Below are 72,089 nucleotides of genomic sequence, written 5' to 3'. Positions count from 1 at the left end.
TTTGGCTCCTGATGTTTTCCAGTACTGGTTCTGATATGGCGTGTTCATTAATTCATACACATTTTTTTTTTGCTGTGAATGTCAGACAGGTTTTATTTATTTTTAAATTACTTTTTATTGAACCATATAAGAAAGATGGTCTGTTTCTCTGTAGGGATCTCAATGCAACTTTAGACTTGACTATGGATTTCTTGAATCATAAAGTTGAAAAATAACAAAAAGCACAAAAGCGAGAGCCTTATAGGCTCTACTAGTGAAGTCCTACTTGTACAATGCCTCTTTTGTGCCACAGAGAGAGTACACCTTTTTAGCATCTCACAAATCCTACACTCCTGTAACAGGAACTCTAACAGATATTTATTGGAATGCATAAATGGCAATAGGGTGAGCCCAATAACCCAACTGGCCTCATCTCTTAAAAAAGGAAAGCAACTTCAACTCTTAAAAGGCTTAAGTGCTTTAGAGCACTGAAAGGATTCCGACAACAAAAAAAGATAAGTAAAAAGGAAACTCTATGATAGAATTATTAAAACAGAAAGGAGTGGGATGGATGTTCAAATAATATAATACTAACTCTCTAGATAATATAAACTGAGTGTGTGGTACAGCTGCAGCAGGTTGTGTCCGCAATGCCTAGTGCTAGTTCTGTGGAGGCAGCAAATGATTCCCCAAGAAATTGAAAAAAGGACGTTTTCTATCCTTAACTTACCCCACCCCATAACACAGGGTTCAAAGCTTGCCGTGTGTGTGTCATAATGGCTTTGTCAAAGAATAGCTAACAGAGAGTTTGGTGGATTATAGTAATAGTTAATAAACTCCATGCTCACAATCAGATTGGTAAACTCTGAAAAACACCCACGTTACCATTGGTGGGCCGAAAAAATCATCTAATAGTACAGCCATGTATCAACTATTTTAAATAATGAAAGAACCTGGAAAAATACATCAATTGAGACTTTGATATTAATTTCAGACTGCTGGGACTGACTTTGTGATATTAAAGAACATGACAAGAAATCGGGTTGTTTTTGAGATGATTAAGTGCATGTTCTTATATCCTAAACAAAATTGTAGATACATTTTCAACCATATCTCTTACCACACATACACTATATGGACAAAAGTATTGAGACACATTTCCTAATTCAGGTATTTCAATCAGACCCGCTGCCACAGATGTATAAAATCAAGCACCTAGTCATACAGTCTGCATTTGCAAGCACTTGTTAAAAAATTGGTTGTTCTACAGAGCTCAGTGAATTCAAGCATGATACTTTGATAGGATGCCACCTTTGCAATAAGTCAGTAAAATTTCATCCCTGCTAGATATTCCACTGTTCACTGTAACTGGTATTATTGGAAAGTGTAAGCTTTTAAGAACAGCAGCAACCCAGCCACAAATCAGAAGACCACCTAAAGTCACAGAGCAGGGTCACCAGGTGCTGAGGCGCATGGTGCATAAAAGTCACCAATGCTCTGCTGATTTCATAGCTAAAGAGTTCCAAACTTCCACTGACATTAATATCAGCACAAAATCTGTGCAGGGGGAGCTTCATGAAATGGGATTCCATGGCCGAGCAGCTACATGCAAGCCTCACATCACCAAGTATATATTATATTCGCTTGTCTTAAATATCTAAACTTTTCCATGACTAAAGACCAATCAAGACCACAGCATCTAAGTCTTCTTAAATAGGTTTATTTGTTAGAACACAGATGATGGTTGTAGGAGCTGTAGGTGCTGTATTCTTGAAAAGATGGAGGAGAAAGAGAACTCGCCCCTTCTAAGCATGAGTTTTTATACCCCTTTACATTAACAGTTATGGTATAAGCTCTTGCTATATATGGGCAGTATGTGAATTTTAGGAATCCTATTGGAAAAATGAAATGATACACTTTTATGACAGTTAGCTCACGTGATTGAAAACATGTTCCTAGCACTCAGGTTGCATTCAGGCCTAAAGTGTGTATAGCGTATTTGCTCGATTATAAGACGAGGTTTTTTTCAGAGCAAATGCTCTGAAAAATACCCCTCGTCTTCTAATCAGGGTCGTCTTCTAATCAGACCTCAAATAGAGGTCTGATTAGGAGACTAAGATCCAGATCCCCCGCACCGCTGCAGGGGACCTGGATCCTCCTGTCTCACCCGACCCCCCCCCCATCATGCACACACTTACCGGTTGTCAGGACCGGGGTCCGTTACCTACCTCGCGGCGGGACTCGTCGCGGGGAGCGGATCCCGGGCGTCAGATGCCTCGCGGCGCGATCGCCCGTCCGCGGGGCAGGCCGTATCCCCGGCCTCGATTCAGCCGCGTACCGCGCTTAGCAAAAGCGCGCGCTTTCCTCGTGGCGGGGGGGCGTGGTTACACCCCGGAGGCAAGAGATGGACAGAGGGAAGATGCTAATCAGGAAGGGAGGGGGAGGAGCTTGCCTCCCGCTCCCATACCAATTACCATACCCATGAGAGATGACCAGGTGTGCTCAGAAGGGGATCAGGTGTGCAGGGGAGGAGACCAGGTATACTCTGAAGGGGATCAGGTGTGCAGGGGAGGAGACCAGGTATACTCTGAAGGGGATCAGGTGTGCAGGGGAGGAGACCAGGTATGCTCTGAAGGGGATCAGGTGTGCAGGGGAGGAGACCAGGTCTACTCTGAAGGGGATCAGGTGTGCAGGGGAGGAGACCAGGTTTGCTCTGAAGGGGATCAGGTGCGCAAGGGAGGGATCTCCAATCAGAAACACTATAAAGACCCTGCAAATCCTACACTAGTTGCTTGCTAGTTGAGCCGTGTTCCTTGTGGATACCCTATGACCTTCTGCTTGAAGATTTTGATGTTCCCTGCTTGACTTTCTGGTGATTGAACTTTGGCTACCCTTTCTTGGATTCCTCTACCTGCCTTTGCCCCTTTAATTGGAACTGTGCCTTCGTTTTTGAGAACTGTGCTGCCTGCCTGTTGAACCTGGAATTGTTTGCTAGACTACGGTACTGTGCTTTATGTCTGTTGAACTGTGTGTTTGAAACTACCTTATTCATTAAAGCCTTTTGGTTACCTGATCCTGCGCTACGCTCCGTCTCTGGTTCTGACACCGGTGCTTCCTGCTGTGTTGCCGGGGCAGCGGGTTGACGTCTACGCGGATCACGTAGACAACGTCCGCTGCAGCCGGAAGGAGGTGTGGCTAGCAGCGGGGGTTGTCTGCGTCCGTCGCATAGACCTTCCCCGACTGTCAGAGATCAGAGTTCCCCGCACCTGTGCGGGGAACTCTGATCTCTGACAGCCGGGGAAAGTATACGCGACGGACGCATACAAACCCCCGCTGCTAGCCACACCTCCTTCCGGCTGCAGCAGAAGGCGACGTCAACCCGCTGCCCCGGCTGGAAGCACCTGTAAGAGAGGGAGAGAGCGGGGGAAGGGGGGTGAGAGAGGGGGGGGAGAGAGAGAGAGAGTGTGTGTGTGTGTGTTAGTTAAATAGGGGTATAGGGTGTGTGTGTGTTAAATGGGGGCATAGGGCATTTCTGGAGTGGCGTTAAGGGGGCATTTAATAGAGCACTCTGCCTCCTGAAATGCCTTATACCTCCCTATATGCCACTCTGCCCCATAATATGCCTTTTAACCCCCTAAATGGCAGAGTGGCATATAGGGGTATAAGGCATTTCTGCAGGCAGAGTGCTCTATACAATGCCTTTTAACTCCATTAATGCCACTCTGCCTCCTGAAATGCCTTATACCTCCCTATATGCCACTCTGCCCCATAATATGCATTTTAACCCCCTAAATGCCAGAATGGGATATAGGGGCATAAGGCATTTCTGGAGGCAGAGTGGCACATAGGGGGTCAAAAGGCATACCATGGGGCACAGTGGCATATAGAAGGTTAAAAGGCATATCATGGGCCACAGTGCCATATTGGAGTGGCAAGCCTGGGGGCAGATGTGCGTAACTGGGGGACAGGTTGGAAAATACAAGAAATAAAAACAAAAAAAATCTTTTTCTCAATCATAGCTTTTATTTAAAAAAATAGTTTATATGAATTAACATTTACTGGTAAAACTTTTTTCCTTTGGGGTCGTCTTATATTCAGGCTTTTTCTTTTTTTTCCTAAGTTAATATTCAGATTTTGGGGGGTCGTCTTATAATCAGGGTCGTCTTATAATCGAGCAAATACGGTATGTGTAGGAAAGAAAAAAGTATAAAAATAATTTCCTATGATTGGTGTAAAGCATGCCACCACTGGACTCTGGGGCAATGGAAACGTGTTCTATGGAGTGATGAATCACGCTTCTCTGTTTGGCAGTCTGATGGGCTTTCTTGTCCAGCATCAGTGCCTGACCTTACAAAGGCTCTGCTGGATGAACAGGCAAAACATTTTAGTGCTCAGCAGTGAAACAGGGGGAAGAGGGTAGATAATGAGAAGGGGGAGAGGGTAGATAGTGAGAAAGGAGGGTAGTAAGAATATTGAAATAACTGAGTGAGATAATGAATGTACTAATGTGTGGATGCAGTGTGAATGAGTGAAAGCTGTGTTTTTGTGTGTTCTGTTGATCTATATCTGCAAGCTATGTTTCCATACATTATATATGTATACCTACAAATACAGAGTTTTTATGTCTTATTCAGTTGATAAATACATGCACGTGCTGTTTACATGTGTTGTTTATTCGATCCATACCTGAACTAAAGTAAGTGAAAGAGAGGTGTGGCTTAGTGAAGCAGAGGACCTTTCATTGTCATGGTAGGGTCAGAAACAGGGAAGACTGCACTGACTCTCAGTCTTCCCCTAATATGCAGTCAGTTTGGCAAATATTTTTTTTTTTTGGTGTGGGAGCGGAGGGTGTGATTGCATGCTAGGGATCGTGGAGACGGGCCCAAAATGCTTTTTTGGGATCCAGTTTTTTCAATATAAAATATATATATAAATATTCTGTGGTGAGGTCTCCGGTGTCGGGTAGAAATGACAAATAATACATGAGCATGGGCTTTTTGAACTCTTACCTCCACCGCACTACCCATTAGAATTGTGCATTCCAATTCAGAGATTCATAAAAATAGGCAAAATATGCAAATTTAACAAACAAAAACAAAGCAAACATTTGCATTTTTGTTCAAATTTCATAGGTTCATTTATCGTCACTATTAGCGAGCTCACATATTCTCATTCACTCTCACACTCTCCATGTCACGCAATTCCACTTCTTTTAGGGCAAAGATGGCATAGGCATGATGTTTGGGGTCACTGACAAGCTGTTTGGGGGGCATCTTACCCACTTGTACTCTGATGTTTTCGGGGTCTCTTATGTAATTCTGACATATCACATATGTGGTATCTATATGCTCAGGAGAAGTGGGAGATAATTTTGTTTGTAGTTTCCTTCTTGTTACATATAGCCCATTGTGAAGAATCCATACCAAAACATAGCTGACGCATAAAAAGGTAAAGCAAAAATCTCAAATTCCTATTTTCCTGTTAGATTTATGTTTGCATTAAGCCACCTAGAAAGGTAAGTGGTTGTCTCTGAAATCTTCAAGGGGTGCATATCTAGGCAATTCATAGTGCTATGGGCATACCTGGGAACTCTCTCTGGAAGAAGCGCCGCTTCAACACACAAATCCTCCAGGTGGCAGGAGCGGGATCTTGACATGCCCCGTTCCCCGCCCATTTCCCCTTTAAATGGGTGTAATTTCCTGCGATGTCAGCGGGAACACCCACTGACGTGGGCAGGAACGCACACTGATGGCATGGGGAAGGCCTACTAACATCAGCAGGACTGCCCCCGACATCAGCAGGACTGCCCACCGACGTCAGTAGGCAGTCCTGGCCGTGTCCCGAAAGGGTAGGCTGCGGGTAGCTGGAGCCCACAAGTTCCCAGGTATGCTTACGGGGTTAAATTGAAATGTGGCTACTGTGGCTCAAATGAGACATTTGACAAATCTGTCAACATTCCAAATTTGAAAACTGAAATGCACAATTTTGACCCTACAACATCTGAAAAAACATGAGATCCCCATGCATATGGTATACTACTGTACTCTGGCGGTGTTGCTGAACACAAATCATGAACTCTCTCTGTACTTTCACATATGCACTCAGAAAAATCAGGGCAAAACTGCAAAGTAAATGTAAAAAAATTTATAAGCACCAACTTTGAAACAGCTGGTGTAGAGTCAGCTACATGGACCATACCATTTTGCCTTTAATCAGATTCCCTGTGCTGTCTAATATTTAAAAATATATAGTTTGATGGGGTTACATTGAAATATGAGACTTCTACTGTATTTCACATTAGACATGGACCCAGGAAATTGATCTTCAAAACTCCAAGTTGGAAAGCTAAAATGTGCATATTCCAATTTAGCCCTGCAACATCCAAAAACATACCATACCCATGGCATATTGCTGTAACCTGTGGGTGTATCTGAATACAAATCGAATTGTTGCTGTACTTGCACAAACCCTAAAAACAAAATCAATTGAAATAGTGTTTTATTGCCAGTTGAAAAGACTGTTCATCTGGGTGAAGTTCTACGGGAGATTTTAATAACCCAAATCAGTAGCTCACCTACCCGGGGGCGGCCCGCCCCGGGTGCCGCTCATCAGGGGGGGTGCCACCTAGGGTGACCACTATCGGACAGCCTCGTCACCTTTTTTTTTTACGCAGATGAGAGGGGGAGAGGGTAGATGAGTGAGAGAACGAATGTGTGGATGCATTGTGTGAATGACTGAGAGAATAAATGAATGTGTAGACGAATTGTGGGAGATTAGTTTGTAAGAATGCATTAATGAATGCGTAAATTATTTGTGTGAATGAGTGAGAGACTAAATGATTGTGTGAATTATGTGAATGAAAGTGTGAATTAATGAGTGACTGCAAAAGTGTTTGTATGTATCATCAAGCAGGATGTTTATGGGACAAAGATGGCACAGGCCGGGCTGTTTGGGCACAAAGATGGTAAGTCCTATATGTGTGTAATTTGGGTGCTGGTCAGGTTCTATGTGGGCAGTGTGGACACCAGGGCTGGCTCTGGGTTCTGCAACCTGTAATCTATGCCTGTAATTTAGGGGTTTTTATCTATACCTTTATTGCTCAGTTTTTATGTGATTTCCAGTTGATCTATACCTGCAATGCTATGTTTCCATACATTATTATTGTATACCTGCAAATATGGTATTTGTATGTCTGATTATATGCCTCCAGTGCTGATTTCATATGTGAAAAATAATAATAGCAATCCTATCTATATATATATATATTAATATTGTTAACAGCAATCAGACTCCTATCATGTCAAGCCAGCTAGTATCTAGCTGGAATCTGGGTATGCCTGGGCATGTTAGGAGTCTGATTGCTGTTAACAATCATATATATATATTAATATTGTTATTTAATTTTTTTATCCAATTTTGGTGTGTTACTTACTTTTATTAAAAGTGTGAGATTATTTTTTTTTTATGGTGGGGGGGGTCATTTTCGGCCAAGTAAATGCTGAAGTTTCGGTTTCGGTCCCGAATTTTCATTTAGGTGCATCCCTAAGCCAGACACTGAAGTGGTAGGCCTACAACACATGCATTTTTGACTTAGTATATAGTGATAGGGGTTATGCTGCACTATTGTCAATGTCTGGCTCAATGTATAGTGATAGGGATTACCGTCAATGTCTGCCTCAGTATATAGTGATAGGTGTAATGCTGTACCCCAACAATGTCTGCCTCAGTATATAGTGATAGGTGTAATGCTGTACCCCAACAATGTCTGCCTCAGTATATAGTGATAGGTGTTATGCTGTACCACTGTCAATGTCTGCCTCAGTATATAGTAATAGGTGTTATGCTGTACCCCCGTCAATGTCTGCCTCAGTATATAGTGATAGGTGTTATGCTGTACCACCGTTATTGTCTGCCTCAGTATATAGTGATAGGTGTTATGCTGTACTCCTGTCAATGTCTGCCTCAGTATATAGTGATAGGTGTAATGCTGTACCCTGTCAATGTCTGCCTCAGTATATAGTGATATGTGTTATGCTGTACCACTGTCAATGTCTGCCTCAGTATATAGTGATAGGTGTTATGCTGCCTCAGTATATAGTGATAGGTGTTATGCTGTACCCCCATCAATGTCTGCCTCAGTATATAGTGATATGTGTTATGTTGTACCACTGTCAATGTCTGCCTCAGTATATAGTGATAGGTGTTATGCTGTACCCCGTCAATTTCTGCCTTAGTATATAATGATAACAGTTATGCTGTACCACTGTCAATGTCTGCCTCAGTATATAGCGATAGGTGTAATGCTGTACCCCAACAATGTCTGCCTCAGTATATAGTGATAGGTGTTATGCTGTACCACTGTCAATGTCTGCCTCAGTATATAGTAATAGGTGTTATGCTGTACCCCCGTCAATGTCTGCCTCAGTATATAGTGATAGGTGTTATGCTGTACCACCGTTATTGTCTGCCTCAGTATATAGTGATAGGTGTTATGCTGTACTCCTGTCAATGTCTGCCTCAGTATATAGTGATAGGTGTAATGCTGTACCCTGTCAATGTCTGCCTCAGTATATAGTGATATGTGTTATGCTGTACCACTGTCAATGTCTGCCTCAGTATATAGTGATAGGTGTTATGCTGCCTCAGTATATAGTGATAGGTGTTATGCTGTACCCCCATCAATGTCTGCCTCAGTATATAGTGATAGGTGTTATGCTGTACCCCCATCAATGTCTGCCTCAGTATATAGTGATAGGTGTTATGCTGTACCACTGTCAATATCTGCCTCAGTATATAGCGATAGGTGTTATGCTGTACCACCTTCATTGTCTGCGCCGGTATATAACGATAGAAGCTATGGAGTTTTAAAGTGTGTGTGTGGTGGGGGTGCCACATACAGGCTCTGCCCCAGGTGCCAAATACTCTAGGTACGCCCCTGACCCAAATGTAGATTTCAATTGTGGAACAACTAGTTCCACAAAGTTGCACGTTTCTTAACCTGATAAATGTCAAATGTATGTCACAATTAGTAGAGAGTCCAACCAAAATGGATACCTTTCTGGATCTTGTGAACAATGATGACCTTATCTCAAATATCCAAGTAAGAGAAGACTTGAGAAATAGTGACCATAACATGGTTTTATTTGAGATTCATTCTAGGGCTGCAACAACTAATCAATAAAATTGATAATAATCGATAATGAAAATCGTTGCTAACGAATTTCATTATCGATTAGTTGAATCGATTTTCTCGATTATAAGAGGAGAGGGATGCACCGGTATATCGGTGACCGAACTATATTGGCCTAAAAGGGCATTATCGGCAAGCAGGGGTTAATACGGGGTTAAGAAACACATTGCAGCAGCAGCTTTGGCGCCATGATTTAAAGGTCCCTGTGTGCCTCTGTATTGGTCGCCGGCAATGCGTTAGACATCCATTTTTAACTACATATTATGTGCTTATCTCTTTGAAGTAAAGACCGTGATTGAAATGTGATTTCAAAATAACAGCTGAACTGGCAGTTGTTTTTCATTCTTTAATATTAGACCCTGCTGCCAATATATACTAATATTAGCCCCTGCTGCCAATATATACATTAATATTAGCAGCTGCTGCCGATATATACTTATATTATACCCTGCTCCCGATATATATAAAAATTATACCCTGCTGCTGATATATATTAATATTAGACCCTGCTGCCGATATATACTAATATTACACCCTGCTGCCGATATATATAAATAGTAGCCCCTACAGCCAATAAATATTACCGTATTTGCTCGATTATAAGACGACCCTGATTATAAGACGACCCCCCAAAATCTAAATATTAATTTAGGAAAAAAACAAAAAGCCTGAATATAAGACTACCCTATAGGAAAAAAAGTTTTACTAGTAAATATTAATTCATGTAAACAATTTTTTCATATTTAAGAAAAGCTATGATTGAGAAAAATATATATTTTTTTTTATTTCCTTTTATTTGCCAACCTGCTCCCCCCCAAATTTGCACATCTGCCCCCAAGGTTGCCACTCTGCCCCCAGAAATGCCTTAATCCCCCTTTATTTGCCACTCTGCCCCATGATGTGCCTTTTAACCCTCTATATGCCACTCTGCCTCCAGAAATGTCTTATGCCCTCCTCTATGCCACTCTGCCCCATGATATGCCTTTTAACTCCCTATATGTCGTAGTGGCATATAGTGGGTTAAAAGGCATTTCTGGAGGTCTATATATATATATATATATATATATATATATATATATATATATATATATATATATATATATATATATATAATATAACTGCTAACAGCAATCAAACTCCTATCAAGCTAAGGCAGCCAGTACATGCTGGAACCTGGGGATGATAGGAGTTTGAGTACAGCCTCCCTATGCCATGCTACCACCCCCCCTTACACATCCATGCTATCACACACACACTCATTCACAAACATTTAAATACTCATTCATTCCATTAATCACACACACACACACTCAAACCCCCCACCCTCTTACCTGAACTGCAGATCTCCCACTCGCAGACTTCTGCAGGGGCCCGGCTGTGCGATCAACTTCTCTGGCCCCGCCCCCAGAGGAAGGAGGGGGAGGCAGAATTAAGTGACACTCTGCTAGCTTCCTGCTGCTAATAGAAGAGACGCTGCTCGGGACCAAAGCACCGGTAAGCAGCCTGGCCCCAGCAGACATTTTTTGAGGTCTAATTAGAAGACGACCTCGATTATAAGACGAGGGGTATTTTTCAGAGCATTTGCTCTGAAAAAAACCTCGTCTTATAATCGAGCAAATATGGTATTATTAGCCCCTGCTGCCAATAGATATAAATATTAGACCCTGCTGCCAATATATGTTAATATTAGCTCCTGCTGTCAATATATATATTAGCCCCTGGTGCCAATATATATTACTATTAGACCATGCTGCCGATATATATTAATATTCGTTCCTGCTGCCAATATATATTAACATTAGTCCCTGCTGTCGATATATATTAATATTAGCCCCTGCAGCCAATATATATATATAAATATTAGCCCCTGCAGCCTGTTGCCAATATATTTTATAGTGAAAAAATTTGACCCGACCCAAGCATTTCCTTGGGCCCCGCTCCACATTCCCTAGCATTGCAATCACTCCCTCCACTACCACACAAAAAAAAAAATATTTGCCACTGACTGCAGATCAGGGGAAGACTGTGAGAGTCGGTCCTTCTGACTGCACTGTGACATTGGAATTCACATAAAAACTCAGCATTAACGTTACAGATAAAACTCCCTAAATTACAGGCATAGATCACAGATTGCACACCCCAAAGCCAGTGTCCAATTTGCCCACATAGAACCTGACCAGCACCCAAATTACACACACACACACACATAGGACGTGCCATCTTTGCCCCCAAACAGCCCAGCATGAGTCAACATTGTCCCCAAGCAGCCGAGTGTACGCCATCTTTGTCCCATAAACATGCTACCTGTGCCATCTTTGTCCATAAACACCCTGCCTATGCCATTTTTGTCCCATAAACACCCTGCTTATACCATCTTTGCCTTTTTGACAAATCAATTATACACATGATTTACACAAACACTTTTACAGTCACTCACTAATTCACTTTCACTCACACAATTCATTCACACAATCATTTATTCTTTCACACAAATTATTTACACATATTCATTGAAGCATTCTCACAAATTAATTAATTCTCTCACTCATTCACACAATGCATCCACACATTAATCCATTCATTTCTCTCATTCTGACTCTTTATTTCAATATTCTTGCTACCCCCTCTCCATATCTACCCCCTTCTCCCCTATCTACCCCCTTCTTACTCCCATCTGCCCTATCTACCCCCTTCTGCCCTAGCTACCCTTCTCACTCCCTTCTGCCCTATCTACCCCTTCTCACTCCCTTCTGCCCTATCTACCCCTTCTCACTCCCTTCTGCCCTATCTACCCCTCCTCACTCCCTTCTCCCCTATCTACCCCTTATCCCCCGTCTCACTCCCTTCTCCCTATCTACCCTCTCTCCCCCATCTCACTATCTACCCTCTCTCCCCTTTGAAGTTCACTTACCTTCCAGGACTCTGTCTCCCTGTTCTGCCACGGTGTGCGCTGCTTCACTGCTGAGTGCCAGAATATGATGTCATATTCTGGAGTTTGCATGAAATGCAGGCACCGCGACAAAACAGAAGCCTCGCAGAGGAGAGTGAGAGGCGCCGAACGGTTGCTGAAAACTTGTTCCGGCACACATGCACAGGGAAAAAACCTGTGCATGTTTGAATTGGGATGGGAATATGCCAGTAGAGAGTGAGGAGTTGAAGATGTGAGTGAGGGCAGGAGTAAGGCTAGAGGAGAGTGATGGAGTTAGGTATGAAGGAATGGGATCGAGAGGGCATGTAGTGAGGTGTGAGGAAGACAATAGAGCGTGAACTTCGTTCACTGTGGTTGGGGGGAAGAAGCTGAGAGAGGCAAAGGGGTTGATCGCGGAAGGAGGAGGAATGTGGAGTGGAATGTTGTTGCAGATGGATTGTGTTTTTTTGGAAATAGTCTGCAAGATCGTGCTTTTGTCCTTTTGGCAAAATGTAAGTGTAGGCTTGCAGTAGTTTGGTAGTACAAAAATATAGCATTTCCCAAAAAGACAAAAATCAGAATGACGGTATTTTAAAGATATTTCAACAAAGCTGTCTATTAAAACTATATAAAATAAGAAAAAGCCCATCAAATTATACAACCTTTCCAGATGTTGAATAGAATGTAGTAGTTTAACAATAATATCTGCTTTACATTAAAATTAGTCAAAGCAAATCAGTTAGTAATTACAGTTACAATTTCTAATTATTACATCTTATGCCGCTGCTTGCTATCATTCAAAAGAAATAAAAAAATCTGTAAATTGTTTAAGGTGAGCTGGTGTGGAGTGTACGTGACACAAGAAAGGGTTGAGAATTAATTAAATCCCTTTTATCAACAGTGTAAAAAAAATAATTTCAGTTCCTGGGAAAGTGTACAAGTCTTATCTGATATAGCACTATGAATTAATACATGCAGGACTATTAATCATCTACCCCATTACAGAGCAGCTGATTCCTGTATTCAATCAGGCTTAATAGTGAACAAAAGAGACCAAGGGCACAAAGTTGGAAGCAAAGTATTGTCCAAAATGTTTTGGTATGCTGAAGGGGAAATACCTAGGCATTTTGGACAATGCTATGCTTCCAATTTTGTGGGAACAGTTTGGGGAAGGCCTTTTTTTATTCCAGTATGGCCGTGTCCCAGCGCAAAAAGCATAAAGACTTGGTTGGATGCGTTTGGTGTGGAAGAACTTGACTAGCTTGCACTGAGCCCTGACCTCAACCCCATCGAACTTCTTTGGGATTAACTGGAATGAAGCTTGTAAACCAGGCCTTCTTGTGCAACATCAGTGCCTGGCATCACAAATGGTCTACTGGATGAATGTCCAACATTTCCCAAAGAAACACTTAGAAACCTTGTGGAAAGCCTTCCCGGAAGAGTGGAAGCTATTATTGCTGCTAAGGGGGGACCAACTTCATATTAATGGGCAAAAGAGTTGGAAGAATGTAATGTACCGTATATTCTGGCGTATAAGACGACTGGGCGTATAAGACGACCCCCAACTTTTACAGTCCAAATATAGAGTTTGGACTATACTCACCGTATAAGACTACCCCTCTACCCAGCGTACAACAACCAGCCAATCACAGCAAGCGATGTACCTTACCGGTGATTTGCTGGTTGATTTGCTGACATATACATACATGCACTGCCCTTACACACACACACACACACACACACACATATATAATATATATATCTATATATATATCTACACATATGCCTGTCCATACATACACATTTATACACTGCCCTCACCACACACCCCTGCCTTTACACACACATGTATATGTATATGTATATGTGTATATATATATATATATATATATATATATATATATATATACATATACACACACGTATGTATATATATATATATATATATATATACACACACACCAGTGTGTGTATATATATATATATATATATATATATATATACACACCAGTGTGTGTGTGTGTGTATATATATGTGTATATATATATATATATATATATATATATATATATATATATATATATATATATATATATATATATTTCTCCTCCCTTTCTCCCCATCTCTTACCTCATCTTCTGTCTTCTTTCTTCCATCCAGTTGTGGGAGCCCGAGGTCTGGCACTTCAGACCTCGGCTTCCCTGCTCTCTAATCACTAGGCGCCGGGACATGACATCATCCCTGCGCTTGGCATCAATAGCCGGCGCCTAGTGATTAGAGAGCAGGGAAGCCGAGGTCTGAAGTGCCAGACCTCGGGCTTCCCTGCTCCCTCATCACTACGCGCCGGCATTTGATGCCGGACGCCGGGACATGACGGCATCCCTGCGCTCGGCATCAATAGCCGGCGCGTAATGATTAGAGAGATTGGTGGCTTCGTGGGAACCTCCGGTTTGGTAAGTACCCGGCGTATAAGACGACCCCCCACTTTTAAGAAGATTTTTTGGGGTTAAAAAGTCGTCTTATACGCCGGAATATACGGTATTCAGGGGAGCAAAAAGATATGTATTCATAATAAGCAAAGTCTACCAAAAACATGCTTTGTCCAAGATATGAAGAGTATCACAACCCAGTGGAGATTTATATGATTCCATTGATATTTAATGCAAAATAAAAGTTTAAAATAGTATTCATCTTACTTTGACTTTAAAAGTAAGGGGGCAATTTAACAGTCAGGGGACAATTAAAGGGACAAATGCGAACAGGTGATTTGTTTTATTGAAGGAGCTGTCCTTTGTACTGGGCACAACTGATGACCTTAGTGTTAGAAAAACAGTGCAACATTAAATAATTAAGAGAATAGGCATACTTACCATAATTTTTTTAAAAATGCAAAGTACTTGCCGTTAGAGACATGTTACATTAAAATGCTATTACATCTGACATGTTATGATTAATATTAATATCACTGCAACAGAACGGCATAGCATCGGATCCTAGACAGCTTCGCATTTGTTTTTACAAACGAGACACGCACAGCTGAGTAGTGATGTCCGGATCATGAACGAATCGTTCATTTGATCCGGTTCTTTTTAGTGAGCCGGATGAGTCGGTTCACTAGACTGAACGATTCGTTTGTAGCGGTTCAGTCTGTGAATCATCATGCAGCTGTAACCTGATCCTAGAGCTGTGAGTCATCTGCAGAGCACTCTGGGGTCAGGTTACAGCTCATTAATTCTCATAGGAACGATGACTCATAGAGTCAGAGAGTCGTTCAAAGAGTCGAATGATCCGAAGAGTCGAATGAACCGAAGAGTCGAATGAACCGAAGAGTCGAATGAACCGAAGAGTCGAATGAACCGAAGAGTCGAATGATTCGAATCTTACAGGGATCCGGATCTTACAAGGATCCGAATCTTACAGAGATTCGAATCATTCAGAGAATATTACTGATACCATACTTTTATAAATAAATACATTAATAATGTTCACACTGCCCCCAGGATTTAGATTCCCCTGAGTTTGCCCCCCTTTACCTATAACTGCACCTACAGTTAACTTTATTAAATTAATTAAATTAACCCTCAGTCATCAGCATAAAATTAACCCTTATACCCCATCAACCATAACTGCCCCTGAAATTAACCGTAAAGATCCCATTAACCATAACGGCCCCTGAAATTAACCCTAAAGACCCCATTAACCATAACGGCCCCTGAAATTAACCCTAAATACTCCATTAACCATAACTACCCCTAAATTAATTGCATGTACTCCAGATAAATTACCTAATAAATTGGTATGGTTGATGGGGTCTTTAGTGTTAATTTGGGGGCAGTTATGCTTAATGGGGTGTTTAAGGATAATTTAGGGGCAGTTATGCTTAATGGGGTCTTTAGTGTTAATTTGGGGGCAGTTATGCTTAATGGGGTGTTTAGGGTTAATTTGGGGGCAGTTATGCTTAATGGGGTGTTTAGGGTTAATTTGGGGGCAGTTATGCTTAACGGGGTGTTTAGGGTTAATTTAGGGGCAGTTATGCTTAATGGGGTGTTTAGGGTTAATTTGGGGCAGTTATGCTTAATGGGGTGTTAAGGGTTAATTTTAGGGGCAGTCATGGTTGATGGTGTGTTAAGGGTTAATTTTAGGGCAGTCATGGTTGATGGGGTGTTTAGGGTTAATTTAATGGTGAGGGTTAATTTAATTAATTTAATAAAGTTAGCTTAAGGTGCAGTTGCAGGTAAAGGGGGATGTAAATCCTGGGGGCAGTGATTATTAATATATTTATTTATAACAGTATGGTGACATTCTCTGAATGATTAGAATGCCAATGAAGGCAGAGAGTCGTTCAAAGATCCGGATCTTACAATGATCCGGATCTTACAATGATCCGGATCTTACAGTGATCCGGATCACTGTAAGATTCGGATCCCTGTAAGATCCGAATCTTTGAACGACTCTCTGCCTTCATTGACATCACTGGAGGCAGGGGGGAGGATTCATAATAAAAGGGGCGGGGCCAATCGTTAGTGTGCCTGCACGGAGTTACTGGAAAACAGTAACTCCGTGCAGACACACTGAGTGATCCGAAGATCCGGATCATGAATCGGATCATTTCAGTGAACGAATCGAAATGATCCGATTCACTTTAATGATCCGAACTTCCCATCACTACAGCTGAGGCCATATCGAATTCTTGTGAATGAATGCCTGGAGGCGTGGCCTGTCTGCTACTGTTCCTGCTAGTATTTTAATTGGTTGCAGATATCAGAGCTTTCCACATGCCTGCTGGTAGTGGGAAGAATATACTTATAGCTGCCAGAAGTTGCTAAGGCAGAGATGGCAGCTCAGAATGCAAAACCGACATGATATTCTGGCTTTATCTTCAGTTACAACCCACTCATCTCTTGTAAGGTAAGTGCACTCTTGTACTCTATACCATTCCATCAAATGCCTTCATGAATATAACAAATATTATCATTTCTATATTTATATACTTAGCTTTGTTATAACAAAATATTCCACGTTGCAATACATCATATTTGCACTTCCCAGGTTAAAGTGATTACTTACTGGTAATATTAGCAAACGGTAACTGAATAACGTTTAATTTTGACCAGATATAAATCTTTACAAAAAAAAGACAAAAGGCCACATATTTAAGAAAAATAATTCTACTGTTTCTAGACAGATGTATGCCTGACTGACACAGACCTGTCTATAATTTGTGGTATTAGAAATGCTTGATATACATTCAGAGTGGTATCCTCTTTATATAAAGACTATTTTAATGCCTAATTTGACTCCTCTAATGCAAATTCATAGCATCTTATGTTTTTTTTTTAAGGATCCTCACTGGTCTGGTTATATATCATGACAAATTAGATAGATAGAAAACATTGTGGTAAGCAATTAAGCATTAATAGTACATATACATACTTTCACAGCCAGTTCAACCCTTTTACAGTAATTTGGGTGAAATATAGGTAATTACTAAACAATACACCTACACGTCCGGATGCTAATGGGGACTATACTATGATGTATGTAGACATATATTTCACCTGTGTCTATTTTTATGTTTGAGTATTCACTGCTAAATATGCTGGTATGTGTATATATATATATATATATATATATATATATATATATATATAATCTTTATAATATGTTTTATATTGTGCTGAAAACATTCACATTGTGTGTGTAACAGAATGAGACTGAAGAAAGCAGCGTGAAGCTGGCAGGATATCCTCCAGTACATCTTTATATCCTTAGTTGTTAGTCTTATTTTTACGATGGACTGTTTAATAGCTGTGAGTAAAGTTTAAAATACCAAGGAATGTTACCATTATATGGATTTTTAACTTACTCTAAATGCTATTGCAATCACTGTAATAATGTAATTTTTTTAATTTTGAACAAAAGTGTTCCTGGAGGGGGAGATGCTAAAGATATGATCAGAAAGGTAGGATGTGAACCTGGAGAGAGCAGTGTCACAGACACCAAGATCGGGTCCAATAGAATTAGCAGTGAGTAGATCAATAGTCATTTTAGTAAGGGCAGTAGAATGTTTAGAGTGGACTCCAGATTGAAGAGGGTTAAATTAGAGTAATAGTTAAGAAACTTAGTTTGGTGTATACAATTCATTTAAGAAGCTTGGATGCAAGAGGAAGAATAGAGATGGGACAGTTGGACAGATCATTGGGGACCATGGAGAGCATTTTCAAGATTGAGTTATGGTAGCATGCTTGAAAGAGTATGCAGATCCAATAGAAAGGGAGAGATTAAAGATATGAGCTAGTATAGAGACAAGCGTAGAGGAGTGAGACTGGGTAGGATGAGACGAAATAGGATCGAGTGGACTTGTCAGAGGCAGAAAGATGGAAGGGGTAGTTGTGATGGGACAGAGAAGGGAGTTTAAACTAGTTAAGAGGCATTTAAGGTTAAGAAACTGGGAAGAGATAAGGAAGGTAAAGTCGTTTTCCTTTCATGCTCCAGTCTTGTAGACTCTTACAAGAACAGTACAGACCTTACTGTTAGTGTAGGGTCAGTAGCCATGTACCCATAGGCTATTTATTTTACTACATACAGAAGTATGCATGCTTTCTTTTTTATAGTGATTAGACAAATTAGGATATTGAGTTCTTGTGAAGTCAATGAGAATTGGACATACTGCCTTTGTTGTGTGGCAACAACTTAAATAGGTGGATATTGAACCGTTGATTTCAATGGGAGCTCAATCCAATTGTGTGCAATTTGAGCTGAGCTGTGCAACATATATGTATATTTATTTGTAATAAATATATACATGTATGCAGAAAAAGAGGAAAATGGGACAGAAGTCAATAATAAATGAATACATGCATGTGTGTGTCCCTGAAGAAAATGTGCAATGTAAATGAGAAATACACAACAGATGCAAATCCCCAAACCTATGCAATATATCTCTGAAATAAAATCAGCAGCACCAATGCACATTAATGAAATGATTTACAAGTTACAAACTATCTAAATTATAAAATATATTTCCTGTGTTAACTTTCACAAAGTCAGCTCCCACCAATGTGCATCTATAGACTGACATTTAAATGTGTCTTGGTTCTTGGATGGGCATCTTATTTTTCTTATATATGTATATGCGTGTACTCTACACAGAGACTAAATCTTCCAACTATGTACATGAGTTCCAGCACAGGCAATGTACACACTCAAAGAAAGGCACAAACTAGGATTTCATTAGAATATCAAGTATTTCAGGTGTATTTTTGGTATTTCTGCAAATGACCTTTAGAACTGCAGAATTATGCACACTTTAGAAGCTATTTGTTCATGTTTTTCACAGATGATGGAGGCGGCATCGGGGATCCCTCTACCAAAGTGGAATCATGAATCAAAGGATACTTACACACAACGTTCTTTCAGTTGAGAATATTCCATTTGTTTCCTGGGATGGTTGAGAACATCTTGCAAAAAAAGTTTCAAAAACGGAGCAGACATAATTTTAGTCTTGGAATATATTTTTAAATTAATGGCACCTTTCAAGATTAATAAGCCAACTTGGAATGCTGTGGCAATGAAGCTGACATATGCAGCTCCAGAGGGAAAGAAAACGGCTTCACATAGACCATTTGGTTGTTTGTCCAGCTTCTTTGATATTTTGTTAAGTTATACAGTATAATTGAATATGAGATGATATACTTAACAGTGGACTTGAGTGACGGGAATAGCTACTAAATATAACAAAGTGACTATTCTTCCGTAGGGTTGATGTAAACCTGGAACTGTCTCCACCAGAATGATACTAAATCAACTGAGACATGCCAAGCAAGTGAAGTATCACATTCATGTAGACTGATCCAAATACAGGCTGTTGCCATACTTAATATTTGACAAAGTGATCTTGCAAAAGTCATCTGGAGAAGCAATGGCATACCCTTTACTACATTCACTACAACGTATATCAGGGACCCCAAAAGCTTGGGAGGAACTTAAAATAAACTCTTCATTAGGTATATTGATTGGCAAACTCCAGATCATGAACAGGACATCATTCAACTGGACTGACAGCAGAATCAGGGAATGGGAGCTATTTGCAGAGTTGGCTAAATATGAGTCTGGCTCACAGAAACCTACAGTCAAAGCACTGTTGATTATAGCCTATTCTGTTATAATTGTCATGTCCCTTTTTGGCAATATGTTAGTTTGCCATGTGGTTATGAAGAATAAGAGAATGCACTCAGCCACAAGTTTATTCATTGTCAATTTAGCTATTTCAGACATTATGATCACCCTGCTGAATACGCCTTTCACACTGGTGAGACTTTTCTCAATAGAATTTGAAAGAAAATAAACCAAACCTTTTTTATTTAGATATTAATCTAAATCTTCCAGCAAAATACGATTTTGTTATCACAACACCAAGTGCCAATTCCTTTCCTACTCTATTGTGACACAACAGGAGGGAAATGTATCTGAACTGAAATACCTATAAGTAATGTGTAATGCACTTATTTAAACGGAATTCTACCAAATCCATGAGTCTTCACATTCTGTCTTATTTTGATGTATGTATGTATGCAAAGCCTGAAAGTTATTTAGTGATTGACTAAGGTGAATTGCACCTTTTGAAAGCTCTCAACTACCACAGTTTAGGTCTTTAAAGTGGGGGTGCGGCCTATATTCGGGGTTTAGCACAGGGATGCGCAGTTCGTGTTGCCCGACGCCCTGGACATGCAGTTCCGGGCTCGTGTTTTTGTTCCGTTTTCGTTTATCCCTGCTGCGGATCCCAGCAGCGCTGCAAGGGACCTGGATCCTTCTCTCTGGCAGCCGTGGACGTCTGCACGATGACCCCCGCTGCCGGAACTTCCGCCTATGGTGGAGCACCGGAAGGTTATATCACGCCGGTGCTCCACCATAGGTGGAAGTTCCGGCAGTGGAGATAGCAGACGTCCACGGCTGCTGGAGAGAAGGAGGTTGCCAAGGCGTACCATGCAGATGTTCACCGGCTGCGGCAATGCATGTAGACAACCTCCGCTGCCGGCACTTCAGCCGGTGCGTCTCTGTTGCTGAAGTGTCGGCAGCGGAGGCTGTAAACATTGGCCTGGTTTTTGTTAACATCGAACACAAGATAGATACAATGTAATTTAATGTTCAGGTTTGTGTTACCGTACAAAGATTACTGTATTTTGCAGGAATATATAACTCCCTTTTTTGGAAAATAACAAATACATAAAATTGATTGCTTTATGTTAGCCATGATCATATTCTTAGTAAGTTGTTTCTTTGTTTTTCTTTCAAATGCCTGGTGAGCCATATAACTTGTTACATCATATATTACAAAAAAAAATGGCACCAGTTACAGAACACAGACACTGCCCCAGGTCATATTGTAGAAAATCAATACACAAAAGTATGTTTAGTACTTTCAAATTCAAAGACAAATTCAAATTGGATTTTGTTCATACTATTAATAGCTATAATTAAAAAAAATCAGCCAACAGTTAATATAAGTTTTCCTATGAACACCTTGAAGCCTTATTAAAAAAAATATTTTAACTGGGAATGTTACTGTTAAATCTTAGTTTCACATCCTGCACAATTGGAAAACTGGAAAATTGGAAAAAATTATTTTTAAGCAAACATTTTTGCTTCTACAAATTATTTTAAGGGTACATTATAATACATGTAACAAAATATGATTTACACATTAATGATTTACACACATGCTACCATGCTTCAGATTTTAAAAAACATTAACAATAGTATGTTGTCTAGATAAGATAACAAGGTGTCAACACACACACACACACACATATATATATATATATATATATATATATATATATATATATATATATACACTGCATAACCTCTATATATAGCTTGTTTAGGTAGGCATAATATAACAGCCTGAGGATAATAAATATTACAAGGATTTTTAATACTCTACTTGAGTTATTTACCTTATATTTTTAATACTTTATTATGCCAGAATATTTCTATATATTTTCAGGTTCGATTTGTGAATAGTACCTGGATCTTTGGCAAGGATATGTGCCATATTAGTCGTTTTGTGCAGTACTGTTCCCTACATGTGTCTACTCTCACACTCACAGCGATTTCTCTGGACCGACACCAGGTAAGGCAGACATCTCAAAACTTTTATCGGTATACAACATGGAATATCAACATAATTTTGCTGCAGTAATATCCTTGCATCTACAGTATTTCCTTGAGTAAGTATTTAAGGGACTTTTTCCATCATTAAAGTAAGGGTTGTTTCAATAACTTCATCTTTCCTAAGTGCAGTCATTTCTTAACGTGGAAGCATGTCCAGCAAATCACTTCACCAAGAAATGGGTAATTTGACCTTTAATGGCAAGGGGCTCCCACTTGCTGCTGTGTTTTTTATGTATTTATCTGTGCTGCACAGTGCTTGTTGTGCTGGCCCACATGAAGACCCACTTGGTTCATGGGGTCTCACTCCTGCAGCAGGAGTATTTGTAGAGACACACACAGACTCCAGTTTTGAAGTATAATCACTTATGGTGATTGTATTGTTATTAGTGTCTTACCAAGGAATAACTCAGAGAGCACCGACCTACATGGTACAAAGACCAACCGCAAATTAACATTCTCTATGTAAATGACTAAATATAACACATGACATGTTGATAACATTGCAGTGATGTTATGGGGTCCTGACATGTGATAGATTCAGCTAGCAAGAAGCTGATTTTTTTTTGTCGTATTTTGCAAAAATTTAAGCTGCATGGATCTCTGCTTATAAGAGCAAGGCAGGTTTTTAGTTAAGGTGACATGATCCCCTAAGTCTGGAGTGTGGATCCATATGTGTGGAAGTCTGTGTGTTTACGTGGTGATGCCTCTCAATGAATGCATGTGGTTGTCCCTCAAGTGTCCGCATATGTGTTTATGTGTCAAGTGCATCACTAGAGGTGGGCTAAGGGGGATACCTCCTTTAGTCCCCTTCCAGGCAGCTCCAGAGACTTGAGGATGGAGCACAGTTTGACCTCAGAGTCTCTATTACTAACACTAAGTAGCACTGTGACTCGTACAACAACTGTGAGCTGCATTAAAAGCAGGACTCAACATGCATTAAGCAAAGGGGGTTTTGTGAAATGGGGAGGGGGGGAGTGAGATTATGTTTATATTTATGTGTGTAAATGTAGTAGAGTGAGTGTGTATAAGTGTATGGTGATTTAGTGTGTGTGCATGTGGGTTTGTATATGGTGTTGTGTATGTTATAGTATGGTATTGGTGTGAGCTTTTGGTGTGTATGTAAGCTGATATTATGTATTTGCACATTTTACTGTGTATTTTGGACTTTAGCCTCAGATCTTTTTGGAACCTAGCATATGTTTGTATGTTTGTGTATAGTGTGACATGAGATTTGTAAGTGGCACAGTTGTTTTGTATCCAATTCACAGAGACTAATTTGTTTTCCTAATAAAATACTTGCTCGTATGCTTCAGATAGTCAAGATCAAATATATGAAATTAAAGCTGCATTAACACAGACAACCCATAGGTCATTAGGGACCCCTCTAGTATAATCATCCGACTACAATGTAGAAGGATTAAAACTGAATCCAGACGTTATGCCTATTGAGGATTGATACAAAACCATAATGTTCCACATCATGGATTAGAACTTAGCTGTCCTTGAAAATTAATAGCGAACATCTCATCAATGAGGTTAATCACTGTTCAAGGGTACTTTCTGTAGAAGTGCTTTTAAATTTACATTTTTAAATTACATAAATGTGCAGGAAGACAAAAGAAAATGATTTAATAAGCATGTTTTACCACTAACCAATAATGTGATTAGGTACAATTATCTCGTATTTTATAGGAGAACTTGTCCACATGTTGAATAAGCATGAAAGGAATTGTATTCCATTAAGATGGGCATCACAGAGATAGTCTAACAATGGCAGACTGTCTCAGGCTGGTTCCAATTTCTTATACAGGGGTGGTCAGTCTCAGAGCTCAGTGAGGTCACCTAAGGCAACATTGTGACCCCACAGTAATAGCTCAACTGTTTGCATGTGGTGCGACCAGCTATGAAGACAGGCATTTTAAAATGCCTGTCCTGTGTAGGCATTACCTACCCATGTACATTACTGGTACTGAAGGTGCTGTTCCACCTGTTCTGTACTAGGTGTAGCATTAGAAACAATTTCTACTATTGTTAATGCAATACGTTTTTATTGAGATTTTCAGAAAAAAAATATTTTGCATAGTTACAGAAAAAGTATAATACAATATTAAGTCCATGAAAAATATCAAAGCATATGAAAACTGTTTAGTCAAAGAGAATAAAAAAAAAAGAGAGCGAAGTGAAAAATAATAAAAGGATATGGAGAGGTAGAGAAGACAAGAAAAGAAAAACAAAAAAGGGGGGAGCACCAAAAATTGTCGTTGTTATACAAATCCCATAAGAATTCAATTCACATAACAGTATTTTAACATGTACATAAAAACATGTACAAAATAATTTCTACTATTGTTAAATGCCCCAACTCTTTCCAGAAACAATTATTTATCCAAGTAAAATGTGGTTTTATTCAGTTTTATGGGGATACTATCTTGTTGCTATAGAAACAAAAATAGCTTCTGAAAACTCATGTCTGATTTTTGTGGGTTTAAAATGGGAGTTTACTATATGCATATATAATATTTAGTATGGTATATTCTTCAGTAAACTAGGTTAATGCTTAGTGAAATGTCAAATTGATAGGATTTTCTTAGCCAAGGATTATGGGTTTTTTTTCCCCAGGTATCTGGATGGTAACAGCTCTTTACACATTTTCACCAACATTCCTTATAAATTGCAAAAAAAAATCAAATGGTTTTGCATTATTTGGTTTTGTGCCTGTATTCGTGTGGAAGATCTATGAAACGGTATAAATTTAGGTTTGTGTAAGCATGCCGATCCAATCAATGGATGTGTGCTTTTCTGTTGATTTTTTTTAACCTTTTCAGCATTTCAGGTTTTCAGCATATTGCCTGATCACCTGGTCCCTAGAGGAGTAGGGATGCTGGGATGACATTTCAAGGACATTACTGTGTTACCAGTACTACCTCAGCACTTAATGTATTCGTGACACTAATGACATCACACAGCTTAAGTGATTTAATTTCTTACATCAGAACTTATCAAACTGAAGAAATGTCTTTACACAAGCCTGTAGAACATATCTATTTAACATTTATGTTCTAAATAGTTCCTAACTTAGATTATATGTCTCTTTTGAACATAATAAATATTATTGTGCACCTTAATTAATATATGCTGACAAAATCAGTGCCGTGCAAGTGTAATTGTGTTGTGTGTTTATTTCAGGTTATCCTGAATCCACTGAAACCACGCATGTCACTCAGAAAGGGTGTCCTGAGTATTTCATTTATCTGGGTTATGGCGACGTGCTTCTCCCTCCCTCATGCTATATACCAGAAGCTGTTTCAGTACAATTATACGTGAGTGTTAGACATTTTTTGTGTTGTTCATTTCAAATGGAATGCCTGTGTCTACAGTGAAGGAAAAAAATATTTGATCAATCTATAATTTTATTTAGATTAGATGAACAGTGGGAGACAGAATAACAACAAAAAATCCAGAATAATGCATTTCAAAAAAGTTATTTGCATTTTACTCCGTGAAATAAGTATTTGACCCCTTTGCAAAACATGACTTGGTGGTATTTGGTGGCAAAACTCTTGTTGACAATCACAGAAGTCAGACATTTCTTGTAGTTGGTCACCATGTTTGCACACATCACAGGAGGGATTTTGTCCCACTCCTCTTTGCAGATCCTCTCCAAGTCATTAAGGTTCCGAGGCTGATGTTTGGCAACTCAAACCTTCAGCTCCCTCTACAGATTTTCTATGGGATTAAGGTCTGGAGACTGGCTAGGCCACTCCAGGACCTTAATGTGCTTTTTCTTGAGCCACTCCTTTGTTTCCTTGGACGTATGTTTTCGGTCATTGTCATGCTGGAATACCCATCCACAACCCATTTTCAATGCCCTGGCTGAGGGAAGGAGGTTCTCACATAAGATTTGATGGTACATGGCCCCATCCATTGTCCCTTTGATGCCATGAAGTTGTCCTGTCCCCTTAGCAGAAAAGCACCCACAAAGCATAATGTTTTCACCTCTATGTTTGATGGTGGGGATGCTGTTACATCGTTAGGCTGGAAAAAAGAAATGTGTCCATCAAGTTCGGCCTTTCCCATATCTGTTTATTTCTTGCTGTTGAACCAAAAGAAGGCAAAAAACCCAGTTGTGGCTCTTTCCAATTTTGCACAAACTAGGGAGAACAAAAATCCTTCCTGACCCCAGAATGGCAGTCAGATCTCTCCTTGGATCAAGAAGCTGTTTCCCCATAATTTAAAAATTATATCCCTGATTATGTTCTTGCAAGTGTACATCCAATTGTTGTTTAAATGTCTGTACAGACTCTGATAAAACTACCTCTGTAGGCAGAGAATTCCATATCCTTATTGTCCTAACTATAAAAAAAAACCCTTTCCTTTGCCTTAGACTAAATCTCCTTTCTTCCAGTCTAAATGCGTGACCACGTGCATAGTCCTGTTTATTAATAGATTTCCACCCAATGGTTTGTATTGGCCCTGAATATATTTATATAATGCTATCATATCCCCACTGAGGCGCCATTTTTCTAAACTAAACAGAGTTAAATTAATTAATCTTTCTTCATAACTAAAGTATTCCATTTTGTAGCCCGTCTGTGCACTTTTTCCCGTGCTATAATATCCTTCTTTAGAATAGGTGCCCAAAATTGAACAGTGTATTCAAGGTGTGGTCTTACCATTGATTTATAAAGGGGCAAAATTATATTTTTATCCTGCAAATTGATGCCCCTTTTTACACATGACAATACCTTACTGGGCTCATAGGCAGCATTCCTCCTCCTCCAAAAAATTGAGCTGATGCCAAATAGCTTGATGTTGGTCTCATCTGACCACAAAACTTTCACCGAGTTCTCCTCTGAATCATGGATGTTCATTGGCAATCTTAAGAGGGGCCTGTACATGTGCTTTCTTGAGCAGGGGGACCTTGCGGCACTACAGGATTTCAGTCCTTCACGGCGTAGTGTGTTACCAATTGTTTTCTTGGTGACTATGGTCCCAGCTGCCTTGAGATCATTGACAAGATCCTCCTGTGTTGTTCTGGGGTGATTCTGCACTGGTCTCATGATCATTGAAACTCCACAAGGTGAGATCTTGCATGGAGCCACAGACCGAGGGAGATTAACAGTTATTTTGTGTTTCTTCCATTTGCGAATAATCGCACCAACTGTTGTCACTTTCTCACCAAGCTGCTTGGCGATGGCCTTGTAGCCCATTCCAGCTTTTTTTAGGTCTACAATCTTGTCCCTGACATCTTTGGATAGCTCTTTGGTCTTGGCTAATGCAAGCCCTCGAAGTTCACATCCAAATTATATTTAAGCATACCTCTAGAACTGAAACATGATCCCAGAATTGCAAATTTGAGAGAATATTCTTCATCTGGTTTTTCCATGTATGCAATAAATTAAATTATATAATAAATATGTAATATGATGCTGTAGTTTACCTTTTTTGTTTACAGTTTTTGTTTTTTAATTTGACTGTCCACTTTTTTATTTACAGTATTAGCTTTTATGCTTTTAGAGTTAATACTGTTTTTTAAGATCCCCTTTAACAGTGTTGAGTCATATTGCATTTGGGTTTATGAATTAGCTTTTACACATAATGAACCCTGGCAAACGTTTGCATTACTAAAACAATTAACTTACCTGCTAAAAGGGGACATTGTCACCTAGTTTTCTTGTTACCCAAATTAAAAAACAAAAAAAGCAAACAAAACAAATGCACGTAATACTCTCTGTGTTTATGGCATACACCTTTTGAACCACAGCCCTGCACATTTCTCCTGCTCTACACCGAATTATAAACAGCTGGAATGCGGGAGGCCAAAGCAATTACATGTAATTAGACTGACTCATATTTATCAAGAGAAAAACGTGCTTGTACAATAAAGCGTAGCTGGACATCTTTATCTAGTTATAATTAAGCATAATCTTTGCAAAACATGTAAAGAGACTTGGTATCATTAAGACCTGAGCTCATGGTTCACCTCATAATGAGCCCTTGGGTGGAGTGAATATAGAATGTATCTTATTAGTAAGTCTGTAAGTGTACTTAAAAGGGTAGAGGAGTACAAAATCAATGCCTGAGTAATAATCAAAAAGAATAAGAGACAAAAAGGCATTCAAGACAAAAGGAGGAATAAGAACTAAAAATAATAAATGCCAAGATTGTAATAGCCAAGACAAAGTGTTTTGTCCTTGTACTGCATGTGCTCAGGGCTGGCTTGTGAGGACTTGTCCTGTATGGAAACCTTAGTGGTGCCTGTTGCTCGGTTTCCAATTTGCTATCTGGGGTATAGGATAACTCTCTGGTAGTACAGTGGATAGGACAGCACACATATTGAGGTGATAGCGCCTCAGAGTGAAAGCAGCCTGTGAATACTGAGTGTCAGGGCAGGGCTGGTAGAGGTGAATTGCCCTCTGGGCTGCTTCGCATTAAAGATTAAGGATCTTTAGACAAAAGTTTTTTGGTTGATATTTCTTCTGCATTTCTTCATATAGCTGTAGATCTCTGGAGAGATCTGGATAGTGCCAAATGGGACATACCTGCCAACAGTTCTGGATTTTCTGAGACATTTTTTGGGGGTCCTGTTCTGTCAAATTCATGTCTCTTCCACGGACAGGCAGCATTGCATTTTAACTGTGAATGTTTAAGATGCACATGACCTAAAGCTCCAAACTATACAGTATCTATACTGGGTAGTTTAGAGCTCAATGCTGCAGGGTCATGCAGAGTGTGTGTCCCCACCCCTTTGTCCTGGGATTCAGGAAGGAAATGTTGGTGAGTTGTGGTTTTTAACCCTTTCACTTCACTATTCATTATGAAGAACCAAAACAAGTTTCTCTGTTGTGAAGGGTTTATTTGGCCCTGTATAATAGACCTGACCCAACTTTAAACAAGTACCAAGGAGTCTAACACACACCCAAGTCGGAGGGCTTGCAGCAAACACTCTGACACAATGGGATGGTGGTATGCCTGCCTGCAGTGCGTCCTGCACTGCAGGCAGGGATACCACCATCCCACTGGCACCATCTGAGAGGTCGAGCGAGAGGGCTAACAATAGGAACCTGAAAGATGGTGAACGGTGTCTGAGAAGCCAGCAGGAACCTAATTTTCTTTGTGAAAGAGGTATATGTTTATGGTAATGAGTATGGGAGGGCACACCTACAGGAATTGGACAAAACACGTCAGGAGACCACTCAGGACCATATGTGGAGACATTGGCATTTTGTATCTCATGTTTAATCTCGTCAATGAACATGACTGTCACGGAGCTGGCTAGTCCGACCGACTACCTCCACTGTCTTGTTCTCCCTTAGCCTGGGACAACACACTTTCCCCGGTTCCCCAGTCACTAGCCGAGACTCAGTGTAGGGTAAAACTAAATGAAGACTGATTTACTTCTCACACACAGGACTGGATGTATCCAGCAAAACATACATTAACATAAAACAAGATATTGGGACACAAACCGCCCCCTTAATCTGCCTCCCAGAGACAACAGGGGCAGTAACGAGATTAACAATACAATAGAGGGGAAGACTGATTTGTACAACATTACTAAAAGAATGGTGGTCACTCCCTGGTGACAGATCCTGGCTGTCTGCTGGAGATAATCCCCTCAGCCAGTGATGAGGTGATACTGCTGGGGGTAGCCACAAAACCCTTTACAAACCCAGGGCCCATAGTCAATAGGGAGGAGGCTGGCAGTCAGGCTTCTCCAGTGGTCCCATTGATGGAGGTTTCCGTCACAATGACTATAATGCAGCGTTGTGGAGTTGTGTTGCGTGGCCCATCCCCAGGAGCCACTTAGCCTGTGGGCTGAGCGCCCATCCACTTCAGAGTCTCCAGTTCCCCAAGGAGAAATCTGACTGCCATTTTGGGGTCAAGAAGGAATTTTTTCTCTGGTTAGTGCAAAATTGGAAAGAGCCAAACTGGGTTTTTTTGCCTTCTTTTGGATCAACAGCAACAAATTAACAGAAATAGGAAAGGCTGAACTTGATGGACGCATGTCTTTTTTCAGCTTATATAACTATGTAACTATGAGGACTGAGTCAGCACAGCGTAATCCACACCAGAACCCATCTGCACCAACAGATGGGTGTGTGACCCCAAATCACACATAGCGATTTCATTTGGAGTCAGTCATATTGGCTCCACTCATGTGAGTGTTCTAGCCCATTACTTTTATTGCATTCATTTGTGTTGCACACAGGTTGCACTATTATTTGTATATTTTATGTACACCCTGGATTCTGAGTGTTTTTTAACCCCAAAGGGGTAAGCTATATCTCCTTATTTGTTAATTCACTCTACTCACCTCTATTCTCTTTTGCATTATTGTTTTTGTGTGGGACAGCGGGATTCCCACAGAGTGTTGTAGCGATTTGTACACATCTTAGACCCTGCCTTTTTACTCTGCAGTGTTCAATGATGTTTACCTTTTTAGGCACATACCTCATGGCTGGAACCAGCCTCCTTTTTGTCTCTCTGGGTGTGGGTGTGTGCGGTGGGGTTTCTGCTCCTCCAAGCAATGGTGTGCATCACCTTATTTGTTACCGAGGTCTGCCCCACCCCCGTCTGGTTTTTATTTCATTGGTGTTTTTTACTCTCACTCACTTTCTTACACACACTCTCATTTACTCTCACTCTGTCTCTGAATGTCTCCCTACCTTATTCCGCTGGCAACTTACGTGTCCCTGTCTCCTTGCCTTGCAGCTCTTCTTCTTCTCTTGCACCTTTTTGTTAATTTTTCTTCTGTCTTCTGTCTTTGTCCACTGCTTCTCGTGTCTTCTTTTTCCATTCGCTTCTCTGTGGACATGACCTAACCAGGAGAACAGAATAATAAAGACAAATGTCCTGAGCAAAATAAGTGTTTCTTCACCTCTCTTTCTCAGCAAATGTATCTGCATTATTCTGGCCTTTCTGTGCACAGGGACAGCCTCTCCCTTGTTAGTATTTTTGGTTTGGAGCTTATTGTAATCAAAACAAAAAAACCTATGATAGCCTGATAAGTTGGCAGCTCACCAACAAATTTCTGTTAGTTTGAACTTCTGGTCTCTTTGATCAATGGAGTAGCACAACTCATTTGAAACCCTTAGCACCTAAGTGCAATATCTTGCAGAAATTATGGTATGTTTTTTGGTTCTCAATAGTGTCTGCTGTAAGAAAGAGCACAGTCCCACTTCCTCTGGAAATAGGAGAAAGCTAAATGCTCATAAATAAATAGATACAGAAAATACATCACATGTTCTATGGATGATCTATAAACTTCTATTGAATCCTTGATTTTATTATTTTGCCCACGGACTTCCATCTGTTTCTTGGATAAATGTGGTAGTTCTAGAACTAACACGTGCTGACGAGTGGTAATTCCCAGGGAATGTGTTCATTTATCCAATCCTGCTCCTGGCCATTTTGGTGACCCTAGATATAGGAGGGCACTTTATTTCAAAGGAGAAATGTTACAACAATAAATCATAGTCAAAAACAAGCTGGTCAGGGGTTTAGATGTAACGTAAGGAAGTTTTACTTTGCTGAGAGGGTGGTAAGTAAATTGAATGTGGTAGAGGCTAATGCAGTGGAAGTATTTAAACATGCATTGGATAGGCATAAAGCTATCCTGAATCTTAGACAATATCAAGGGCTGATTAAGACCCGAGTACTACTTCAGGAAAAATAGGCAGACCAGATTGTTCTTATCGGTAGTCAAATTAGATGTTTCTATGAATTACCAATACTTCATTAATTCAGCATCCGAAGGTTTCCTCTTATATTTAAGTTCAAGAGTAATTTAGGTGATTAGATGTGTGATATACAGCACAACATCCTGTTCTCCAGCAAAGGTGTCAAGCATGCATTGTATGTATATGTATGTTAATAAAATGAATTGATGTCTTAAGCATTTGTAATGTAATTTCTTAAAACTGAGCCTTAAAGAGACTCATGTTTTTTTTTAACAGCTATTATGGGTCCCTGCATGGTATAATTTTAATGTGAAGTGCTCCTTTCTGACAGGCATCTTGACCATGAAATATATTTATATAGTCTCTTGTCATGGTTTTTAAATGCAGAATTAATGCCTGGTCTGACTGGTCTGAGGCTACACAGCCCTTTATGCAACAAAATATGATGCATTGTTTGTTCCTACACCTTTCAATCAGAACCAGCATTAACTTTTTCAGCAATTTCAGTTACGGTAGCTCATCTGTTGGATTTGACCACACCAGCCAGCCTTCACCCCCCACGTGCATCAATGAGCCTTGGCCGCCCATGACCCTGTCGCTGGTTCACTGCTTTTCCTTCCTTGAACCACTTTTGATTAGGTACTGGCCACTGCAGACCGGGAACAACCCACAAGAGCTGCAGTTTTGGAGATGCTCTGACCCAGTCATCTAGCCATCACAACTTGGCCCTTGTCAGAGTCACTCAGATCCTTACGCTTGCCCTTTTTTCCTGCTTCTAACACATCAACTTTGAATATGAAATGTTCACTTGCTGCTGAATATATCCCACCTACTGACAGGTCCCATGATGACAAGATCATCAGTGTTATTCACTTTACCTGTGTGGAATCTTAGGATGTGGAGAGTGTGGGTAGAAAGAGGTTAACTGTTTTCTGCAATTTGGTGATAAGAGTCTGATGCACTGGGAGGTAGTATTGTTCTGTTGAGGAACATGATATATATGGTAGAGGGCATAGGTCAAATTACATAAACTGAATCAGCTGGTGAGAAACTGGACCATAAGTGTAAACTTGGGGTCAACGTCAGGGCACAGGATGTCTGCTTTAAATAACTGAAACCCCACCCATATCATACATATTAATGTTATGTAGGTTAGGCTTTTGCCTTTTATGGCAAACCCAGAGATATTGCAAGTGTGCCAGCCTTTAGCAGGAGTTTACTAATTTTCTTTTGTTATCAATGTATATATAGTGTGTGAAAATGTAAAGCTGTTAGATTTGCCAGGCTTTTGTGCAGATCTCCCTGCAGCTGCTTGTATCCGGAATAAACTTTTATACATTCAAAGAAGTCTGGTGGTCAGCACAACGTTTGATTTCCACAACACCTGTCAGTGGTTATGCTATGGCTGTATAGGAGGATAGAGGGGAAGTGTAAAAAAGGAGACTGGCACCATTTCTTTTCATATACACTGGAGCCTTCATTGAGGATACAGGCTCCTCCAAGATGGCTGCCGTACATTGGCGTAACAACAGGGGTCCCTGCAGTGAGGCCCGTGCCTCTAGGGGGCCCCTGCAACCCATTGTTCATGTCTCCTCGTACCGATTATAAATAGTTTGGAAACAGCCCTTTCTAAACTATTTTGAACTGGCACAAGCATATTGGGGTCACGTGACCCCACTGTGCGAGCAGCCAGACAGAATGCAGCCAGTGTGTGAACGTATGTGTTAGTGAGTGTGAGTAAGCGTGTCTGGATATATGTGCCAGAGTATATGTTGGTAGGGGGGTCAAGGGGCAAAGAAGGCACAGACAAGTAGGGGGCAATTATGTTGGGGGGATGGGACAATTTTTTGCATCAGGGCCCTGTGGTTTCTAGTTACACCCCAGCTGCCGTGCCTCCGCAATTTTGCTGCAGCCTCTTTTTATATACACTGAGATGGGAACTAAAAACACCCGCCAACTTCTGGAACCTGGAGCAAACGGGTAAGCGATACCATAAGAGGTTGGGGAGTAATTCCACAACAGAATGGTTTCAACATAATAAAATAAGCCTTGTGGAGTAGCCCAGTCAAGAGTCCTGACCTCAGCTTGATTAAGTTGCTGTGACATGACATCAAGATATTCACACCAGGCATTGCAAGAAAGATGCTGAACGGAAACAGTTTTGTAAAGAGGAATAGTCCAAAGTTTCTCCTGAACGTTGCACAGGTCTGAACCACAACTATAGGAACTATAGGAAACATTTGGTTGAGGTTATTGCTTCCAAAATAGAGCCAAATAGTTGATACATCCAATGGTTCACATCCTTTTTTTCATGCTTCACTGTGAATTCTTACACAGCATGTTCAATAGAGATATTAAAATGTATAATTGTGTGTTACTGATGGAAACAGACAGTGTTTGTTTATTACTGTGACTTGAGTTGATATATATATATATATATATATATGCAGAAATCAGTTACACAGTTGCTATATTTATATATGAGACATTGTTGGACAGTTCTGTGGAATGCCATATTTGTCTTTAGGTTCCAAAATAATCATTTTTTGACAAATGCAAAGGTGAGTTACAGGTCAGATAATGATGACCAGATGCAGTTCAGGATATACAGTGTGTTAAAAAATATTTGAAAATGTAATGTGTTAGCTTGCCTTAAAAAGTAGAACAAGCAAATCTGAGAGATAAAGTAAGGCTCTTTCCTTGGTGGGCAAGCAGTTGACTAACACAATATTGGGAATACAAACATAAAATTCTATTTTCACTTGGCTTTGGCTCTCCATCTGCTAAACTGTAAACTTCATGTATATGCTTATTAAAAAAATAATTAAAAAAACAATCCATCCTTGGACATGATAACAACATAACTAGTGAATGATTATCCAAAATGATGAATTATCCAATTGAATTTTAAATTTTTTTGTGAATTGTTATCACAGAAAATAAATATACTGCAGTAAATACAGAATTGTGAATTACTCAGTAGGGCACTTTGAAGGGACACTTCAGCCACTATATGCACTTTAACACATGATAGCTTTGTGATCCTTTTACATTTTCATTCCCATTCCTTTGCAAATGAATAGGAAGATTCTTCAGATGATGCCCCTCCTCCCTGTTATATGCTGTACAGTAGATGTGTTCAGCCAAACACATCTCCTTGTAGATGACATACTTACCACCAATCAGCTTCACTGCTGGCTTGGCAAATGGCGCGGGCAAGGGTCTGTTCAGATTGTCATGTGCATGCATGGAATGTGCTCTCATTGGAACCCTGGAGAAGGAGTGCTGCAGTTTCTAGGTTGGTCTTTTTCCTTCTTTTCTGAAGGGAGCGTGTGGGAGAGAGTGTGGCACTCTGTGTATTAAACAAGTATTAAAACTCATTACCCCCCAAAAGAACACAGTATGCAGAATTAAGTATTAAGCAATTTTTTATTGTTATATTTGACAATACCATAACTGCATTGTCCATAGTTCTTTTGCTGCTGTGTTAACCTCCTACCAGTAGGTGGCGATCGCTATGTTCTCAGCCACAGTAACTGTAATTGGAACCATGTGAACACCTCAGTGGTTCAGTAATACTGAGGCTAGCACTGAATGCAGTTAAGAGACATAGCACCAGAGCGCCCAGAGTAAAGCAGAGTCATTTATCCGTTTTCAGATGAGGATCACAAAATATATGTGTTGCACCAGAAAAAGCTCCGTCTTTTTATTCTAAAAATGCAACATAGTTTGGTGAGCCAGCCAGGAGGAGTAAATTAATGCAAGAAAAGACTACTCATTTTACCGGGGACGAATCTAGAAGTCACTAGAAAGTCCTATGAGAATAACATTAGAAAATGGAGCAATTGCAAGACAAAGTGAGCACAACGCTACTGCAGCTAGAGAAAGCTCGTCTTGTAGAAGTTTGCCAATTTCTAAAGTGCCCGAAGAAAGCGGCGCCGGTTTCCTCACCAAGTCTAGACGAACCCTTATAAGGAAGGCAGAGAGAGTGAGGAGATTGCAGGAAGTCAAAAGGAAGATGAGGTTTGCTAGTACATGAAAGACCTCCTGTCGTTTATTATTACAGGGAGTAAACAGGGTGTGGCATACGCAGAACCAATGGTAGAGGAGCACACTTAGTTGAGAGACCTAAGAGACAAATACCTCCAACTGCAACAATCTCAAGAGGAAGCTCGCAAAAGCGTTAGAAGAGGGGAAGAGAACACTAGAGGATAGAATCAGCGTGAGCAGTGGAAGTGTGAGAGAAGTGGGTGAAGTGACAGTACCGTTGCCAGCCACTGTGCCAGCGGAATTCAGAATCCGGTGGGAATTCAGAATCTGTGGATAGATTGGAGAAGGGGAACAGAAAGAGAAACTGTCCTGGACTTCATCTGAGAAATATATTGGAGATTAAGAGTGGACTTACTCTCAGCACGCTGATGACTATCCGAAGGGACACTATAAGGAATATAGCTCCTCTGATATGTTCAATAAGCTGATGCATATCTCTGGAGAGTCAGTTCAGAACTTCTTATTCAGAGCAATTGAGTTGAAAGAAAAGCTATGGTGGAAGTCAAGTGACAAACAAACTGAAGACCCATAAAGTACAGACCTCATTCAACGGAAGTTTCTTTGTTCTATTGCAACTGGACTCCTGAGTGATGCCATAAAGTTTCAGGTAAAACCTTACCTTAATGATATCGCTGTCACAGATGAAGTACTGATTGAAAGAGTAAGTGAAGCAGCTAATCTAGAGGTGGAAAGAAAATAGTTAAGAAACAGAAAAGACAAAAGTTAAAGAAAACCGCTTATGGAAAAGATCCACGACTAAATGAACTCCACACAGAAGTACACTCCCATGACAGCAATCCTTGTCTAGAGCATCAGAAAGGGGTGAAACGCCAGCAAATCTTAAAGAATCTAGTGCAGATCCCTATAAGCTAATTAAAGATCTCAAGGTAGATGTGTTTGAAATTAAGAAAATGTTCCTCGCAGCCATTGAGACCAGCAATCAACCACGACCAAGAGAGTTTCCAATGATCCAGACGCAAGCAAGACAGGTTGTTGGGAACGCTGGGAGGCCAATGCAGGAGCCACATATACTCACTCTTTCTGCTGTGGTCAAACAGGAAACTTGTCATGGGGATGCAGAGTAAAAGGCACAGCCGCCGTAAAACTTAAACCGGCTGCTGAGACAGGACCCCCAGAAGCTCCTTACCACATATCCCACCAACACCAGCACACACCAGTCAGAATTCCGAAGCAGCGAAGACACCATCATTATACTAACACTTCAAGACAGCAGGGTATGGTGTCCAGTAATTAAGGTTTATAGGAGAACCTCTCCTATAAACACAGTAAATTATTTACCACCACAACATTAAGCCAAGCTGCTAGATTTGGTTGGAAGACTCTGCCTTGTCCATTGCCCACTTGATGTCACCATAGAAGCCTTTTGGGAAACTCGGGCCCAAGCCAGCATTGTGAATGACGTCTAGAGAAAACAATATCTCCCACACACCACAATCTGACCCATTACAGAACTGCTTGGACCTGGTACTCTAACTGGACTAGCGGCTAACTTGACATAAATACCATTTCTTGTGTAGATTGAGGTGAAATTAAAATTGGACTGTAAACCAGCATCAACAGAGACACTGACAGTCCCGATTTTAGTCTCAAGTGACCCTAAAGTAGCTGAAGATCCAATTATTATGATCAATGTAATTGAACAATTAGTCAAGAGAAGATGGTAGCAGGAACACCAGCCAGGGTTATACAGTTGTTCACGCCTATAATTTCACACGCAGCGAGGCTACAGGCTACTCACCGTATTACCTACTGTTTAGGAAATCCCCAAGACTTCATATTGACATTCTGTTCAATTGCACGGTTGAAGAAAAACAAGAAACGTATCAAGACTAAGTAACAGACTGGCAAAAGAGAATGAGTGAAGCATACCACATTGCATCCAAAACAGCCAGCAAAGAAGCAACAAGAGGAAAAGTACTATGATAGAAGAATCCATGGGAATGATTTACAACCTGGTGGTCGAGTGCTTGTTTGCAACTTAACTGAAAGAGGATATTTATAGATATCCTATCACAAAATTCCCAGTTATAGTAGTATCAGCGTAATGGATTAGGATGAATTTCCTCTGAAATTCTGACAGGTAAAAGGGGCTTTAATACAGACTTTCATTGTAGAAATATTAGTGCTTTTTCCCAATACATTTCTGAATTCAATCATGGAATATATGGTTCTAGTATTGCAGGCATCCATCATCAGGTGCCATATATTTTGTAAAATTAAAAAAGTGTCTGTCTATGTATGCGTCACATCATCTTTCAAGATTCTTATATTTATAACTCCAACTAGTTTTTAGTTTAGCCCAAATCATCAGGTTTAAAATTACTTTGGTGGTCTTGCTAGGGTGGTAGGCAGGATAGTAGTGGACATTTCACTAAATGGCTCATAGGCACCGATTTAATATTGACTTCCAAGCACCTTGCCACAGACACTGGTATTCTCGTATAATATTTATTTCGGCCTCTAGATTGTGGACTATGGAAGTCGTGAGATATGAGATCACTATGTGATACTTGGAGGTTTGAGGCATACACAGTTGTCCCAATTTAGTTATATTTGGTTTTCTGAAAATGATGCTTGATAGTGATCTTACAAAGGAAAATTAAGCTCATTATATCATGATACCCCTTAAAACCTGGTAGTTTTTTTCACTACCAAAGGGGAGCTTTGTGAAATAATGTTTTGCATTGTGGATTCACCCAATGTTACATGTTATCTCTTTAACATGGATCTGACGGTTACGGTACACTTAGTAACATAGTAACATAGTAACATAGTTCATAAGGTTGAAAAAAGACCAAAGTCCATCAAGTTCAACCTATATACATATTGTGTCCCTACTGTGTTGATCCAGAGGAAGGCAAAAAAACCCTTATGAAGCAGATGCCAATTGCCCCATACCAGGGGGAAAATTCCTTCCCGACTCCAAATATGGCAATCAGAATAAATCCCTGGATCAACATTCTGTCCCTATTAATCTAATATCCATAACTTGTAATATTATTGCTTTCAAGAAACACGTCCAGGCTCCTTTTAAACTCTTTTATTGAGTTTACCATTACCACTTCCTCTGGCAGAGAGTTCCATAGTCTCACCGCTCTTACTGTAAAGAACCCCCGTCTGTGCTGGTGTAGAAACCTTCTTTCCTCCAGCCGTAGAGGATGTCCCCTTGTTATAGATACAGTCCTGGGTATAAATAGGTCCTGGGAGTGATCTCTGTACTGCCCCCTTATATATTTATACATAGTTATTAAGTCCCCCCTAAGCCGTCTTTTTTCCAAACTAAATAACCCTAATTCTGATAATCTTTCTGGGTACTGTAGTCCTACCATTCCCCTTATTACTCTGGTTGCCCGTCTTTGAACCCTCTCCAGCTCCACTATATCTTTCTTGTACACTGGTGCCCAGTACTGTACACAGTATTCCATGTGTGGTCTGACCAGTGACTTGTACAATGACAAGACCTATCATCTTTAGTGCTTGTTAGCGGAAGATGGAAACTATCATGATTTGCTCAGAGGTCTAACCTCATCTGCTTCATCTCTAGGCCTGGCAGCATCGGCACCTGAAATTTTACTTAGAGAAGCCACTGGTACATCTGGAGTTAAGCCCTCTAAAATGCCGGTGCCTGATAAGTTCGCTGGTGACCATCGGGAATGTCGGGGCTTTTTAAAACTAGTGTCAAATTCATTTTAGAAAACCACAAGAGATTTTTGCTGCTTACGCCAATCAGGTAGGGTTCATTATAATTCTGCTTCTTAGGGTGGCCTTAGCCTGGGCCTATTCTTTCATGAAACACAATTCCTTGTTGCTGGACAACGCAGATGCCTTTATAGCCGCCATTAGGACCGTGTTTGGCACTCCATGGAGAGAAGAGATGGCTGAATCCAGTCTTATGGACCTTTATCATGGAAGGAAATCTGTGGCTCAATATGCGGTTATATTCTGGACTTTGGCCTACAAGACTGATTGGAATTCCCAAACTCTCAAGGCTTCCTTTCGTAGGGATCGGAATGATTCAATTAAAGATGCTCTTACATACAGAGATCTACCCGAGAATCTTGAGGGCTTTATGGCTCTCTGCCTTGTGTTTTCTATAGGTTGCGCCCATAACCTACAGTGACGTCAATGGGATAGAGAGAGGTGAAACCGTCCTTATTTATCCTCTGGTTCAGGTTTCTACCTCCCCTGCTACTACAGAAGTTTCTCCATCCACCGTTAATCCAATGTAGATTGGGCCCATTCTTCACCTCTCATGTACAGAGAAACAGCGACGCCGTACCTTGGGCCTATGCCTTTATTGTGGGCAGAGGGGTCTCCAAGCGTACAATTGTCCCAACAAGCCAGGAAACGCTCAAGCTTAGTGGATAACAGAGGCAATCACTATTTCTATGCCTCAAACCTCCTTGTGGAAAGGCCAAGTGACCACAAAAGCTTTCATTGACTCTGGAGCAGCCGGTAATTTCATGGATAAAGCATGGGCCACCAGACAAGATATTCCCTTGTTACGTAAAACTAATTTTAGTTCCATTAATGCTTTGGATGGTACACTGCTCAGGCAAGGTGTCATCATTTTCAAAACTCCTCTCTTCCAATTATCTGTTGGGCTTCTACACCAAGAATATCTCAGTGATTAGTTTGCATATTCCTGTGATTCTTGGTCTACCATGGCTTCAAAGCCTGAATTCCACAATTGTTTGGAAGGAGGGACAAATCACGGCCTGGGACCTGGGTTGTCACGCTTCTTGCTGTACATGTCCCTTGAGAGTCTTAGAACCTGTTTCTAAGGACCCTCGTACTGTTGTTCCCACTCACTACTGGGACTACTTGGATTTGTTCTCCAAAACAGAAAGCTGATACTGTACCTGATCGCTTGCACGATGGTTCCATAGAATTGCAGCCTGGCATGTCTCGTCTGACAGGCTGTACCAAACATGAATATTGGGCCCTGGCCGAATACATGGACAGTTTAAATAAAAGTTTCACCCAACTTTCATATTCTCTAGCTGGCGTAGTATTCTTCTTTGTTCAAAATAGAGATGGGACTCTCTGGCCTTGTATAGACGATCATGGTTTGAACAAAATGACTGTCAAAAACAAATATCCCTTGCCTATGATCACTGAATTCTATGACCAGCTCCAAGGTGCTAAAGTTCACCAAGCTAGATCTCCAGGGGGCGTACAACTTATTTAAATCCGAGAGAATGGTGAGTAAAAGCCTTTAACACCAGATATGGACATTATAAATATCTAGTGATGCCATTCGGCTTGTGTAATGTCCCAACTTTCTTTCAAGGTTTCATAGACATATTCTGAGATATGTTACTGATGCGTGTGCTGATTTATTTAGACAATATCCTTATTCACTCTCATGATCTCATTGAACATCGAAAACATGTTGGACAAGTTTTACAGTGCCTTGAGAAAACTCCCTATTTGTTGAGAAGTGTGAGTTTGAGCAGAACCGTATCACCTTTCCTGGGTATATAATTTTAGAAACTGGCTTAGAGATACAGGTCACAGCTATGGCAACGACCTACCGACCTCAAGGGGATCCAACAATTCCTAGGTTTCGCCAATTTCTACCGTCGCTTTATAAAAAACGTTCCCCAAATTGTGGCCCCCGCCTCTGCTCTCACTAAGAAGGGGGTTAATCCATCTTGCTGGTTGAGAGTAGCCACTTTAGCTTTTGATAATCTCAAACAAGCCTTCTTATCCGCACCTGTCTTCTGCAGTTCAGATCTTACACGTCCATACATCCTGGAAGTTGATGCCCCAGAGTTGGGGACGGGGCCAATATCTCAACAAACCAGATATCTAACCGGCGGTACAAGCTGCAAAAAGAAACTATGACATTGGTAACTGTAAAATTAAGCCATCAAGATGGCCTTGGAGGAGTAGAAACATTTGCTGGAAGGTGCTGTAACTCCCATGGCTATAATCACCGATCATATAAATTTCTTCTACCTAGAAAAAGCCAAATGGCGAAACCCACATCAAGCCCGAAAGGCTTTATTTTTTACCCTCTTCAATCTCATCATAACCTACCGACTCAGTTCTGAGAACATAAAAGCCAATGCCTTGTCCAGACAATTTGAAAAATCATAACTACACTCCCATTGCTGAATCGGGACATTCCTGTGTGCTCATCTTGGAATCCAATTACAATTCTCCTCTGCATACCACCCTGAATCCAACTGACAAGCCTAAATAACCAACCAGGTTCTAAAACAATACCTATGCATGTATGTCTCCACAGGTCAATCAGACTGGGCATCTCTTCTCCTTCTTGCTGAACTTTCCTACAACTGCTTGAATCTCTGAAAGCTTCCCTCTTCTGCGCAGGTCTTGGTTACTAACCTCATCTCTGGCCCTCAAGTTTTCTTCCGTCTGATAACCCAGCAGCTGATCATCATTTTCAGAGACGCTGCTCGCGAACAAAGCACCGGTAAGCAGCCTGGCCCCAGCGGACATTTTTTTCCCAGCTATTTGAGGTCTGAATAGAAGACGACCTTGATTATAAGACGAGGGGTATTTTTCAGAGCATTTGCTCTGGAAAAAAACTTGTCTTATAATCGAGCAAATACGGTATATACTGTGTACACATACCCACCTAGGATGTATATGAAAAGGAGGCGATAACAGCAGTAAGAAATATTTACGTATTTGTAAGAAATCGTTTTTGTACTTTTATTTTGTTCTGCACATTTTAGGCCTGAATGCAACTTGAGTGCTAGGAACATATGGTATCAATTAAGTGACGTAGCTTAGAGGGTCTTGGAATGCCCGTGTATCATATACAATAGGATTCCTTTACGTATACCCTAACCAAATGTAAAGGGGTATAAATTGGCATGACTACAAGGACAAGGTCTCTTTCTACGCTCTTTCCACGCTCTCATCTTCATCTCACCAAGATACTTAGCCTACAGTACCTTTTATCAACATTTGTTCCAGCATTGGTATTGTATGAATTGATAATTTGTTATCGAATAAACCTGATTAATAAGACATAGAAGCTGTGGTCTTGATTGCTGTTTGATCACTGGAGAAGCTTAGATATTCAAGACAAAGAAGATTCTAACAGTATTCAAGTTCTCTCTTATGTTATCTGCTGGGGTTTATCTTGACTGAGAGGCTTAAGCTTGTATACAATAAATAGTAATAAAGATACACATGAACCAATGACACAAAAAAAAAAAAGAGGATTCTACATTCCCGGCTATTGGGACAAAAACAATTTCCATGCAGCACAACAGATAATAAATCATACACCTTTCAATATTAGTAGCAGAGATAAATTAAGCTCCATACCATTACCCATATTTTGATCTAACAGAAAAACATTCACTTGTGTCAGAATTATTAGAACTGTTTATTACAACATTTATGATTAAAAAAACATTTCAAGTAAATGTCTACTGTACCAATAAAATGAAAGGTTATTATTATGTTTAATGATTTTCACATTATCTTAAAAGTCTCACAATTATATTTCATAAAAAAGTTATTAATAAGCCCTGGCCACTTATTTTATTTTCAATGGATGATGCTCATTGCATGCAAAGCATTCTAATTTGATATTTTGTTGTTTTCCTCCAGTGTCTTGTTAAAAAAACAGGATCTAAATGTTCTAGACTGCCTCATTTCTGAAGCAGATGAGACATGGTCTAAGCCATTGTGCATTCCTGGGGCATTGTATCCTAGCAACATTTTATATTAGATTTATTTCAGATAATGTGTTTGTATTTAAATCACAGACCACAGTAAATAAACAATTATATTAACAACAATGTATGGACAAAATAATCCTTGTAGGTCCACTATGATAGTCTTTGCATTATGAAGCCAATAATAGATCAAAATAATATCCTTCATTCAATAGCATAATCATATAAACATCAAAAAAACCCTTTAATGCATATGATACCTAGGAGGTCCTTTTAAATGTCCATGGTGTCCCACTTGCAAATGCATGGGGGAATTCTGCAGAGTCTGCTATACGTATTTGCCTCTTATGTTACCCAAGTATTTGCCTGCTGTATATGTGTTCGGCCAAACACATCTCTTTGTGCATGATATACTTACCACCATGTGCATAAGCAAAAAGCAGTCCCTTAGATTCCATTGGGGATTCTGCCACTACCAGTGGTGAGAATTATCAGACCAAGAAGTAGAGGGGGAGCCTTAGCTTTTACCTCAGACAAGGCCTTTTTAAGTGGGGTTGTCAGGGAAGTAAACTGCCATTTTAATACATGGCTGAATACCACAGGTGTGATTACAATATTTTAAAACTGCATGAACAATAAAAATCAAATTTAATAATAAAAGGAACAAAGTTAAAATGCTAATTTGTTGAGTGTTATCAGTGAGAAAACATTGGGAATGCTGTATGATTTTCAGGGATTCTGATTTTGGTCTTATTGCCCTCTCACAATGTATGGATAAATTGCAAAGAGACCGTTGTATATATTTTTATTTACCATATTGTCTTTTAAATTTGAGGTTGTCTTATAATCGGACCTCAAATAGAGGTCTGGCTATAAGACTAAGATCCAGATCCCCCACAGCACTGCATGGGACAGGGATCCTCCTCTCTAGCATCCGGTGGACGTCTGCCAGACAACCGCTGCTGCCAGCAAAGCACCGGCATGACATGACATTCCGCTGCTCCATCAAAGAAGCCCCAGCAGAAGAGCCGGGCAGAAGCAGAGGTTGTCTGCACACATGGGGGGGGGGTATAAGGCATATCTGGAGGGGCAGAGCGGCAAGTCTGGGGGCAGATGTGCATAACTGGGGGGCAGGTTGGCTTATATTCAGGCTTTTTCTTTTTTTCCTAAATTAATATTCAAATTTTTGGTGGTCGTCTTATAAACAAGCAAATACTGTAATATCATGCACATAAAATACCAATATAATAAAATGGATTTATAGATATTATTTCATGTAAATTATGTAAAGTTCTCACCATGCTGATGAACAAAATATTTCTGCTGACTGGACCATTTCATTGGTTGCTACTAGATTTGGGCACCAGGGGGCTCTTCGTGTTCGTGTTCGTCTTCGGGAAAAAAAAAATCTTCGTATTCCGCGAATATTCACATGTTCCTGTCTTCTCTTTGGGTGAATATTCGTGGACATTGTTCGTGTTCGGTTTTTCATAGTTTTTTTCTGGTTAAGGGGTTAATACGGGTTAACGCGTACCGCAACAGCTCTGGAGCCAGGAGTTTAAATGTCCGTATGAGCAACTCTATTGGCCTTAGCAGGGGGCTCGTCTGCCAATGGTTGATGGCAGACGAGCCCCCTGCTGGCGACCAATAGGGTCGCTCGTACAGACTTTTAAACTCCTGGTGCCATAACTTGTCCGGCAGATGCCATTGGTCTCCCTGTTCTATCAGTTAAATGTCCGTACGAACGTCCAATAAAGTCGCTTGTACGGACATTTAACTGATAGAACAGGGAGACCAGTGGGATCTGCCGGACAAGTTGCTTCATTACGGTTTAACTTTTTAAAGACTTTTAGGCTCCTGGTGCCGTAACTTGTTGCAGCTTAAGGGGTTAAGGGGCCGTGCGAGTGAGCCTATTGGTCGCTTGCACGGCCCTTTAACCTACGGATTTCCGCTCCCGTTAACCCCTTCGATGCTGCGTTAGATAACGGGAGCGGAAATCCATAGGTTCGCTGTCAGGGGTTACAAAGGCCGTGCGAGTGAGCCTATTGGTCACCTGCAGGGTCTGTAGGCGACCAATAGGCTCATTCGCACTGCCCTGTAACCCCTGACGGCGAACCTACGGATTTCCACTTCCATGAACTGCCGCGATGATAAGGTAAGTTAGAAGGGGAAGGGACCGGGGAGAGTGGTAGACGAAGACGATCACGAAGATCTTCGTGGTGTGTGTCTTTTACGTTTTACCGCCGCTGTCTTCTCTTCGGCGTGTCTTCGGAACGAACACGAAAACGCACTCTTCGTGTTCGTTTTCATGTTCGCCCGAAGACGAATGCACAAGTCTAGTTGCTACTGTGATAAAATCACGTCTCAAACTATAAACTAGATTCACTTTTATATACAACTCATTTTCTACTCATGTAGAAACTTGAGATCAAGTCTATAGTGATATCATTATGAATTAGTGTTAGGCCTTGTTTTACAGCAACTTGGCTATCTATAATATTTTGCTACAACTTCATATACATAGTTTTTTTGTTGTTTGTTTTTTAGGGAAACTACAGTAAGAAGCCTGTGCATTCCTGACTTTCCTGAACCTGCAGAAGTGGTATGGAAATATTTGGATCTTTCTACCTTCCTGCTTCTCTATCTGTTGCCCCTCCTTATTATAACAGTCACATACAGTCGTTTGGCTAAGAAGCTGTGGATGAGAAATGCCATTGGAGACATCACAACTGAACAGTATATCACACACCGCAAGAACAAGAAGAAAAGCATTAAAATGTTGGTCCTGGTCGTGGTTGTATTTGCAGTCTGTTGGTTTCCACTAAATTGTTATGTGGTTCTTATTTCAAGTCTCGGGATTAAGACAAAAAATTATTTGTACTTTGCACTGCACTGGTTTGCTATGAGTAGCACCTGCTATAACCCTTTTATTTACTGCTGGCTTAATGAGAGCTTCAGACTGGAGCTTAAATCATTGCTGGGCATGTGCCAAGGAGTTTCACAATCCCAGGAGACTGTTCTTCAACCTGTGCTCATGCCATTCAGAGAAGCATGGGTGGAACAAGCCAGGTTCAAGCAAGGTCCTTCCTCCCACAGCATTAGGTCTACTACTAATGTGCAAACTATAAACACTGACCTGTAAATGTCGATAACAGACATATGCAAACAACAAAATACAAATTATAGAACTATACACATAATGGATCTAATTCCACTATACAAGACGAGGCAAAGTTCAGAATAATATCAGTTAACAAATCTCAACCACCACAAAAGGTATAAAACCGAATTTTATCGACTGCAGCTCAAGATGTGTACGGTGATGAGTATAAGTATCCTTGGCGCTAGCAATGTTGAACATTAAACACTAATCGTGTCCTCTTGTTCATTGTTTTTCTTATCTTTAAAGCTTAAGATGCCAATAAAATTTCATAACATTGTGTTAAACAAAGAAATATTTCTTTAATTATTTCTGTTTCTAGTTATGTAAACATTAATAAGAAATGATTTGATGTAACACTGTTTCATAAGCCACTTCTTACACCCATTGTAAATGTGACATTTATTGACCCTATTCTTGACAAAGCCATTGCATTTTTGTATGTATACAGGGAATAATGGTATAAACTTGACAGGGCCACCTTTACTACTGGTTGGACCCTGGGCTTTTTTCTTCTTCTTCTAAACAAACCACCGTGCTCCTTGGCATGCAGTTACCCAAAGACCAGATTTAAAAAAAAACAAAAAAAAAGTATTCCCTCCTTCTGACCCTACACCAATATAAAACAAATATACTGGATAACATGTATTTGACAGCAAGTAATACAAATGTTTGACTTATTCCCTACTTGTAATACATGTTAGGATAATGAAAGCCCAATCATGGAATTTTTAACACAGTAATCTTTTAAGTTTTTATCCAAATAATGGCACAGTATCAGAGGACTTATAAGTAAGGTATATTTTATTTGTATATTATTTTTGCGGAGCATGAATACTAGATCTCACTCCATCTCAAACATAGGGAATGGAGATGGGGTGAGGTATGGTCCCCTGCATAGATTAATCAGCCTTTAAGCTTTAATGATGGGCTGTATGCCCCAGGCAGTATTTTATCATATATAGCTCACATCCCGCTTTTCATGGAATGGGGAAAAAGGGAGAAGGTAAAGACTGAGCTCCATGCTTCCTATAAGTTGTTTTTAATCTCAGCATCTCACTGGTGGCTGTATACGGTGTGGAGGCAACAGATGGGCTTTGTGCCTACCCAAAGGTTTTTTCTTATTATCCCTCACTGCTCATGGGCTTGGGGTCGGGGGCTCCCTGCAGCAAGTTACAGATGGATTCCATGCAGGGGCAGGCTTAAGGGCAATTGCTCCTCAGACAGGTTGGTCTGACATTGCAAGGTCACGTAATGCAATTTTACATTACTGTTTTAGAGGTGACATGACATTTTCAACACAAATTTACAACTCACAAGGAACGTGGGTGTTAAGTTGCATGCGTCTTGGACAGGGGCGGGCTGGTAAGGACACAGAAGAAGAAGAAGAGGAAGAACAAAGAGGAGGAGGAAAAGTGACAGTGACAGAGGAAAGGTAGCAAAATATTCAGGGATAGTGGATTAGTAAATGATGGGTGTTATGCTGTAGTTTATGCTGAATGTTTGTGAATGAGGGTTCCAGATAGCATGGATGTGTAAGTGTGGGGGGATAGCATGGCATAGGGAGGCTGTAATCACATTCCTATCATGCCCAAATTCCAGCATGTACTGGCTGCCTAGGCATGATAGGAGTGTAATTGCTGTTATTTTTTTTGTACAACTTTGGTGTGTTAACAACACTTATTAAAAGTAAAATTACACACAAAAATTGGACAGAAAAATTCAATAATAGTATTAATATATATCATTGCAAATAAATAAATAATTGTTATTGATTTTTGTTGTCTAACTTTGATGTGTTATGTTTAATAAAGTATTTTAAAGTTTTTTTTTTTGGCCAAGTGAATGCTGAATTTTCAGTTTCGGTCCAGAATTTTCATTTCGGTGCATCCCTACTATATACCAAGCTGGTATAGGAAGGCCTACACCACATCAATGTTTGGCTTAGTATATAGTGATAGGGGTTGTACTGCAGTATTGTCAGTGTCTGGCTCAATGTATAGGCACACATTGACGTATATAATGATAACAGTTATGCTGTACCACCGTCAATGTGTGCCTCAGTATATAATGATAACAATTATGCTGTACCCCTGTCAATGTTTGCCTAACCATAGAAACTATGCAGTTTTAAAGTGTGTGTGGGTGCCACATACAGGATCTGCCACAGGTGCCAAATACCCAATTGCCGTGCCTCAGCTCTTCGTCCCACGTCTTAAAAGGGGTGGGATGAAGAGCTGAGGCACGGCCATTGGGCGGCACGGTGCATGCACGCCGGCCGCTGTAATTTCATTAGGCGACGTTGGAGTGACTGCCGCACGACAGCTGCTTTCAATGTCGCTCACAGCCACTTTGGTGGCGCAATGGGCCACTTGACTAGACTTGCCCCCCAGGCCTTAGGCTGCCAGCCCCCCCGGTCTTGGACAAATTGATGCAAGTCATGTATAACTTGATGCAAGTGAAAATGTGAACGAACATTAGTGAAAAAGTTAATTTGCTTATGTAAACATGCTTATACAGACAACCCGCATGAACTTGCAGATCATGTGTTTCTATCATTTATTGCCATAAAAATATTTGCCAAGATGTTTGTCTTCTCACAACACTATATTCTACATCCAGCGTTACAGATAGGAAAAAGACAGAATAAACTGGTTGCTATTAAGCTCATTTCTGTTGTTCAGGAGGGGAATAAACATTTAACTTAATCTCATATATGTGATGCTTTTGGGGGAGGCACAAACTTCCTTGACAGTAATAAATTAATCTCTCAACCTGTATAATATATAAGGCACTTTATTACAAAGAGACAACCAAACATTTCCAAGCTAGTTGGTTACAGAAGAAGAAAAAAAGATCCCCTGGTTTCCGGTAGTAGCGACATGTAATCAACTTCTGTAAAATTACAACTCTTCACACAATTGTTCTTGTAGTTGGCTTCTTAGATTCTTTGGGTTCCCTGTGAATTCAGTTTGTGCTCCTTATAATTATGCTGTGAGTGGGCTTTAATTGCAGTATTACTCCAAGCTGTGACAAGCCTGGAACCCACACAACACATTGTCAGCTGTGAAGTTTTTCATCTTTCAAGTTCAGGCTCGTTAATTCGATCACATACTGGCCTCTTGATGTCACATGAAAGTCATCAAAACAGGAGCAGAACATGAGAGGAACAGTAAGGTTAAGCTTCATGAGACAAAAGAGAACAGGCATGTTTTCAATGTAATGGACCTCTTTATCCTTTACAAAAATTCTAAGACTAATTTAAAGTAAGAGATCTAACCTCAAATTTTATAATTTAACTTGCCCCAATAATTTGGTATTAACTGAAGCAAAAATATCAGTTGGGGATATTTTACATCAGGTCAACATATTGACAGAACAAGATTTCTAGCCTGGGTGTCAGGTGCAGGGCTGGTTAGGGAGATCACAGATCAAGGATTAAGAAAAAATTAAGGAAGCACAAGGTCTGTTCCTTCAGCACACCCCAACACTATGTGCTGGTGATTGATGCTGGGTGCCAGGATATGAGTTAATTTTCCAGAACTCAGCACTGAGGCCATGCACTGTGAGGGAGCACTGAAGCAGAGGTCCGAAGAAACAGACCTTGTGCTCCTAGCACATGATTTAAAGAAGAAGAAAGGAGTGGGAGAAGGGTAAGTGATGAAGAGAAAGGGCATATATTTTTGTGACTTTCACTAGATATGTGAATTTTGACGTCACCTTCACCATCATGACCAATTCCAAGCTCTCGTCTACACAGAGTGCAATATGCTCTATGACAGTTATCAGTTACTGTTGTAATGCAGGTGTAAGTTGTGCTCAGAAACGGCACATCCACTTATCTTCCTTGACTTTGCTGCTTTAGACCCCTGTTCACTATCACTGCTATCTATCTTGGAAAATGTTTAGCACCAGCTGCATGATTCATGTCACAAATGCGTGATCCTATGGTGCTGATAGGACAAAAAAATTGGAATTTCTCACAAAAAAAGCAGGACAGCTGGAAGATGTCCCAACTATGATTGCAAAGATGGCTTATGTTTCGTTAATACATGTGTGATGAACACTTTAATGCAGCATAACAATATTGTGTGTGCAAAGACAGGGAGCATCCCACTCTCTTCGGTTGACCAAAGAAAACTGAAGGAATAGGGGAAACTGTTTGAGAAAAAAATATTAATTGTATCTTTTAGTATTGAAAAGTATACCTTTAACATTTCATTTTATTGTTACGATTATGTCATTACTAAAGTCCATGGAATTACATCTTGTTGAGGGTTACTTTCTGGTAGCTGGTGGCTTATAAATGCACAAAATTGGAACTGCCCCACAACAAAAAATAATAATAAATAATAATAATAATTGAGCAGGCATGGTGCCCAGGAAAATTATTGAGCCACGCTGGTGGCCACCCAGAAAAATTATTGAACGGCCCTGGTCAGCTCAATTCTCTTTCTGATAGACAGGGATGGCCTCTTAGAATGTCACCCCAAGATAAACCTCTACGAAGAGCTGTCATTCCGGGACTGTCCCAGGCAATTCTGGACGTGTGGTTACCCTAGTCCTATTGGGTCCCATGGATTTGTGTTTTTACTTTGGAGACTTCAAGCAGAACTTATTCCTTTGTAAACACACATGCTTAAAAACTGAATGGAAGTATTTATTTATTCCTTATTTATATAGCTTAATTCCCTAAAGTCCTCCCTAATCTAATTATTCCTTGTTCACTTTTAGACAGAGAATCGTATAAGATTAGCTTTATATTAGATCTCAATTTATAGTTCCTAAACACCAGACCTGTGCGTTCATACGAATCAACGATAACGAGGGCGATCTCTGAAGAAACAAACTGCAAGAGTGCCAAGAATTTGTCTTGATTCCCTCATTCATCTCCACCTGTAGCCGCCACCATTACGCTTGGCGCTCGTTGACAAGGTAAAGTTGGAGGGACTGTGTGTAGGAGGGTACATATCAATGACTGGCAGGTAGAAGTAGACATAAAATATGGGATGGTTATGGCTGTGGTGGATGGGCCCAATAACCTGTGGGAATTTTTCAATGCCAATCAGCATTTACAAGAGGAAGGGAGAAGCATTAGATATATAAATGTCCTGATGCCATGTTAACATGTCAGCAGCAGCAGTTACAGACTGATGAGAGTTGAAGTGTAAGACAGTGACAGATTGCTTTGCAGAGGCTGAAATTAATGCTCTTACCTACCACACTGCAATTTAATAGCTTATTGTGGTGCAGAAACTGTACTGTTGTAAGGGTGGATGGAAGAACCTGTAGTGTACTATTGTAGTGTATTACAAGGACAACAGCAGACATTTTCCACCACCCCCAGGTTCCTAAATAGATTTAGTGGATTAAAACAGTTGCCCATTTATGCTACTAGCCAAACCTGTAATTTGTAAACAAGTTAATTTTTTATTATAATATCTATTTTTTTTTTATATATATATATATATATATAAATAAATATTGGTGATAAAACAAGGCATTCTACTGGCCTTGCAGACAGTGTGACTGTCTTTCAGTTGTTTGAAATTTAAAATCTGTTCCTGAGTAATTTAAGACAGTTGCTCATTTAGGCTACCAGCTAAACCTCTAATTTATGGATAAAACAAAATATTTTTTATTATGTTTTAATTCATTACTGAATAATAGATATTGATGACAAAATCTGGCATTTGACCATTTGAAATTCCTGAGTAAGGGGTATACATTTTTTTTTTTTTCCATTTTTACCGGCGAGTATAAAAAACATTTGGAAATATCCATAAGAAGCATTAATTACAGTGTTAGTGAGATGGGCAGAGCTGGCAGCAGCCTGTAAAAAAAAATAGTCAGGTGATCACCGGTATACCAGTAGGAAGAAGCTTTCTTGCTTGAAGTCAGAAATTGAACTACCCCTACCAGCAGCGGGAGCAGTACAAACATCCTCAATCTACTAATAGTGCTAAAATCCTGTCCACCTTACCCACCAAAGTAAGGCACAGTTTTAGTCACAATTCGCCCTAGATCCTGACCCCTCAGTGACTCCTTGGTTGCAAGATATTTTATGGTGAAGCATGGAATAAAGCCACCACTGCCAGTGTAACCCTAACCACCCCTGGCGATACCACTACTGTAAGCACTCTCCAGAGCAAAGAGAGGCAGCAAGCAGTTGTCGGATGATAGCAACAGATCTATTTTTGCCCCAGAAGATAGTGAGGAAGAAGAGGCAAGGTCTATGCTTACAGCAGACGTGGTCCTTGCTCTGCCTTCTCCCCAGATGTAAAAGGATATGGTCATATTTTATGATGATGTTGTTGAAGACAATGACCTGGATTTAGATTATAAGACAGACTTGGAGGAGTCATGTGACAAATCTAACAATTTCTTGGTTGAATGTGTTCCTCCTTCCACTGTGCAGAAGCAGCAGCATACCTATGCCACATGTTCCCCTTCATGTACTGGCAACACTACCACCGCCACCAGCACCAGTACAATTATAAAAGAAAACAAAAAACTAATACATCTGCTTTCTCATCTGGTGGACAACATCATAGTAAAGCATGGAAGCATTTTGAGACTGTGGGAGATGGGCACAATGCAAGGTGCAGGTTGTGTCATAAGGTAGTGAGCAGAGATAAGGTGAAAGGACATTTCACCAGTTCTGGGATGAATCAATACCTACGTACACACCACAATGCAGCTTTGCTTCAGGGGAAAGTGAAGGCATTGGCGACAACAGGAAACCCACAACAGCCACCACCAGCAACTGCCAGATCAAACGGTATGGTGAGGCCTCAGCCATCTCAAAGGATGTGACTGATTCCCAGAGACAGGTAAGGCACAGACATCCACTGCATTAGCCAACCCTAGAACCCTTTGGGGCTTTTTATTCAAGGTGCATGTGAAAGGAGCAGTCAAATAAAGTGACACAACTGCTTGGTCAGTTTATCGCTGTTGGAAGTTCTTCCTTCTCAATAACTGAGAGGGAGCTCTTCTGGCAGCTGCTAGAGGCTCTCGCTCCCCACTACAGCCTCCCTTGTCACACCACCTTCAGGATTATACTGTCCTCACTTTACCAGTGAGTGTGTCATTGTTAAAGACCAAGCTGTCCAAGGCAGCTGGGCAAATCATCCACTTCACCGGTGACATATAGAGGGCCACTAGTGCACAACGATACACCGGTGGCTGCCCAAATATCTGGAGGATAAGGACAGGACCATGATAGCTAGTGTAGGTAGAGGCACACAGGGTGAAAGAAGGGGTGGAACTGCAGCAGAAGGGCAGCAGGGGTTATGGATACTTTCCTACTCCACTCCACTCCACAAGGTTATAGATGAGAAGCACACATTAGCTCATAGTTTGGCCACTCATAGGAAGATGCTAGTGCAGTGGATTGAACCACATACAGACACAGCAGTAGAACTGGGAAATGTGGTGACTGATGGGGCAGGAAACAAGGGCAGCTATTCCAGCTGATGGCCAGTGTAGGCTTTCGAAACTGATTGAAAAGTGCCATAGGATTGCCAGGCACTTTTGCCATAGCATGAAGGCAAGAAAGCAGCTGAGGAAGGAACAGGAAAACACAGGCCTACCCCATCACCGTCTACGTCAAGATGTAGTCACCTGCTGGAACTCCACCATGGACGTGATTGAGGTGTCCAGCCCACTGGGTAGAAGGGAGTGGGCATTAATGGGCCAGGGCTGTGACCGATGACTTAACACAGAGCGCTGCTACTTTGGGCCGGGTCTCCCCCCTACTTACCAACCTTTCACAACACATGGATGACTTGCTGGAACAAAATGATGTCTTTCCAAGGAATAAGATTACAAGTGGAGGTTGTGAAGCTGATCAGTAGGCTGATATGAAAGTCATCAGGGACACCCCAGAGTACATGCTGGTCACCTTCTGTGACCCAATGTTTAAGGTCAAGTTGGCCCTAATAAAATTATGTTGAAAGTTGGAGACATGCTTGTCTGTAGGGTGCACGAGACGCAGCAAAAATGGGGGACATTTTTGAGAGAGATGCAGAAGTTCTTAATGAGAAATTCCCAGCAACAGTAGCACCAGCCACATGTCCAATTCCTATTTCTTTGCACCCATGCCGAGCGGCTGCACTAGACCCACCGGTGGATCATCCATTTGGGCAGCTGACCTTGATACTTTGGTGGGTACTTGTACCACCCAAGCTCCCTAGTCAGAGTAGCACCTCTGAAATGGTGAAAGCCTATTTTGATAAATTGCCGCTACCCTCCTGGTACTGACCTTCTATGTGATTGGGATCAGAAAGCTGTTATCTGTTATCTCTTTAGTGGCCCAGCAATTGCGTTCATGCCCACCCACTAGTGTTTAAAGCAAGAGGGTTTTGTCTGTGACAGGTAGCATACTCAACCCCCAGAGAACATCTTCTGTCTTCTTCCCTACTCTGGGTGATCATTTTGGTTAATTTTGTACTGCTTCCCAGGGCTGCATGTGCCGAGGTCCGGTGCCCCACTACTGATGTTGCTCTTTGGCCGGCCATACTTGTGGTGCAACTAAACTAAATGCTGGGGACCAATTTTCCAATTGCAGCATTTTCTAAGTGCATTTGGAGATAATCTGGAGGTGATCTGGTGGGGACCATAAGTATGTAGACTGGAAAAACCAAACAGTTGGGTCTGCGAAGAGTGCGTTTTCTTGTTCGTTCCGAAGACACGCCGAAGAGAACACGTGATCTTCGTGATCATCTTCGTCTACCAGTCTCCCCCCCTTCTAACTTACCTTGGCATCGCGGCAGTTCACGGAAGTAGGTTTAAGGGCCGTGCAAGCGGCTCACTCGCACGGCCCCTTAACCCCTTAAGGTGCAACAAGTGCACCAGGAGCCTTAAAGGCTGTACGAGCGACCAACAGAGTTGCTCGTACAGACTTTTAAAATCCCAATGCTGCAACTTACCCTGCAGATCCCACTGGTCTCCCTGTTCCATCAGTTAAATGTTCGTACGAGCGACTTTATTGGTCGTTCGTATGGACATTTAACTGATAGAACAGGGAGGAGACTAATGGCATCTGCCGGACAAGTTACGGCACCAGGAGTTTAACAGTCTGTACGAGCGACCCTATTGGTCGCCAGCAGGGGGCTCGTCTGCCATCAACCATTGGCAGCGAGCCCCCTGCTGACGACCAATAGAGTTGCTCATACGGACATTTAAACTCCTGGCGCCAGAGCTGCTGCGGTACGCGTTAACCCCGTATTAACCCCTTAACCAGAAAAAAAGAAGAAAAACCGAACACGAAGAATGTTCACGAATATTTGCCCGAAGAGAAGACAGGAACAGGCGAATATTCGCGGAATACGAAGATTTTTTTCCCCCCGAAGACGAGCACGAAGACGAACACGAAGAGCCCCCTGGTGCCCAAGTCTAATTATTATTGTGGTATATGCACAAAAACACCACAATATGTGGAGACATTTCTCCTTTCCTTAATTGTGTATTATATTCTAATCTTACATATGTATTTTACAATATTTATTCCTTCCAAGAAAAAAGGTAGTTTATGATGTAAATTTATAATTATATATCTCAAGTTATCAATGATCGCCTCCCAATCTCAGCCAGTGTTACTGAAGTACCGCTGTGTAGTGGCATTCAGCAATAAAAAAAACAATTCAGGGCCTTGTTTGATCTCTCCTAGGAGCATTTCAAACTGCCACCCATTAGATATATGCTGCCTCTAACAAGATGGCGGCTGCCAAAATTAAAGAGTTTCCAGGGAGTCTCTCCAGACCCTCCTGAGAACTTTGAGCTCCCTGTGCAGGTTGACTACAGGTACTGCAGCCAAACATGCAGGTCAATGGAGCAGGGCTCCATTTTTAGAAAAAAATAAAAAAACTGTAAAAATAGTAAAATAAATAAAAGTCATAAAATTTTAAAGTAAAAAGACCCCAGTGATGTCACCATGATATCATAAGGGGAACCATCCAGTTCGAAGAAAATATGGCCAAAAATCCAACCAAAATAAAAAATATATATATTTTATGAGCAAGTCCTTAAATTGGAGCTGTATCTTGGCAAAATTCCTGACATGGAAAGAGTAAAAATGTCAGCATTTGAAATAGTCTGTGGTGTCTAGTTTTCAAAAATATATGATTTGATGGTGCAAACTGACCAGATGTCAAAATAAAAATAAAAAAGAATGTTCACCTCCCAAATGTGACTTTTTAACCCCCAAACAAACAGACCTATGCATTGGTGGTATAACTGTACCCAGGGGATGTTGCTGAACACATATTTGGTTGTTTGACACAGACATATACCAGGAGTTGTAAATTGTACTGCGAACTTTGACAAAGACTGGTGGTAAAATGTGTGCATGAAAACAGTTAAAATACCAGCATTTGAAATACCCTGGATTGTATAGTTTTCTAATTGTTTCATTGGGTAAATTGAATTGGCTGGGTTTAAAGATGTCCCAATTAGGGCATGGGCACAGGATCACCAAATGTCAATGTTCAAAATTCGCACCTCTCAAATGTGGCCATTTGGCCCCCAAATACCCAGGCCAACCTATGCATGAATGGTATCACTGTGCTCAGGAGATGTTGCTAAACACATATTGGAGTGGTGTTTGACAGTGACATATACCGGTTTAACTGGCTGGTAGTAGAATTAGTACATAGAAAGAGTTAAAATACTAGCATTTGATATGCCCCGGAGTATATATTTTCAAAAACATATGGTTTAATGTGGGGTAAAACGAACTGACCGGCTTCAAAGGTGTCCCAAACATAGCATCCGAGGGAAGAATGACCAGTTTAAAAATATATGGTTTTGTAATAGCAATATGCTACATGTAATTTTTGCTCTATAACTTGCAACCAAAAAACATAAAAACATTGGTTATTTCAAAACGTACATCAAATAGTCGAATCTACATAGCAGTTTCTTTTTCCATGAGCCTTTGTAGATGAGTAAAAGATTTTTCAAAAAAGTAGGAAAAAGTGCTAAAAAAAAATAAAAAAATAGATAAATTAGATATGATCAAAATATTATAAAATGACCCCCCAAATCTAAATATTAATGTAGGAAAAAAAGAAAAAGCCAGACTATAAGACTACCCTATAGGAAAAAAGTTTTACTAGTAAATATTAATTCATGAAAAAATATTTTTTGTTTTTATTTCCTTTTATTTGGTAACCTGCCCCCCAGTTATGCACATCTGCCCCCAGGCTTGCCACTCTGCCCACAGAAATGCCTTATACCCCCCTATTTGCCACTCTGCCCCATGATGTGCCTTTTAACCCTCTATATGCCACTCTGCCTCCAGAAATGCCTTATACCCTCCTATATGCCCCTCTGCCCCATGATATGCCTTTTTACCCCCTATATGCCCCTCTGCCCCATAATATTCCTTTTTACCCCCTATATGCCCCTCTGCCCCTCTGCCCCATGATATGCCTTATGGGGCAGAGGGCATATAGGGGGTTAAAAGGCATTTCTGGAGGTATATATATAATTGCTAACAGCAATCACACTCCTATCAAGCCCAAGCAGCCAGTACATGCTGGAACCTGGGGATGGTAGGAGTGTGATTACAGCCTCCCTATGCCATGCTACCCCCCCCTTACACATCTATGCTATCACACACCCACACTCATTCACAAACATTTAAATACTCATTCATTCCATTAATCACACATACTTGCTCAAAAACCTCCCCCACCCGTTACCTGAACTGCAGATCTCTCACTCACAGACTTCTGCAGGGGCCCGGCTGAGCGAGCAACTTATCTAGCCCCGCCCCCAGAGGAAGGAGGGGGACAGAGTCATGTGATGACTCTGCTGGGTTCCTGTTCTCCTGCTGCTAGTACAAGAGACAGTGCTCGCCGACCGGTAAGCAGCCTGGCCCCAGCGGACATTTTTTTTAGCAATTTGTGGTCTGATTAGAAGACGACCTCGATTATAAGACGAGGGGTATTTTTCAGAGCATTTGCTCTGAAAAATACCCCTCGTCTTATAATCGAGCAAATACGGTAACTTGTGTGAGTTCCCTAAATACCAGAGAGGAATATGAGAGCTAAACACAAGCACCAGAAAAATTTTAAAACAGCCATTGTTACAAATGGGTTAAGAACTCTCTGTTGTAAATCTATAACAGATTTCAGAAAATCAGTAAACATTACTGTGAATGAAGCAATCAATACTAGGTAGAAAACTATTTGTGGGTATCAAGAAATACAGTAGCAGAACACGACACCACGAGAACTAATATTCCACTGCCAGCAACAGGTGTGACATCAGTGTTCAAGCAAACTAACAATGATCCTACATCTGGTCCTACCTATACCCACTGTTAGGGATGTAATTAATTTATCATATTTTACTTAGCTAGCAATAAATGCAAGATATACTGCTGCATCAACAACAAGATTTATCAACCAGCAGCACAAATCTAACTACTAGGTTGCATCAAAACCATAGCTCACCTTTTTAAAGTCTCAGTGCCTAGTCCATCCATGTTTTGTGTTCAATTCATGGTTGAATGTTTTCCACATGTTCTCAAATTAATGCTTCAACCACTCTTCTTTCTTTCTCTTTATTTCTTCACACTGTTCATATCCTTTTATCATGTCAGAGATAATTGTTGATTTATTTGTTCATGCCACCACACCCGATATATTTCACATGAAATACCACCATCTTGTTGTCATCTTGTTTTTGTTTAGAAAGCATTCCTCTTGTCTTTTTAGGACACAGAGACTCAAATAAAGTGTCTTCTTATGGTTGTATTTGTTCTGGCTCAATCCTTGGTAATTTCCAGCAGAATTGTCTGTTTCATCAATGAGTACTATGGTCATCATATGGTGGAGCAATCCTGCAGAGATATGAGGGATTTAGAAGCAGGGGTGAGAGGGTTCTATGTGCCCTTACTTCAACCATCTTTTTAACTTGCTACTTAAATGAATGGCCACACTTATGGGATCCATGCTTGGCTAAAATGGTTAAGTGGTTCAACATTGAACTGGTACAGTAGCAAGAAGCAGTGATACTGATTTAGGGGATAGGTGTTGGAAGAACCTAAATCCATTCTATAGTGATGGCAGGAACACATTTAGTTTTTCTTGGTCACAATAATACTGGACCACATTGAAATGTCAGCCTAAGCACAGGATCATATTATTGTTCTGAACACTATTTAGCAGACTCACTCTATAATGTACACTATAGTCCACGGTGACAGCTGAACCACTAAAAAGGCTGAAGTGGATCCAGCAGGTCAGAATTCATTGTAGAAGCAACATAGTTAGGGGCAATGACAAAAAAATAAACAAAATGCAGTCACACAGTCCCAATTCAGAGAGAGAAGCTGGAGATATGGAGACTTTGGATCAAGACTTGTATTGTGCACGTTTGCTGTAACTGACATTTAAATTATGTGTAAATTTGGAATGCCATTCATTTTTTTACCATACAGCCTTCAGAGGATCACTTGCCAGCTACAAAAAAATGTGTTTCCTTACATATACTTTAAAAAGCTAATGCACACTAAGACATAGTAAGGACAAGGGACAAAGATTTTGATATTAGTTTATGATATGAATTGAGTTTGTGATATCATGTTTGTGAATGTGCTCTTGCAGGGGGGCTGAGGATGGCCTCAGACCCAGGAGGGAGTGGTTCTGTTTCAAATACTAAGCTGAATCCAGTCCCAGGCCTAAAACTGGATGAAGGCCAAAACGTCACAGCAAATGTGAGTAAGAAGTTTAAAGAAAGTTCTATCAGGAAAACATTGTCTGTTCTGGATAAGACGCTGGGTGATGTCTCTCAGACTCATCAGATGTTGTGTGCAATGTTAAAAGACATGAGCAAGCAAAAGCAAGTTTTGGTAACAAAAGAGGATAAAGCAACAGAGCAATGTAAGAAAGCAGAGTTATTGCAACAGATTGATCAGATCAATGCTGAGCTTCTGTCTCTGCAGAACAGAATAAATGAAAAGGCTGCAGAGATTGAAAAGCTAAAAGGTGAAGTTCAAGGAGAGGAAACTAAACTTTACCAAATGCAAAAGATAAACCAATTAAAGATTAAGAGTTTGCCAATACAGTCAGTGAAAGTTAAAGGTGTTGAGAAAATAATAAAGAAATTATCAGAGAAAATGTGTCCTGTACCTGCCACCTTATCAAATATCTTCACCGATACCAGAATCACAAGAACTAACTGAACGTGATAGACCCCATGAGGCTGTCTCATCAGGTGAAACCAGTTCAGTAATCCCAGCTCAGTCTGCAGCCTCCAACACCAGCATTTTAACTCCTGAGTGTCCAAGTGAAATCCGAATACACAGTTTAAGATCAAGGAACAAAAAGCGTGTTGTGGAAAGGCTAATGGAGAAGAGTACAAAGGATTTACACCCAGAGCCACAACCTTTGCAAGAGGGAAGAGGTGAAGGGCAAGAAGTATGCAGCCCTGGTCTCTTAGTTGGCTCTGAACAAAATTTGGGGCCTGAAACAAGTGCTGAGTGCAACCTAAATGAATTATCTGTTTTGACAGATGACCATACAACAGAGAACACACCATCTGCAGCACAAATGCTGGGTGGAAGGCGTAATCTACAAACTGATGCTAATAAAGCAAACTCAGAAGAACAAAAACATGGACTGGATTCAAGGACTGAACTGATTTCAAGAACAGGTGAATCAGCCAGCACTCAGATAAGTGCAGATATAACTCTTTCTAGAATTAGTAGTAAATCATTTTCAAGTGTTGCACGGCCAAGAGGAGATACTCCAAGATGCAAGCATGCTGTCTATTCTCTGGACCTGAAACGGATATTCGAGACAGAAAAGTAATTGGTTGTGGACTCTTAATAGACTTTATGGGCTTCTCTGCAGAGGGTAGAGTTGCCCTTATTAACATTCCTGGTTCAAGGCAATTTGATATTAGCTTTAAGTTGGTGCAGAACCTTTATATGTTTTGGGAGATTTTTCATGGGACAAAAAATGATATCATCTGGAAGAACATAAAACTTGTTCAGCATACAAGACAGGCTACAGTCTCTGTCACGCTCCTGTTTCAAACGGAGATAGTGGCATTAGCAGACATCATGTACTGGATAAAAAGGCATTGTACTGTTATGAATGCACCCCAAAAAATCAAAAAATGGTCCCTGAAACGAAGGATGGAAGATGCTAGTTAAGTTATGGCAGACAGGAGGTGTTACTCACCATCTACCGCACAGCTTTTTCATTGGTTGTGACCGAAGCATATGTTATTACCCTGGACAACCTAGACGATGTTATAAATGTGGGTCAATAAGACATCTGGCCTATAGCTGTGACAAGATCAAATGTTCACAATGTAACTGTTTGGGTCATAGCAGGTCAGAATGCAAGCAAGACGTTATCTGTAAGAAAAGCAATATTTAAGGGCTTCCTTTCAAGATAAATGTTGGTCGGTATGCTGGCCTAGAGGAATCCTCAGGAGATGCTATGGAACTTAAAAGAAAGGAAGGACCATTTTGGAAAGAAGGATCCATAAAATAATTAATGAGGTCCTGTGATGAAGAAGAGACTGTATCTGTCTCATTTAAGAGATGGGGATCCCAAGGGGACAATGTTGGGGGTAAAAGGAAAAATGATGAATTTATATAGATCATATGTCTCTAGAGATCTGCTCTTTTAATACTAATAGTTTAAGAACTAGTGAGAGGAGGAATTAAGTATATAGATTTTTGCAGGAAGAACCTTTTGTTGTGTGTTTTTTTACAGGAAACCAGACTGAGGAGTAACGATGATGTCTTGCGTGCTAAAAGAGAATGAACACACGAGCCGTCTTACTGGTCCTTTGGACTCAATAGCTATGATGGTATTGGTGTTTTGTTCAAAAAAATGTGATTTTACAATCAACCGTATCATTGAGGGTAGATGTTTATTGTTGGACATGACACTAAATAATGTGAATTATCATATAATTAATGTTTATGCTCCTCAAACGTTAGTAGGTAGGAAGGAATTGTTTATAAATGTTAAGCCATATTGTTTCACCTCTAAAGTATTAGTGATGGGTAGTGATTTTGACTGTGAATAACAAGGATCGCAATAGTAATTATAAGAACCTAAAATATGATGAAAATTTCTTAAAAAAACTGATTGGTCAAGCAGGACTTGTTGATACCTTTAAATGAGCAAGTCGTAAAGACCGGATATATGTAAAAAGTCAGTCTTTATCTTTTGACTTTCAGCTCCTCCCAGTAGAGTTTTCAGATCATGTTATGATTGTCCTGACTTTAAAAGTAAAGGATGGGATATTGTACGGCAAAGGTATTTGGAAACCAAATGCAAGAACACTAGATAATGAGCAAGTTAAACAAGAATTTATACAGTATTATGCTCATAGGAAATCCACACAGTGTATATACGACACCATGTCAAGCGGGTGGGAACATATTAAAACTGATATAAAAGGGTTTTTAAGTCCAAAGCACGGAAGGAAGGAAATGCAGTACCTCACCCTAACACTTAAATTAAGTAGATTATACTCCAGGGTTAATAATGGGGAGAGTATAAACTTAGACCACATTGCTGGAATTAAAGATAAAATGAGGAAACTTCAATACGATGGCATGAGCTTGTTGAAAGCGGAGAATGAATTTGATAGTTGGGGGTTTTCTGTTCCTGATCCATTTGAAGCTTGTAAAGAACGTATAGGTAAGAAAACCATATCAGGATTGGTTGACAAAGATGGACATATCCAAACAGAGGGAAGGAAAATTCAGGATATTGCTACATTGTATTTTGAAAAACTGTTTGCAAGACAAGATATACATAGGAGTGAAATACAAATGTATTTACAAGTTGTGGATACTCCGGTATTAGATACAAATGAGGCTGTGGAAATGATTAGACCCGTAACGGAAGATTACATTAAAATGAGTATCAATTCGTTAGCCACAAAAAAAGTCCAGGTTCTGATATTTTGATACCTGATCTTGTAATGTTGTATAATGAGGTGTTAATTTTAGGACAGGTAACTCCATCTCAGTACACCTCTATTTTAGTTCTTTTGTCTAAATGCGGTGATTTGGCGTTAAAGACATTTGAGTTAAATAATTTTAGTCTGCTGTTTTTAAGGCTCAGTGTAGTAGCGGAAGCAAAACAGCAGAGAGAAGGTGTTTACTTGGTTGGGCTGGATCAGACCAAAGCCTTTGACCGGGTACATCATGGATTTTTGTTTGAGACCTTGTTAAATTATGGTATTCCTGACACTTTCATTAAGTGGTTGGAAATCTTACATAAAGAAGCAGAAAGTGTTCCTTTGATAAATGGTAATTTGAGTCAATCTTTTCAGATTAAATCAGGGTTGTCCCATGAGTCCTTTACTTTATGTTTTCAGCATTGACCCTTTTTTAACCCCTTAATGACAAAGCCCGTACATGTACGGGCTCAAAATGCATTGTTTTCAATGGGTTTAGGGACCGCCCATTGTCTTTAAGGGGTTAAGGAAAATTCCAGGGCATCAGGATATTGTAGGGATGGAAGTGAAGTTGGGAGGTGTCTCAGAGCATGTCAAACTCTGTGCTTATGCAGATGATATTACTATTTTTTTTAAAATATGATGCTGACAATAGGGTATTACAGCGAGAATTAGACCTTTACTCTAAAGTTTCAAACTCCATAGTTAATGAGGATAAAAGTGAGACTTTTTGGATTGGGAATCAAACAGAAGCGTTTCCGATTTGCTTTAAACGGAAGGAAGAAACTATTAAAGTCTTAGGGATCACATTTGGATGTGTAGCGGATATAGGCCAAAGAAATTGGGAAGGGAGGTTAGAAATCTGTTCTGCTAAAATACAAAAATGAAAGAACTGGAAATGGATAGGAAAATTCAAGCCATTCCGATATTTATCTATACCAATTTTGTTTTCCCGTTACCTAAAAATGTGGTGGTTAGAATAACAGGTTTGTTTTTTCTGTTTACATGGGGAAATCGGTTAAACATCATTAAGAGAAATGTTACATATCTTCTCAGGAAAGATGGAGGTTTGGGTATGTTGTGCCCTGAATTATTTTTCAATTTATTATTTTTAAGTAAGAATTTATGTTTTTTTTTTAAATCCGGTAGAACAGATTTATGGGGGGTTCTGTATAAGAAACAGATTTTGTAGGTGTTTGGGTAAGTGATGAAAAGATTAATAAGATGTCTGGTAGAATTATTTGTGGAATGGTAGGTGTTTAAAGTCAGCAAAACAAATGTTGTTATCAGTTGAGTCTGTAAGAACTTTAATCATTGATCCTTTAAAAGATGTGTATGTTAAGGAGAAAAGTACACAGTATTGGGAGGGGATTGATCTGTCATTTCTGTTTTGATGTTTTGGGTTAATTTTTGTTTAATGTGCGTGTTGTAATTATTGTTTCTTTTTCATGATTGTATTTTTTTGTTGCGTGAATATTTAATAAAAAGAATTCCTCCCGTCTATTTACTCCCTTCTCTGCTTCTGCAGAGAGATCAGAGGAGACCAGAAAATGGCTGGAGAAGCTAAGTGAGAGAGAGGCATTTTTCATTTCCATGTAAAAATATATTATTTTCAAGAATTCTCACCCAATCTGCTTGTCTGAGCCATCTTTGAGACCAAAGTAGAAGAGAAAATACTGATGGTGCGGAGGGGAGGGCAATCTGGGTAGGGGGCCCAGGCAAAATGTTGTGTAAGGGGCCCAAAACTACTGATGGCTGCCCTGGGGAGCAGCAAGCTGGCAGAATATGCAAATGCATATTTGGATGGTGCGCGGTGCACATGTGTGCAGCAAAGGGAGGCAAGGGGCGGGTTCTGCCTCAGTCTCCAGAAGTGTGAGTGTCAGTGTCCCAGGCAGTCAGACAATGCTCTAGTCTTCCTGGTAAACCTCCACTACTTTTAATGCATTATGCATAATGCATAATGCATTTAATGCATTATGGCTCCACTCTTCATGGCACAGCATTTTTTTAGCTCTGCCTTCACATAGATTATATTTTTTGGAGGAAAATATGGCAACCCTAGTTCTAAAGTGTAAGATAGAGTAGAGATGCAAGTGCCTATCCTGGTTGAGGTTCTCACAGGAGATGGTGGCAAGGTTTGAGACATACATTTATTGTGACAATCTTTGCCTGTAAGGGTACTGCTTCTTATCTGGATCTCTGTCAGATATTTTAAGAGATTTGGGGGTTTGTGAGATTTTGGGGGTTTGTGCAGTAAGTCTGTTGGACATTGTCCCGTCTAGCTTTATTTTGTGCACTAAACTTAATTAAAGCAATCACATGATTCTTTTGTTCAATGCAAACTTTATTTGTAAGTAAACAATAATGACAAGCATACAACTGAATTTGAATTGATTTCCAAATAAAAAAATCAGAAAATTGAGGACATCAATTAAATAATAAAAAACAGTAGACTTTACATCTCAATAAAATATATTTACACAGAAGTGGCATAGTGCGGCAAAAAACTAGTTTTCAAAAAGTACTATGTTGTACCAGTTTGTCATAATATAATGTTTTCAGATAACTGCTTATCAGCCATTTTTATAGGTTCCAGTTGTGTTATTTTAGCCCAAATGGCTAGACAACCCCATGACTTCTTATCATACTGCAGTGTGGTAAACACTATAATTGTTCTTAATCACACACTGTTACTAGTGACAGTCACTTAATTAATTGTATTGCAAAAATGTTTAAGCTGCATGCTCCAGACTGATTGTGTTTAATCACAGGACTCAAAAATAAGGTGAGGGTAATATATATATAAAACATGATTCTGATGCAAACTTTGTGCTATACCCAACAATTAAAATGGTACAATCTGCTGTGGGCTTATTAGCGTAGCAACTAATGGAATGGCCCAAACAGCAAGAACATTACATAGGTTGCTATGGTGATAAAAACACTTAAAATTTCCCACCAGGACTTAATACCAGCAAAACTTTTTTCCTGGTGGGTAAGGGGTTAACATTAACACTGCTGTCAGAATAAAATCTATCTACCTTGAGAATGCTAAATACTAAATAACAAGTAATTAGGCAATAAGTTGGATACATCACTGTCACATTTTGTTAGGTATCATTTTAGCAGGATTGAAATGAGAACCTAATTCAGGTGTGTGAAAGAACCATTTGTAAAGATACTTCAATTTCAAATTAATCAATAAAACTCATCAGGTTGGTATCTGCCTCAGTGGTTATATTTAGGACGATAAATCTGTAAATCCAAAAATGATTAACTCTGCAAAGGTTAGTTTGTGGCATCTGCTATTAAATATTAACAAAATGGTTATGCATAAAGAATAATTAAGGTGCAAATACATAAAAAGCACAATCACCATAGCAGCCAGTAAAGTTTCTGTTTCACTTTTCCCGCATTACACTAGAACTGAATCCTACTACACAAGAATTGGACATTTTAAAATATTGAGAGTCTATTGAGTCCTATCTAAATTAAATTTAACCATAAAATAAAATACTGGCTGATATTTTTTCTGTAAAACACTGATTTGGAGACTTGATTGGAAAACCTTCCAAACTAGTACATTATTGACAGCCAAATTACATATTGCAAGCATGGATGGTTATTTTGTTTGCCGTTCTTTAGTGGCTTGTGTTTGGGGGAAGTAAACACCACAGCAGCAAGAAATAATATAATGCACTAAGTTCATACATTTCTATACTGTATATACATTGAAAATATAGCACACATTAAGAGTTGACACATGTACACCAAGGAGTTCATTTTTTAGCACTAGGAAGACTACAACACATATATCCCAAAAGCAGTTACAAACTGCTCTAAGCACAAACTCTTAATTGTGAGATTTTTGTGGCAGTAAAATGTTTATGGGTTGAATAAGTCTGAAAAACATGTATATGTGTATTCAAATGCAGGACTTTGTATGTTTGTTCTTTGGAATGAGACTCTCAGTGGCTTGTGTTATCACAGTAGCCAAACCCTGCATGTTAACAAGGATCAGCTATTTTTTACAAATGCATTCAAATAAGTGACAGGTTGACAAATTTTCAACAGCAACAATATAGAGTATACTCTACAAGTAAGGGAGATGCAAATTATCCGGTGAGATCATCCAGCCCAAGTGTTTATTTTAAAATATATTGCTACTGCAAGTTAAATTGTGCAACTGGACTGTCTTTCTTGATACATGGGCGCCCTCTCCTGTCCAACTGCTAGCATTACAATTGGTTAGTTATAACCCGCATTAATTTATGACTTCGAGCCCATCCACTGGCAAATAACTTTACTTGCAGAGCGTATAATCCAGATCTTTGCGTTACAATGAGATTATGCATGCACAGTGAAATACATTACTTTTGCATACAGAGCAGTCCTAGTTAAAAAGGTGAATTCATCAGCAAAATTGATTAGTTGCCATGATGATTACAAAATGTTTGCCGCTCAAAAGAACAGCTTGGCACTAAGCCCTCTATGCCTATAAAGAAGATTGTCCACTCTAACCTGCAGAGTGACCAAGTGAATAAAAACAGTTTTATCATAGCCCACAATGTATGTAGAAATCTACTGACACCAATGGCGTTTTTCTCTACAACTACAAACATTTATATGGTTAACTAACTAGCTACAAAAGACACCCAAGTTAAATTCTAGAATATGTAATTTCACAGATGCTGCAAACAATGCCTGTTTTTTTTTTTTTTTTTACCAAATGCGGTATGATTGAAACCATTAAATGATTACATATTGGCTCTCATGTAATTAGTTTTGTAATGTAAAATTAAATGCATGGGCAAATATTGCCTTAGTTTGTATAGTGACTTGAAGAGCAAAGGAAATCCCCATCATATAGGATATCCTTACACCAAAACTAAGGAGGCACCAGACAAGGAATTTTCTTAATGATAGGGAGGAATTTCCATTTACCTATCATTATCCCAGCCATTCCCTTCTTCTTGCAAGTTTAACCCTTATGTCAACCAGCTAACATGAAAAACTCTTAGTATTTTGCTACCTCACAACACGATGTCTGAATCACTGCTGTGGTACTAGTAGCAATGAAATAATTAGCTATGCTACATGTTGAATTGGGTTTTGCCATTCCACAGGGTTGACTATTATAAGTTTTTGCACTTTAAGACCTTGCTATTGTTCAAAGTGCTTGCATATTACAGACAGTGCATCCTGACGTGCTAGGTTCTGCAGAGTCTTTACCAGGTCCTGTAGAGTGCAGGAACTCCTGGTGGATAGGTGGGCGTGCAAAGCCACAAAACCTTGCATGTGAGTCAATAACTGGGAGGACACTCCGAGTGCTACACCCAGATCCCTGAAGTCTTTCAGCCCTGGCATTGAAGGATCCAGACTGAGTCCAAGTGACAGAACCAAAGAACTTGGAATACGAGAAATATGGAGACCTGCAGAAAAAGAAAAAAGTTTCCTTGAGAGAGATCTTAAGCATACCCCCAAGTGTCCCAAGTGACAGATAGAAGTAAATAAGCCATTTACAAAACTTTAGCCCTAATTCTCCTTTCAAAAAGTCCATACATCAGGGGTGTCCAACCTGCGTCCCTCCAGCTGCTGCAGGACTACATCTCCCATCCTCCTCAGCCAGCTCCTTGGCTAAAAGAGCATTTAGCCAAGGAGTCCTGCAGCAGCTGGAGGGCCGCAGGTTGGACGCCCCTGCCATACATGTCTACACATGGAGGACTAGTACACAAACAGTTTATACAGAATATGAGATCATTTCTTTAGAATGATTAACTACTTAACATTCCACATTCAGAGTCACTGTTCCTTTTTAGGTAATAGCTAAAACAAGTTTGATTTCCCCTGCCAGTCCAGCAATTTAATGGTAACATGGAAAACTGCAGCTGAATATGGGATCTACACAAACCCCCAAATCCACAACACAGCCCTCTGATACAACAGAATCCTCAGTCTACCAAAATCATTTGACACATTAAAAATACCGTATTGGCTCGGATATAGGCCGTCCCCGTATATAGGCCGCACCCTAAAAGTTTGGTGCTTTTTTAAAGAAAAAGTTTTTTTCTTTAAAAAAGCACCAAAAAAACATGCTGCCACTCTGTCCCCCCCCCCCCCGAGATATGCTACCACTGTCCTCCCTCCCCGAGATACGCTGCCACTGTCCTCCCTCCCCGAGATATGCTACAACTGTCCTCCCTCCCCGAGATATGCTACCACTGTCCTCCCTCCCCGAGATATGCTACCACTGTCCTCCTCTGTCCCCCCCTCCCCAACTTACTGGAGCAGACTCCCGGGTGTCTTGCGGGGCCGGCGGGGGACATCTACGCAATACAATTAGATGTCCCCCGCAAGACATCCCCGAGTCTGCTCCGGTAAGTCCGGGGGGGGGTGCAGAGGTAAAACGCATCCGCACGATGCGCTTAGAGAACCTCCCGTGCCGGCACCCCCCCCCCGTGGGAAGTGCCGGCAGGGGAGGCTGTCTGAGTGCATCGGGGAGTAGGATGCAGGTCCCCTGCACCGCTGCGGGGATCTGTATCCTAACCCCGCTGCCTGCCCGGCACCCGGGACATGCAGGCGCCAGACCCCAAATATAGGCCGCACCCCCACTTTAAAGTCTTAAAGTGGGGGAAAAAAGTGCGGCCTATATTCGAGCCAATACGGTACATTTTAAATTGTATAATAGTAATCCAGCAGTAAGGAGATTTGTACAGCTAATCCAGTTGGCAGAAAAAAAAAATGCTACTGATTTTCTGATTCTGTTCATTCTTACCAATTTTAACTAACATCAATAGACATTTTTGCAGTAAACTTGAATGTGTCCTTCTGTTGTTAATAATATTGTTCCCAAAGGCAGTGTTTTATGCCACGTCAGACTAGCTATAAGAACTACTTGCCCACAAGCTTAGAAAAGAGGTGTGAAATAACACAAAGCTTAGAAAAAAGCCAACAGGCCAGCGTGAAAAGTAAATCACTAGTTTGAAGCAAGTACGTAAAATTAAACACATAGGTCTAAGCTATGCTTTCGTTCAATCTTTTTTTTCTTGCTAGTAGACACTTACCTAAAGCTGCACTGTTCAGGTGGGATGTGGGGTCTTCACATGGCTGTAAAAACAGAGATTTGGAAAAGCTGTGACAAGCAGGAAAGCCTATGTAACAGAAAGAAACCTATGAACCCATAGATGTATTGACACTATATAGATTAACTATGCATTTGCCAACCACATGTGAGATGTACAGTGAATACATTACAAAAGCTTTTGTAATTAAAGGTTGACAATACTGTCAAAAGAAACCACAGACAGACAAGAAAGTAAATATATGGGCCAATACAAAATACAAATCTATTCATAAACAGGACTATGCATTGGACACGGGGTCGCGCATTTAGACTGGAAGAAAGGAGATTTAGTCTAAGGCAAAGGAAAGGGTTTTTTACAGTAAGGACAATAAGGATGTGGAATTATCTGCCTGCAGAGGTAGTTTTATCAGAGTCTGTACCGACATTTAAACAGCAATTGGATAAATACTTGCAATACTGAACACAATAATTAGGGATATAATGTTTAAATTATGGGGAAACAGCTTCTTGATCCAAGGAGAGATCTGACTGCCATTCTGGGGTCAAGAAGGATTTTTTTCCCCTAGCTTGTGCAAAATTGGAAAGAGCCACAACTGGGTTTTTTCCCTTCTATTGGATCCACAGCAAGAAATAAACAGATAAGGGAAAAGTGTCTTTTTTCAGCCTAACTATGTAACTATGTGTGCATTTGTAGCTGATTGTAACGCTTATGCTAACAATGCAAAAACACTTTGTTTCAAGTAAAGAGTCTAAAGATTTTAGTAATTCTCCATTGTTTAAACATGGCTTTTGAATAGCATGCTTGAAACGGAAACAGAGTGACATCTAGTGGTATACACTCTAGGGATGCACCGAAATGAAAATTCTGGACCAAAACCGAAAATGTAGTATTCACTTGGCCGAAACTGAAACCGAAAATGAACCCCCCACACCTTTAAAAAAAAATAAAATAACCACACTTTACTTTTAATTTTGGTGTGTTACTTACTTTTAATACAAGTGTGGTTACACACCACAATTTGACAAAAAAAAAATCAATAACAATATTATATATATATATATATATATATATATATATATATATATATATATATATATATAATCTTCAAAGACCAGTCTTTGAAGAGTATGCCATCAGTCAGGTTTTGGGCTGCATATAACCTAAATAAGGTACTATTTTTATTGTCAAATTGTACCCAAATAAAAACAATAATGAATGCATGTGAA

At 40.2% G+C, this 72,089-nt stretch overlaps 2 protein-coding genes across 2 annotated transcripts in view; one reads left to right on the top strand and one right to left on the bottom strand.

Annotated features, from left to right (window-relative positions):
- The first annotated feature begins 19,424 nt into the window (after window positions 1–19,424).
- On the top strand, window positions 19,425–47,057 carry LOC128502841 (G-protein coupled receptor 83-like). The gene is made up of 4 exons (XM_053472782.1): window positions 19,425–20,388; window positions 22,087–22,212; window positions 25,440–25,573; window positions 46,222–47,057. The coding sequence occupies exons 1-4, from the start codon at window positions 19,999–20,001 to the stop codon at window positions 46,814–46,816; spliced, it is 1,245 nt and encodes a 414-aa protein (XP_053328757.1). The 5' UTR covers window positions 19,425–19,998; the 3' UTR covers window positions 46,817–47,057.
- Window positions 47,058–68,818: 21,761 nt separating this feature from the next.
- Window positions 68,819–72,089, bottom strand: part of EDA2R (ectodysplasin A2 receptor) — a 12,315-nt gene continuing 9,044 nt past the window's right edge. The window contains exons 8-9 of the mRNA XM_053472781.1: window positions 70,843–70,885; window positions 68,819–69,210 (exon numbers count right to left, since the gene is read on the bottom strand). Of these exons, the coding sequence (XP_053328756.1) occupies window positions 68,942–69,210; window positions 70,843–70,885 (312 nt within the window). The 3' untranslated portion in view covers window positions 68,819–68,941. The remainder of the gene's footprint in view (window positions 69,211–70,842; window positions 70,886–72,089) is intronic.

This window comes from Spea bombifrons, chromosome 8, assembly GCF_027358695.1.
Source record: "Spea bombifrons isolate aSpeBom1 chromosome 8, aSpeBom1.2.pri, whole genome shotgun sequence".
Lineage (NCBI taxonomy): Eukaryota > Metazoa > Chordata > Amphibia > Anura > Pelobatidae > Spea > Spea bombifrons.
Note: the sequence above shows the minus strand (reverse complement) of the source record. Positions and strands in the feature narration are given on the sequence as shown.

Bases quoted from the DNA above. Each gene is read 5' to 3' on its own strand.
- LOC128502841 (XM_053472782.1), top strand. From the start codon at position 19,999: ATGGCATACCCTTTACTACATTCACTACAACGTATATCAGGGACCCCA. The intron at 22,213-25,439 runs GTAAGGCAGACA...TGTTTATTTCAG, and splicing joins TTTCTCTGGACCGACACCAG to GTTATCCTGAATCCACTGAA. The intron at 25,574-46,221 runs GTGAGTGTTAGA...TTTGTTTTTTAG, and splicing joins CTGTTTCAGTACAATTATAC to GGAAACTACAGTAAGAAGCC.